General features: G+C 39.4%; 2 long non-coding RNA genes across 3 annotated transcripts; both read right to left on the bottom strand.

Moving 5' to 3' along the window:
• Window positions 1-13,517: 13,517 nt before the first annotated feature.
• Window positions 13,518-66,460, bottom strand: LOC105470960 (uncharacterized). 2 transcript variants are annotated; one of them, XR_980890.2, is made up of 3 exons: window positions 66,275-66,460; window positions 14,602-14,883; window positions 13,518-14,146 (listed from the first exon to the last, which is right to left on the bottom strand). It is a non-coding gene; the product is annotated as an uncharacterized lncRNA (long non-coding RNA). The 2 variants fall into 2 exon arrangements; XR_980891.2 differs by lacking the exon at window positions 66,275-66,460 and adding an exon at window positions 22,971-23,396.
• LOC105470961 (uncharacterized) lies at window positions 23,637-32,221 on the bottom strand. Its single transcript, XR_980892.2, has 4 exons — window positions 31,876-32,221; window positions 31,565-31,649; window positions 26,443-26,529; window positions 23,637-23,803 (listed from the first exon to the last, which is right to left on the bottom strand). It is a non-coding gene; the product is annotated as an uncharacterized lncRNA (long non-coding RNA).
• Window positions 66,461-72,089: the final 5,629 nt, after the last annotated feature.

Raw genomic sequence — 72,089 nt, 5'->3', positions numbered from 1 at the left:
AGGATTTTATTTCTCCTTCACTTATAAAGCTTTATTTGGCTGAATTGGAAATTCTTGGTTGGAATTTGTTTCCTTTAAGGATGCTAAATATAGACCCCCACTCTCTTCTGGTGTATTAAGTTTCTGCTGAACATCCTGCTATTAGCATGATGGGATTCCCTTTGTATGTGGTCTATCCTTCTCACTAGCTGCCTTTAATATTTTTTCTTTAACATTGACCTTGGAGAATCTGATGACTATGTGTCTTGGGATGTGTGTCTTGTATAATATCTCGCTGGGGTTCTCTGGTTCTCTGAATTTCCTAAATTTGCTTGTCAACCTCTCTAGCAAAACTGGGGACATTTTCATGGAGAATATCCACAAATATGCTTTCCAAGTTACTTGCTCTCTCTCATTCTCTTTCTGGGATGTCAATGAGTCATAGGTTTGGTCTCTTTACATAATCCCATATTCTAGGAGGTTTTATTTAATTTTTAAAATTGTTTTCTCTTTATTTTATTATTAATTTTTGACCAAGTTGATTTAAATAACTGGTCTTTGGGTTCTGAGATTAAACCTCAACTTGGTCTATTCTGTTGTTAATACTTTCAATTGTATTATAAATTTCTTGTTTTTAGTTTTTCAGCTCTGGAAAATCAGTTTTCTTCTTTCTTAAAATAGGTATATTGTGTGTCAGCTCTTGTATTGTTTTATTGGATTTCCTTAAATTCCTTGAATTAGGTTTCAACTTTCTCCTGGATCTTGATGATCTTCATTGCCAACTAGATTCTGAATTCTCTGTCTATCATTTCAGCATTCTATGCCATGTTATTTCATTTTGTACTCTCCTCCCTGGAGGACACTGATATGGTTCGGCTGTGTCCCCACCCAAATCTTAAATTGAATTGTATCTCCCAGAATTTCCATGTGTTGTGGGAGGGACCCAGGGGTAGGTAATTGAATCATGGGGCCCAATCTTTCCTGTGCTGTTATCGGGATAGTGAATAAGTCTCATGAGATCTGATGGGTTTATCAGGGGTTTCAACTTTTGCTTCTTCCTCATTTTCTCTTGCTACCACCATGAAATAAGCACCTTTCACCTCCTGATTCTGACGCCTCCCCAACATGTGGAACTAAAAGTTCAATTAAACTTCTTTTTCTTCCCAGACTCAGGTGTGTCTTTATTAGCAGGACTAATACAGGCACATAAGCAAGGCACCATCTTGGAAGTAGAGAGCAAGTCTTACCAGATATTGAATCTACCAGCACTTTGAGCTTGGATTTCCCAGCCTTGAGAACCACAAAAATTAATTTCTATTATTTATAAGTTATTCAGTCTAAGATATTTTGTTATCACTCATCAGCCTTTTGGCTAAGATCAAGTGAGACATCTTATAGCAACAAGAAAGGACTAAGGGAGGTCCCATATGTTACTCCTTAGTCATTCTTTTCAGAATGTAGAACATTCTTGTTTTTAGCCTTGGTCCATAGGCAACATTCTGGAACAAAGAAAAAGGGCCCATCAGCAACCTCTTATATGATGTGGTTTTATTTCCAATTTTCCCTTTTCATGGTGCCAGAGCCACTCTGTACTCTCTAATATGTACTCACTTGCCTGGAGAGCCAGACAGATCCTCTGAGCACCTTTCCACTGAGATCCAGGGGAGGCAACAGTCTATATTCTTCCAGAGCTATGCACCTGCTTTCCTTGCTGGTTACAACTAGACAGTTAGGCCCTCAGGCACTTCCAGCAGATTATCTACTGACTTCGCTACTTTAGTCCATAACTTCAGGAATCTTCAGCAGTTCGGACACATTCACATCCACAATTACGAACATTTATGCCTATGATAGGTCTGATTTGTCCCACTCCAACTGACAGTGCAGAAACTGGATTACCTGAGAGCTGTCTGAAGATAGGCCCCAAAGGAGGACCCAAGTAAGAATCCAGCCACTACCATCACATAGTAGCCAGGGTGGGATGGGATATCTGAAAGTAGCAAATGTTGTAGCTGAAGTGCAGCTTGGACCACAGTCTTTAACCTGAATGACTCGAATCTAGATATGCTTGGATCAAACACCTTCCCACTGCACATTTTCCTTCTGTTAACCCCTTGTAGTGGACTCTGTCAGTGTTTCACCTACATTCCCTGGAGTCCCTTTTGCTGTTCCTTTATGTCCCTTTCCCAGCTTCCATTTGATTTGGCTGGGAATAGGCTACACCCCTGACTATCTATGAATGACTAATCTTGGGCTATCTTGGGCTATTGGAGCTGTTTTGCCCAAACAGAAAAAGAACAGAAACACCTGTTCCCACCTCTTTCTTGCTGTGGGGCCTTTGAACAGTGACCATTGGGTGAGGGAGAACAAAAGCCCTGTCTCTTCCTTCCTGTAGAAACTGCTTCAAGGTGTCCTTGACACTGTTGAGCTCCCCTGAGTGACCAGCTGAAGCTGCCCTCTGTAGGATTTCTCTATACTACTGTCTGGCTTAGCTTCTTCCCATTCCTGGCCTTCCCCACCTCTCTTTCTCCTCATACTTCCTTGATAAATCCTTTGCATATGTACTCTTATCTCATGGTGCACTTCTGCAGAATCCAACAGTTGACATTCCATTTTGACTAGGAGTCAATAATACAGAGGAAGCAAAAAATACTGGAGAAAGCTGTTGCCCCTTGAGTTCTTATACAGCTCTACCATGACTCTCCATTCATGTGTCCCAGCTCCCTCCCACTGGCATTAAATTAAACCACTCAGAATGAAAACCTTGAAAAATTAAATAAAAAGCTTTCATTTTTTGGAATGTTTATATGGATAGATGTTTTTGGAAAGAAAGGGGCATTTTAATATACTTGCAGATAATTAACTCTAACAGGAAACTCAAGAGTTTCAAAGTCATGATTTTGGCAAAAAGAATTGAAACACATGGAATGGAAATCTAAATTATAATTTTCTAGAGTAGTTAGATAATTGTGTAAGTATGTTAGGAGGAGGAGAGTCACTTTCTAATTAGTAGAAAACTTCTAAGAATTCTATGGCACACTGACTAAGCATTTTTAAAGAAAAAGTCCAACTGAAATCAAGAGCATAGGCAGTTAAGATGTTTTTTAATTTAAGGGAATTATAATCAGACAACTCAGAGAGTTATATTCTAGAGAAAAGACAGCCCCTTTACAGTGCCTCTGACAAGGAAGCCAATCAGCTCACTGCTTTCTGTATAAGCCAGGTATCTTCGTTTGCATTCTGCAGAGGCAGAGCCTGAAGCAGGGGTTCTTGTGCATGTGATTTAATGAGAGTGTGCTCTCAAATGAAACTTGTAGGGGAGTAAGGGAAGCAGGGTAGGGCATATTTAAAAAAAAAAAAAAGAAAAAGAAAGCAAGGTAAAAATGTTTTGCATGAAGCCTAGTCTCATCCATCCCAGGGTGATCTCTGGAGTTGTCCTGCCCAGAAGCAAGGGAGTTTGGGCTCTTGTACCCTTGGTAACAGTCACTCATTGGCCACAGGCTGCCTGATGGAGGTAGGTGGGATGGGAGGTGTAACCACCTAATGTCACTGGGTGGTTAGTGTTAGCCAAAGAGAGACCGTCTCTGGAGAATGGAGTAGCTGATGGCAACCAACACCCACAGTAGATGGGGGTGAGCACATCAGCCTAGTAAAGAGATGGTGGGGGAAGTGTTCCATAAGCATCTGTTACACTAGGTTACCTCAAAACCTTGATGTCCCATAGGAAATTCCACTGCAAGATGACTTGCTCTGCAGGCTTACACATGCCGCCATGTTCAGTAGATTTTCAGTGATTTTCTAAAGAAGAAAACCTAATCCTCAAATCACTCCTTCTATAATTACCCCATGCTGGTGCCTGACTAAAAGAAAATTATTTGTTTCTCGTTTGTAACTGAGTGTTTTGGCCTTTATTAAAAGATGTGCACTCATCCTCTCCAAACTTTCCATCCTCCCCGCAGAAACCTCACCTAGGCTGCTGCATACTCCAGGGTTTTGGTCTCAGTGGATGGAATCTTGTTTTGAAGAAGCCAAATAAGATGGATTACTGAAATCTGTTGTTCCCCCAGCTCAGCTGAGGGACTAAGTCCCTGAGAACAGAGATGAGCAGCCTTTTTAGGGTTTTGCCATTTTGATACTGAGGAGATTTAGAAGAGGCCTTTCCAGCATTTGGGGATATCTGTTAAGTACCAGAATTCACAGAGCTTGGTCCTGTTGGTGACTGTGGTCACAGAAGGTCAAACTGAGAAGTTCCAGCACCCTGACCATCTCTGATGAAATCTGAGGAAATCCATGGATTTGTTCCGCACACACCCTGCCAGCCTGGAAACGCTGCAGTGGGCAGTAGGGGGACCTGTGGGAAACACTGCCATTGCAGGGGAGAGGCTGCGAGAGAGGGCCCCACCGGCTTGCCTCAGAATTACTCCCTGGATTGCAAGAAAGCTGCGGGCACGCCCACATAGTTCAAGAAAAGTGCCACATGGGACTTCCTAGTCAATTCAGAGGTCTTTTCAAAATAAATGACCACTCTCCGAACTGCTGCATTTTGAATCCACCAGCTGCAGAATCAACCAGCATTGACTTCAGAAGAGACTGAAAGGGGACAGGGTGCATCCCCTTTGCCACCGTTCCCCTGCAAGACAATTGTTCCTATTGAGCTCAGGCCTGTCAGTTAGAATTCACACCTCAATCCTCCCCACTGAGCCCCCGGACTGGGGTGGGAGCTCTGTGTTCAGAGGATCATTTTCATGGGAAGGAGCGTGAAAAGCAGGATGGTGGGTGGTGACTTTTGTTTGAAATGAATTGTGTCTGGGAGCGTTTTGAACAGTGAAAAATAGACCTATTTATTGACCTAAAGCAGTCCGTGAAATGGGATATGATCTCTGGCACAAAGAATAGAATAGAAACTCCCCAATACTGTAGCTATCTAGAGATGAAAAAATTGTCTGGAGCTAAGACTTTATTTCTTCATCCGCATTCCTGACGCTGGGCTTCCTGCAGAATGCTGAACAGTATTATCTGTTTCTGGGCCTCAAATAGAGAAAGACAGAGAAAGAGAATGAGAGAGGGTGGCAGGGGGCGGGGGCGGGGATCTAGCTAGCTCCATTGATCTATAGATATACTTTAATAATCCTCTTTACTTACAGCCACTCTGAGACATGGTCAGACAGTTCACCTCACCTTGTTAATAGTAATTGCATAATTGCTTCTTGAGCTTTTGGCTAAGAGCAAGTGTAGTGCCTGCTCTTACCAGTTTAATAATAACTGGCATCATTTTCTGAGCACTTATATAGGTGCCACATACTGTGACAACCTTTATGTGTATTATTAAATTCTTAAAACACTACATTTTAAAAAACCAATTAACTATAGCCACATTAAAAAAAGGAAAAAGAAAACTGAGGCTCAGAACTTGCTTAAGGCCACACCCCCAGGAAACAATACTAAAATTTGAACCCTGCTCAGCCTGAGCCCAATGCCTGAGTTCTTAACCACAGTGTCATTTAATTAAAGAAAAGTACACGCTAGAGAGTAACCATTCAACAGGCACTCAGGGTGGCCTTGGAAAGGAAAAGAAACACAATGAGACACAGAATGCACTTTAACATTTGAGAGAATTGGTTTCTCTTAAATGTGTCGGCCTGTCATCCATGTTGTTCACAGCTTGATTCATAGGGTGGCTGTAGGTTGAGGGGAGCAGTCACCATTGACTCATCTCTGTCCTTCATCCTTTGTAGCTAGTCACCTACTAAATCCAGTGGATTCACCTTTGAAATGACTCATAACCACCCTTTCTTACTATATTTTTTCCTCCACTTTGAGCTCAGCCTTCATCTCTTCCTATTCAGATAACATCAACATTCTCCCTACTGGCTTCTCTGACTCAGCTCTCTCCTCATCCTGTCGGCCTGCCCACTGCCAAACATGGTATCCTAAAATAGTGTGTCCAACATTTCACTACCCTGCTCAAACATCTGTGATTGCTCTCTGTGTTTCTCTCCCAGAACAAATGTCCATCCCCAGTCTGTACGCTTTTCCATCATCTGCCTTCCTTTTGCACCTGGCCACCCTTACCTGTGTCATCCTCCCTTCCTCGCGTTGTTACCTAAATAATATCCAAATGTCAAGGTCAAGTCTCACTACACCCATGAAGGTTGTACTTTAAGCCAAATCACTCAGTCCTTAACTTTTCTATAGATAAGAGAGGTATTCCAGTTTGGATTACTGACAAAAGGAAAGGCTCAGACAAGTATCTGAATGTAGAGATGTTATTTGGAAGTTACAGGAAGATATGATAGGGTGGTGGAGAAGAGGGACAAGATGGGAAAGACAGCCAATAAAAGGTGCATTTTCAAGCCAGTTACCACTGTGGACAATTGGAACTTAGTCCTGTGGGGAACAGGGGAGCCAGTATAGGATACACACTTCAATTATCTCATTCAAGGGGTGATGGAGTTGGAGTACAGACACACCAACTAATCATCAGTCATTGCTAGAGGGCTGCTCCCAGAGTGCATGAACTCCTCGGCACTTCTGTCCTACTAGCAAAACAAGCTCCAGTGGCAAAAGAAAGCCCCATTGGAAAGAAATACAGGTGTTGGAAGTTGGCAATCAGATGGAGCAGACTGAGTTGGTAGGAGCAATGGGATATATGGGTGGGGCCTGTCAGCGTCTGCTACAATAACCCGATAGTTTATTACCCAAACCTGGGCACTTTTGAGAGTGAAAAGAAATACTATTAATAATTATTGTGACAAAAAAATCAAGATGGTCCTGGGCAAATTAGCATGTATTGCATTTATAACAGTGAGTTTTATATCTGATTCTCTCCATCTCCACTCAGATGATATGATCCTTTAGGGTATGTTCAGTGTGATCTAGTTACATGTGCTTCATTGAAGCCAGTACAGTGCTTAAGATAGCAGATGTCCAGAAAATCCTGGATGGCTGAACCTTGGATGAAGTAGCCATCAAAATTTCAAATTATGATACTATTCAAAAAGCACAGCCTTTAAAGTCAGACAGTCCTGAGTTGAAACCCAAACCCTTCTGACTTATTGTGAAACTGAGATGTAGATATGGCACATCTCTGAACTGTGTTTCCTTATCTTTAAAGTGGAGATGAAAATAATATATTCCTGTCTAGTTATCAAAGATCAGAGATGAGTTTTAAGAAAGTAGTTCTTAATATTCAGTAAATCAAACTACAGCAAATTAAAATATAGTTATTGCAAAAGCTATGTTTTTAAAAATAATACTATTGATGTCATCTTGCTCATTATACCTCAGTCACATGCTGAGGTCTCAGCCCAGCATTTTGTTTTCTTCTCCGTGACTGTAGATGTTTTCACAAAGCAGCAGGATTGAGCTTTCATGAATTGCACTTCCATTTGTGGAGACAAGAATGCTGGAATTGACTGGGCATTCTCTAAGTCAGGGGTGAATAAGAATTTGGAAAGGGAAAAATATTTACTGCAAAGAATTTGAGAGAATAAGACCTGGCATGAGCTATCACCTGGGCTGGCCAAAATCAGAATCTCTAGATTAAGCTGATGCTTCTTACCATCTAAGAGGCTATGAATTAAGAGGAAAGCCACAGTAGAAAGATACCTGACTTTTGAAAAGGAGGATTCTGACACCTCAAAAGTAAACATGTATTACTTAAGCTTCTGAGGTGTCTTCCTAGCTTATCTCCATCACCATTACTTTTGATGTCCACTCAAAAGTTTTCTTGGTATTCACAGGATCACAGGAAAAGAGATAGATAGCGGGAAGAACTTACAGGTCCAACTATTAGTTCATATTGCAATGAAGCTTAAGAACACCAGATTATTTCTGTATTCAGAGATAAGCAAGGGACAAATATGAGATGAAATGGAGGTACATATTCTCTCACCCTCCCTTCTTACAACCTGCGTAGCCTGCTATCACACCCACTATGTCAGGGACCTTTATGATTTCTTCCAATACATGTCATAAGAAGTTAAGAGATAATGGTACTAAACATTTATAATAAAATGCAGCAATAATATCTACCACCCCTTCCTATCCAAAAGCCTCATTCCCCAACCAGCAATTTCAGTGATTTTAGTCCTTTAGATCTTTATTCTGAAATTTACTTCCACATTTGTAAATAATATATGTGGAAGAAATGGCTAGTTCCACCATATCCATCCTCTCGTTCTTCCGTGGAAATATATACCCCAATTTCAAGCTGAGCTCATGACTTCCAGAAATGTATTTCAAGCTCCTCTTTTAATTACACATAGTTATGCAATTAAATCCTGGACAAAGGAATGTAAATAAAGGCATTCCATACAACTTTCAAGAAGCTTTCTTAAAGGACACCTGAAAAACATCCTTTGACTGCTTCCTTCTTCATTCTTTCTTCATTCTTGGTGACTGAAATACAGACATGATAGCTGGAACCTGAGCAGCTACACTGAGCCATGCGGTTAACTTGGGAAAGGAAGCCCCTCACTCTGGAACAGCAGTAGAGAGGGAGACTGGGTCACTGAGGATTTTACGAACAAAGCTTTCACTCCAATCCTGGACTGCCTAGTTCTATGTTGACTGAGAGAGAAATAAAGTTTTTCCTGAAGTCACTGTTACTTTGTGGTTTTGTTTTTTTATAGCTAACCAAAGCATATATTTTATTGCTTTTTCTTGATTTATCAGTTTTAGAAATTTTCTACTAGTGACCTGTAATAGGAGATCAATATTTAGCTTTCTAATAACAGCCACCCACCTCCCACTTACACATCCTTCAACTCAGTATACTTCCATTACATTAATGTTCTGTAATTTATATTCACTGCTAAACCAAGTAGTCTGGCAGTGCATATAAGTAGTATACTATGAATGGCTTCTTTCTTATGCAACTTCTCATTTTACCTAGAGTTAAAAATAGCCTTTTTTCCTCATTTACTTAGTTTTCTCTGTAGTTACAGCTAATTCTTTCTACACTGTCCAATCGCCTCTCATTCACTTTTCTGCACAGGACAATGTACTCGTTCATCTGTTGGTTCTACTTTTATGTTCTGAACTCTTCCCGCTAGGAGCCGTTGTCCTCCTGCTGTCTGGGCCTGCTGCACAGCTGTCACCCCAGATGTTTCCTTCACGCTCATCTGGGGGCTTTCGTCTGCCTCAGTCATGTGTAGGATTCTTGGTTTCCTTAACATCAAGCATTCTACTTTCTTGGTGTCTCATTTACTGTGGAAAACTGCTTCCAGTAGTTTCCTAAGAAAGGGTGGGTACGTAAAAGGTAAATTACATTTAATGTCTGTTTGGTGGAATGCAGACACAGGGATGGCCCCAGAGTTTCTGCAGGCTTTGCCCTATCAGAAGACCTGGATGAAGCAATGCAAGTAGAATATCCCCTCCCTTCTCACCTTCAGATACAACCATATTGCTGCAGAAGACTATAATCAAGACGGAGAAACTCATTCTCCACAATGGGCCTTTTCAGAAGGAGAAACAAGGCATTCCTAATGCACCTGGATGCAAGATGCTCAAGAACTCCAGATGTTTCTCTGACAAATGTTTTTCTTACAGATTGAAAATGTTACTTTTCAAAAATCTGACTTTAACTCTGTTAACTTATTTCCCAGGGGCAAAACATGTTATGTGGCATTTTTTCCTCTTGTTGCCTGGAGTGATAGAATCTGAAAGCCACTCCCCAGAGCTTATGAGCTGTATAATTAACCACATAATATTTTCACCTTAAAATTCTCCAGCAATGTACAATGAAATCAGTAGATTAAACAGTCCAACAAGAATAGGGCATTCCTCTTAGCCTAGGAAACATGCTGGCAGTTTTGTCTCTTAGAAGCCAGGAGCATTGCTCTTCCCCTCCTTAGGCCTCTCAACAGCCCTTCACTTCAGACTGCCAGGCAGACTACAGTATTGGGGAAAATCCAGCCCAGGTTTTGTGCCATTTCTTGTGCAAGATTGGATGGAAAGCTTGTAAAATCTGTTTTGCTCCAGGTAGAAAACCAGCCATGATGAATTAATCCAATGTACTTTCTTGTTTTTTAATTTAAAAATTGTATCTCGAGGTGTATTAGCTGAAGGCTCTGCCGCAGATGAACACACAAGACTCAGGAAAGCAGAGGGAGAAGCTGCTTCCCACTACTTGGCTCTCTTTGACCCAGAAAATCAGGCTAGTGATATTATTGCAGTGTAGTCCAAGCAACATCAGAAAATCGATGGAGAAATCACTCCCTAATAGATTGTAATTGTAATAAAGATGCTGTAAGCCGTGCCACATCCCAGAAAATTGCACAGGATATATGGGAATGTTTTTATGCCATTTTGGAAGCTCTGGTGTTATTTCCCTGCTTTTGAAGAAAGAAACAGCAAATGATTCTTCTCTTTGGCTATATCTTCTCATTCTATTTCTCCTGCATATCCTCCAAAGCAGGGGGGTGTCTATGTGCTAAACTAATGTTCTCCCGAATGTACACATTTCCTCAGAAATTGAAAAAATGTATTTTGAAAATACAGCATCATGAATGTGAAATTAATGTGAAAAAGATGGGCTTCACCCGAGTTATCTTCCTTGTAATGGGTTTTTAAGGTCTTCAGTATGTCACTATATGGCAACTCTCCAAGACCCGGCTACTGAAAATGGCATTTCCAAACTTATTTGACCACTGAATCCTTTATTTGGGAAAGGGGAGTGGATATTTTCCATATTTCATAGACCACTTGTCCGAGGAGTGTAGTTTAGAAGACCAAAGGGAATGAAGGCAAAACTAGACTTCAATCTTCCTGTTCCCATGGTATATTTCAGAATCAAAGTAATACAAGTTTTGGGGAAAACAAGAGATACGCTTTAAAAACTGCCTTTGTCATATTCTGGCTGTTCTACATCAGTCATGTTACTTAACCTCTATGAGATCTATTTCTCCATCTGTAAAATGGGGACAATAATACTTTTTAAGAGATATTTAGAAATGATTGCATGAGATATTATATATAAAGCTCTCCACTCAATGCCTCACCCTAAGTGAGTGCCAGAAAGACTAATAGTCTTTGTATTTTATTATAATCTTCTCCATTCTCATGTCTACCTCACTGCATCAAGGACCTCAGTGTTACCCACCTGTTTGCTGATGTCTGAAATGCCTTTTCACAATGAGTGAAATAGATGTGACAGTGCACAGAAAAACCAGGAAGAGAGAGTTGCACTAAGGAGGTGACTTTCTAATATTAGGGGTAGCAAAATTATTTGCCAAGAACCTTTTTGTTATATACATTTTTTAAAATACCCATAGTCAAAAGGTTCTCATTCAGGAGGTTGAGGATGGGGCTTTAATTTCTATATTTTTAGCAGAATCTCCAGAGAATTATGATGCACCCAAAAGTTTTGTAACCACGAGGTTTAAAATATATACCTATGTCAATCTAGATCTAGAGTTAGATAATATGACAGACACTTCTGTGAGAGCGATTAGCAGGAGAAGGGAGGAGGTGAGAGTCCTGGCAATTAAGAAACGGAACCAGGGAAGGAAGACAGAACAGGATCAGAACAGAAGCTCTAAGAATGATCTCTATCAACTTTCCATTTCTCCTAAAAATGTGCCTGGGATGGTGGCCAGGAAGTAGAAGAAAATGTTAGTGTGGCCAGAGATACGTGCAGCTTAGTGGTTTTCGAGACTTGTGAGCAGGCCCCATTAGGCAGCTATGTACTGGGTCATGGTAAGTGCTGCCATTGGTCCCAAAGTCACTTCCAGCTCTGAAGTGACCTTTACCTGTACCTATTCCAGTAGCCTGGTGTTATAGTCAACAATTCTTTGACAAGAATTTTTAGGGACCTGGAAAATCTAGATACTGAATTACCAAAACTCTAAAGCTCTTCATCTTGTCTCAAAGGATGAGCAGGTTGAGCAGTTCCCTCTCCTGGTATCCTAATAAGCTTCACATTTCACCATCCTTTCTTGAATGGAATGACCAGATATGCTCTCCTATTTTGCTAGTCCAAAATTGAGCTGTAATCATCAATGAAAGCAGTCTGGGAAATAAGGAGAAAATCACAGAAAGAGAAGCAAAGCAGCCAAAAAGTAAATAAGTTCATCCCTGAATTTCAGGGTTCCTGTGAGAATTTAATAACTGACATAGTGTCCAGCAGAGCATGGCCCATAGTCTGGTGTTCGATGGGAGAGGAAAAATAGACACTGTATTTAGCTATCAGAGCTATCAGTCATCATAAAGATGACTGCGGCCATCTTTAGCATGCAGAGATGCTCTGTCTCCCAACTAGGCCCAGGGCTCAGCATGCCCCCAAAACTCAATACACTTCAGCTGGCTAAGTGCATCGATGGTGCTGACTCCAGTACCAACCATCAAAATCAGCAAATTTTTGTGACAGATATCCTGTGTGACCATACCACGGTGACCTCTGTATTGGAGTGGTGGTTCAAAAGAGATACTAGAGCATCACAGTGTTAGGTACTTACAATCTTGTCTGGCAAGACTTATACACACTTGTGAGTACACACATTCGTGCATGCATACATACACTCACACACTGCACTCTGAATACTCCAAACAATTTACAATCAAATAGAAAGTGGTGACATGAAAATGTGATTTTGGAATTTGGATTAAGGAAAAATTTGGTATGGGCTGGAGTAGCCTCATTAGGGGAAAGTAGTGGAAAGAACACTGGTTGTGGAGTCAGGCAGTCACAGACCCAAACCTGAAGGTCCTGCGATTTTACTTTAATTTCCTTTTCTGTCAAATGAGAATAATAGCACCTGACTTGTGGATGACTTAAGGGGTTCGAACATGGAGCAAGGTAATATCTTACAACACATTTTCGACAAACTTTTCATGTTGGGTAGAATAGTGGGTTGAATAATGACCCCAAAGATGTTCATGTCCTAATCCCTGGCACCTGTGATTATGTTACCCTGCTTGGCTAAAAAAAAACACTTTGCAGAGGCAATTATGTTCAGGAGCTTGAGGTGAGGAGAGTATCCTAGATCATTGGAGTGGGCGCAGTACAATCACAGGGGTCCCTATAAGAGGAAGTCAAGAGGATCTGAGTCAGAGAAGGAGATGTGAAGACAGAAATAAGGGTGGAGTGATGCAGGGCCACACACACAGGAAAGCAGAGGGCTTCTGGAAGCTGGCAAAAGCCCAGAAATGGATTCTGCCCTAGACCCTCCTGAAAGAGTACAGGCCTGAAGATACCTTGATTTTAGCTTCGTGAAAGCCATTTTGGACTTCTTTGCTCCAGAACTGTAAGATAAATGTGTATTACTTTAAGTCACTATGATTGTGGTAATTTCTTGCAGCAGCAAGGATAGGCTAAAGCAGTTTGTTTTTGCTAACTGCTACCTGCCAGCCATTGAGGCGAAGGCATTCATTGCTTCAGGAAGACAACAGAGCTTAGGCAAGAACACTGCATCAGGCATTCAGCTTTTTACATTCAAAATTGGCTCCCGAAGCACATTCAGAGACAACAGTGGTGAAAGCTAACTTTCATTTTATAAGAGCTGAGATTTTTTGAGAGAGAGAGAAAGAGAGAAAAAAGTTGTTGCTGGTTCCAAAGATCTGAAGCTTGTAAACTCAAAAGATCAGAGGAAAGAGGGTCTGTCCTGAGAGAAGTTCAGCCACCATGCAGGGAGGAGAAAGAAGCTTGGGACACAACCTAGAGGAACGTGGAAGGAGGACAAGATCAAAGGCAAGATGCGGTCCTCCTGTCCCATAGGGAAAGCGGACAGGTAGATGTGTGTGAGCCAGTGAAATAAATCAGGTGGGTTGAATTCGAGACGCGGTGAAAGTGAAAGGGGCTTCCCAATTCAATTTAATAGTTCTAGGAGGAAGCCCCTCAGAGTGTGCCCCGCGTAGTCAAGAAGGACCATAGATCAGAAATGGAGGCTTGAGGCGTTTAGGCAGTGAGACCACCCGAGAATAGTACTCGTAGTTTCCACAGAGATCCATAACTCTTCATGTTCCGGTGGAGAAACCCAGAAAAAGGCAGAGAAGGTCTATGCATAGGGCGGGGCCTGGGTGTCAAGGGCATAGACCTCCTGACTGCAGTTCATGATGTGGTCCGTGGACAGTGGCAGAGGCAGCAAGCAGACAGCAGCCAGTGGAAGACTCCCTTGCCTGGCAGCTATGATGCTGGATGCGTTTCTCTTTGTATTCAAACACCATCCTGGAGGGGAAAAGAAGGAGAGCAGAAACCCTAAGAAGGAAAATCAGCCTTGATAGTGAGTTTCAACTTTGAATTATCTGAATTTAAAGCCTAGATTGAGTATTGACCCAAAAAGAAATGTCATTTTGATCGGAAGAACCGGAATTATTTTGATAAAAAATTCCCCCCCCCATAAAGAGTAACATTAATTTGATAAGAGAAATAAATTGAATTACACTGCTATACTTGCAAACCGTGACTGAATTTTAAATCTGGCATGTGGGCGTAAAGCACCTGGCACACAGTAGGTGCTCAATGATATTAATTAGCCCTTAATATCTGAATTAATTACCGCAATTTCCTTCTGTGGATGAAGGAAAGGAATTGTCTAGAAAAATATGACCAAGAAGCAAATATTTTTGGAAGGGACAAGAAGCCAGTCTTAAAGGAATTAACAGTTATCTATTGCTTTTTACCTGCCCCGTTTAGGGACTTTCTCCTGGTAACAGCAACCTGATCTTTCGCTGGGGTCCAACCCTGTCCTGTTCTTTCCATATTATTTGAATAGGCTGATCTCATCCCCAGCTCTGGGACTGGGTACAATAGCGAGGCCTGGTCAGTCTGAATATTGTAGCTCTGTGTTCACTGTAGTCAATTCAAGGAAAGAGACAGAATCCAAGTTTTATTCCACTAGGAATTCCAAGGGCTTTTTTTGGCACCATTTAGAATGAGGTTCTCCTTTTGTTGGGGTTAATACACTGAAAAAAAAAAAAACATAAGAAAGCCTGGACTTCTGTTTCTATTTTGCCACAATAAAGGAGATCCTGCTTGAAATTAAATCCAATACAGAAAAAGGAATTGGGGGATTTATAGATAATATACCAGGAAGATATATTTGTACACCTGGATTCACTCATGATTAAATCCTTGTTTTGCTTAAGCAAATTATGTTTCTTTCACTATCAAATATAGTACCTTGAATAAAACATACAGGTATGCACTTGCTATGTCCTCGAGACAACAAGGAACTCAGCCTAGCTAGAGAGCGGTCTCCAAGGTAAATGATGATGTCAGAAAAGTCTGCAGAGGTAGGGTAGCAATTATCATGAGGGTTCTTGACTGCCAAGCTTTCTGACTTAATTTTGGACCAAGAAGCAGTAAACAGCCAGAGCAGGTTATGGAAAGAAGTGACATAATGAAAAGATTATTTGGGGGAAATAAGCCTGGCAGCTATATCAGGACTGATTAAAGCAAAGGCTCTTAACCTGGGGTTCATGTACTTAGGTTGGAAAGACTTGATAGCTTTATTTACACTAATCTCAATTGAAATGTGGCATTTTTTTTCTATTCTGAATGTAGCAACAGACTTCAATAGTATCAGCAGTACTTGTATATTCGCCAACATAAAACGTACAGATAATTTTATATCCTGTTACCAGTGTTGCAAGTATATCAGAGTAACACTTATACCCATTACTGCCTTAAAATTCTACTGCTTTCTGAACCTAACACTGCATATTGTTGTATAAGGCATTAATAGAGAAGCACATGTATTAATGTAGCATAAATTTGTGTGAGTAAGATTTCTATTTCAGTAACTGTAGTTTTATATAATTGGTTTACTTTGTAAACTGATGTATTTTACACTTTGTACATTTAAAATCATTATTTGGAAGAGATCTTGAGTTGTGCCAAAGGGACCCTCGGCACAGACACACGGATACACAGGCACAAAAATTAATGATTAAAATCTCCTGCATTAGAGAAGGCATAAGGTCTGGAAGCCAGAAGGCTATGGCAGAGGCTGTGACACATTCAGTAACGAAGCCTGGTGGGTTTCAAGTCAAGAGGAAGCATGAGAAGGAACCCATATTCCAACAGGCTTTGAACAAAATTTCAGCTGGATCTGAAAGAGAAAATGAACCTGTTCAATTCAGGCAATAGAGAGAGCTCTAAGAGAGCAAGAACTCCATGTTTTCAAAACCCAAATGAATGGAGCAAAATGAGCACCAAACAAATGAAGAAATGATGAAAATGGAAAGTGTGGGATGCTGACCTGGTTTAGGATCAGCTTTGTGATTTACTTTAAGATAATGATAGAACTTCCCAAAGGAGATATACAATAGGAAAACCAAAATGTCTCCTGGGAGCTCAGCTCAGAAATCAGGGTGGGCTGGGTCTATTTGGAAAGCTTCTGTACAGAAGTGACAGTATGAAGAGAAATGCTTTCTCCTAGGGAGAAGTGTGGAGGAGAGCAAGGACCTGTGGCAAAATCAGGACAGGTATCAGAAGAAACATGGAAGCTGGAGAGCAAAACCCAGAGATGCCCGTCTTAGTAGGTGCAATAAAGTCAAGTAGATTCTTTAAAATAGAAAAGAAATACGTAGAACAAGACCAAACTTGGAAAGCTAGAAAGGGAAGGATTCAAGAGAAATTTTGCTCAAGAGATAGGAAGGGAGAATTTAAGGGAGGTGACTGTACCCCTGATTTATGTATCTTGTGTCTCCTGGCAACTTTTAGCACAGTGCCTGGCAGTTTTTGAAATGTTTTCATTGTAATCAAAGTGTCAGAGACTACAGGCTCTCAATACTTTCTGTAACCTAGGAAAACTGCCCTTCCTCAACAGCGACTGCTTTTGCACATGGCATGTGCATTGTGCAGCACGATAGCAGATGGCACCTTCCCTCCACCTTTATTAAGCACCTTCTCTGTGAGAAGTCCCAGGAGGATACCCAGATGAGGAAGTTAGTCTCTGCTCTCAAAAAGTTTGCAAATTGTCAAGGATAAAATTGATAGAGAGGCTGGTGTACAAACATCTAACTTTTTTTTCTTTCTATTTGTCAATTTAACCAAGTTCTCAAGCCATCTTTTCTATTCAGGAGAAAATTCTAAGTCTTTTCAACTCAAAGTACCTCAAAATCTTCTGGATTTAAACTTGGCCAATTCAGGACTAAAATGTATTCTATTGAAGATCTCCATTTAGGACCAGCTATGTAATTTTGGGGACCTGATATGGTTTGGCTCTGTGTCCCCACCCAAATCTCACCTCGAATTTTAATCCCATAATCCCCACAGTTCAAGGGCGGGAGCAGGTGGAGGTAATTGAAGCATGGGGGCAGTTTTCCCTGTGCTGTTCTTATGGTAGTGAGTGAGTCTCATGAGATCTGATGGTTTTATAAGCATCTGGCATTTACCCTGCTTGCACTCACTCCATCCTGCCACCCTACGAAGAAGGTGTCTGCTTCTCCTTTGCCTTCTGACATGATTGTAAGTTTCCTGAGGCCTCCCCAGCAATGTGGAATTGTGAGTCACTTAAACCTCTTTTCTTTATAAATTACCCAGTCTCGGGTATTTCTTCATAGCAGTGTGAGAATGGACTAATACGGGGTCCCATTGCAAAGCAACAATGCAGGGCCACTTGTTCAAAATTATTCAAGACCCCAACATCAAAGCATTATATCAAGTGAGGCCTTTCTGAACATGAGACCCTGTTACAGATTACAGGCCATGAAGCTAGTCCTATCTCTGTCCTCTCTCTTCTTTCTCTCCTCTCCGTGAGATGAGACTGTTTAAATGTTTTTACTTTCCCTGTATCTAGGTTTATGAGGCCAGTTTGATACTTGTAGATTATTATCCAGAGAGTAGGCCTCTTTTTCTGCAGAATCTTCATTTTAGCACCTACGTTATATATTTCCATTCATTCCAACATTGTCCATTGCTTACCATGCTGGGGTCGACTCAGAATCTTTTCTCAATTATTTGACTCACATGATACATGGAGAGTCGTGTACATACTTTCTCTGACTTATTACAAATTCACAAATTTCATTCTTTCACCCTGTCCGGTGAATAGTCTCTTGGCTGCATATAAGATTCTTCAGTTTCTCTTGGAAGCATAAAGAAACGTTATTCCACTGTCTTCTAATTTTCAGTGTTGCTGAAACAAAGTTCAAATGGCAATGATTCATTTTTTCTTCTTCCTAAGTAACTTTTTTTGCTATCTTGAAGTTTATAGGATTTTCACTTTACCCTCTAAGTTCAGCAATTTTCCCAGGATATACTGAGTTATATGGCTTTTCTCTTTAACACTACCTGGTACTCTGAACACTTCTAAGAACTCTGCAGACTAAGGGTTTTCTTTAGCTTCAATGCTCTTATCAGTTCAGATAAATTTCTTTTTATTATTTATTTATAAGTAAGCTCTCCTCCATCTGTTCTTTGCGCCTCTGGAACTGCTATGGCTCATATATTAGGTCTCATGGATCTGTACACCAGTTTACTTAAGTTCTTTCTTTCTCCACAATTTCCTTCTCTGCAATTTTGCTCTGAGTTATAAAATAGTCCTTGCTCTTGATCTTCTAGTTCAGGTTTCAAAGGTCACCGCCCTCTTTAATTCATCTACAAAACTTTTAGATTAAAAGATTATAGTTTGTATTTCAGATAACTTTGTTTTCTTTATGCTCAGTCAAATCTCCTTTGATGTTCTTATCATCTTTGCTGAGTACTTGAATGTGTTTTCTATCACCTTCATTTCTCTGAGGAGCTGTCTGGACCAGTGCTCAGCTGCTTCTCCTTTCTTGCTCTGGCTTCTACACCACTTTACCACTTTACCCCTGGGCCAGAGCCCACCAGGGATATCACAAGAGAGGACAGTGGAAGAGTCTGCCCTGAATGTCAGCTACAAAGAGGTACGGTATCTGCAGAGAAGTTAAAAATAACAATAAAACCAACTAGAAGCCAGCCTACCTTTTATTTTCACCATGCACAGCAATTTAAACAATGTCAGTGATAAAATACGTCTCTTCCCCTAAAATCTGTTGTTGGTCTAAGTTAGGTAGTTTTAGCTATGGCGAGTGTTGAGTTTCAATTATACATAGGACGGCTTAAAATTAGTGCATTTTGATTACTTATCTTTTAATAAACATTGTATACTACGTGGAAGTTAATTCAGAAAACTCTCAGTTATAAATTAGCCCCTAACACACCAAGACTCAGTTACAAGTGTCTATGAATATTAAGTTCATAGTGGTACAGAATTGTTCCAGCTCTCTTCAGATTCAATCCACATCTCCAGTCCCTGTGGTACGTCATATTCCTACATTTAAACAGTACATTCTAAATAAACAATGATAGCGCAGTAACCTTAAAGGTAAAGAAAAGGTAAGGTACTTGGGCCACCTGAGTTCCATTACTATGTGAACACTTGGAGTTTTTTTGTGTGTTCAAAATGTTTTAAAATGAAAAAGAGTACAAACTATAAGCCATAATAGTTTTCCTTGGGAGGCGAAAAGTTTAGTTCATACTTGAAACATGTGACCGAATTTTAATAACATTTTGAATATTAAAATGTATTGTTTTTCATTAATTGTTGTTTGCTTAAAGACAAATAAATTAAGTGATGATTATCAAATATCAAATATCACTGAAAATAATGTTGTCATAAAAAGAAGGGGGTACTTTTAAGTGCCTGTCTTGGGTCTCAAATAAATAGATACTCCCAGGGTTTAACTCTGGGGTACCTTGGCTGACAGTAATGGTGTCTGCTCCTTACCACGGATCAATGCTGACCCAGCTGGGAAGTTGCCATTCCAGTGGAAGTATTGGGGTAGAGTCTCTGGGCTCCCTGGCTGCATCTGGAAACACTAGTACTCTCAGGATCTTAGAACTGGGGAGGACTCACTCTGCTTTTTCCAGACCCATCATAGCTTCTTAGGATGTGGCACCAGCAAGAAGTCCCAAAACCACTCATCGGGTGAGAACATGCCCTGCTTCTCAGACCCCTGCTGGCCACATTTTCTCCAGGAAACTGTACTGTGACCCTCCCCACCAGGGCTCTCTGCTAGTGACTCTGTTCTTATTAGCCCCAGCGATGAAAAAGCCTTAAGTCAGCTCCTTCCATGGCCTCCAGCAAAGCCCAAAACCTGCTGAAATCTTTCAGATCATCTGCTCTGCACAGAAATTGGATTTGAGTTGGGCACAGGTCAGCTGGTTTTATGAGAGCAGACCACCAACTTCCCAGTGTCTCCAGCACTGGTTCACACAGGCATAGCTTCAAATGTATAATACATAACTATATTTTTTAGTAACTAAACTTAACTCAGCTCTTTTGCCATTCTTTCTGCTTGGAATTGAGGGACTTAAATTTTTTAATCAATGCGAATCAAAAACTGACAAATTTAAACGAACCAATTACGGATTTAAATTTGTTCAGTTGAAGATACTCTCTATCCTCCTCCTTTCCCTCTTAGTCTCTCAGTTGACCTGGGTTTCCAGAGATTCTCATATTCTCCCGGAATGAAGGAGCACCATCTGGGCCTTCTCTGAAATGTGGGCTCCTGTTTGTTCTGCCTGATCACACTGTGAAAGTTTTAAAGAATGACTTCAAATTCTCTACACACCTCCTAACAAGATGTGGAGTCTATGCCACCTCCCTTGAACCTGAGCAGCCCTTTGGGATTGCATCAATGAGGGCAATGTAGCGTAAGGGTAGCCTTGTGAGTTTCAAGGTTAGTGTAGAAAAGGCCATGGGGCTTCTGTGAGTTATTCTAGGAACACTCAGTCTGGAAGCTTTCAGCCATCATGCAAGATGTCTGCCACTGGTGGCTGTCCTGTGGAAAAACTACATACAGAAAGAAAGAGGATCCTGAGCCATCCCTGCTGTACCTGCTCTCCACTATTTGAGTCTCCCCAGCTCAGTGGTCAGACATACAAATATAGAAGCCTTCAATGTAACCCCAGGCCCAGCTATCATCTAACTGCAACCACATGACAGACCCTGAACAAGAACAATTTAGCTGAGCCCAGTCATACCTTCCCCCAGATTTGTGAACAAAATTAATGTTTACTATGGGCTTAAACTTCAGCTAGTAGCTTAAGCCCGTGTTTGGAGGTGGTTTCTTATACAACAATAAACAACAGAAACATGACCTCGGTGGATGCTCATCACCACCTGTTCTCTCTGCAACAGCAATCAACTGGGAGAGCTCCATCCTTTCTTTCAAGTGGATAATGCTCTAAAACTTGTCTATGCTCTCCATCCAGTCCCTGGCCTGCGATGAGTAATCCACAGCTTCCCTTATAAAGCCCTCTTACTATCACAATGACACCCTGGAGGTCCGCAAGCTCCCCACACTTAGCCAACTTTCTGGTCCCATGGGAGACACAGAGTGCTACTTCCCAACCCTTCTCCAGACAGGAAATGCCTTTGCCTAATCATTTCACTTCCTTCTTGTTGGCACACTTCTACATGAGAAGAAAAATACAAACAGTTATCTGGGGATCTCCACAATTATCACCTCCTAAAGAAGACACACCAAGCTTTCTTTTCTTTTCTTTTCTTTTCTTTTCTTTTTTTTTTTTTTTTTTTTTTTTTTTTTTTTTTTTTGAGATGGAGTCTTGCTCTGTTGCCTGGGCTGGAATGTAATGGCATGATCTCAGCTCACTGGAACCTCCACCTCCTGGGTCCAAGCAATTCTCCTGCCTCAGCCTCCCGAGTAGCTGGGATTACAGGCATCTGCCACCACGCCCGGCTAATTTTTGTATTTTTAGTAGAGATGGGGTTTCACCCTGTTGGCTAGGCTGGTCTTGAACTCCTGACCTCAGGTAATCCACCTGCCTCAGTCTCTTGAAGTGCTGGGATTACAGGCGTGAGCCACTGCACCCTGCCCAAGCATTTTGGTTTTTTTCCAAAACATTGTCTAAGCCCCAGGAACTTCTCTTCCTAATTTCTTCTTCCTGTTGGATGGTTGTACTTTTTCTCTTGTGTGAGATTCAAAGGCTCTTATATCATTTCATACTTCCCCATCTCTATTGTGTATGATAAATACTGTATTCTCAAATTCCTCCAGGCATTATAAGTTTATGTTTGCAGCTCAGCCATTTGGAATTTCATAACAAATTATTACTCAAAAAAGCCTGGATCTTGAAAATAAAAAATATACTATCTTTCTAAGTATTAAGAACTGAAACTATCTATGCCTGCCCAGCTGCTCTGCACATGAACATGACTATTCCAGGACACTATTGCCCAGGAAGATGAAGCTCCAAATGCCTTTTATTGTATATTTCAGGGACTCCTGGAAGTACTCAACAAGTAACCATAGATAACTCAAACAAGTTCATCAGCAATCCAAGACCTGCTTTGAACTACTTGCCTTGAAATTGTTACCTTGTTATGTCAACTAACTCCACACTATTTTATCATGAATCATGCACATGTCTAATGAAATAGTAAATATTGCAACTTCATCCTCCCCCTCTAAGATGGCATTAAGACTGTGAAGGGAGTGATCTCCCTTACTGAAGTAAACAATAAACTTGGATTTACTTTATTAATAGATTACTTGGTGATATTTAATAGCCAACATTTAACACTGTTACTTTCGTATTATTTATAGAAACTTATTTAAGAAATCTAAAATTAAAAAATTAGTTTCCTAGGCTATATCCACTATTTCCTGAGGGCAGGGTGTATAGAAGGGAAAAGTAATGGGTAGGGAAAAGTGTAGGGAAGGAGGAGGAGGGAAGGAAGAGGAAGAGAAGGAAGAAGAGGAGGAAGGGGAGAATAATGATTTATTTACTCCTCAAAACAAACCTATGAGGTAAGTATTATCATTATTACTCTCATTTTACAGGTGGGGAAAGTAAAGCATAGAGCCGAGGTAACTTTCCCAGGAGTACACAGCTAGTAAATGACAGAACTGGTAGTGATTTCATGCAACCTTGCTTCTGTTTTTAAACTGTTTTTAAACACTGTGATAGTAAACTATCATTTATAAAACAACTAAAAAATGATATGATAAATGCCACAGCATTGGTATGAACAACAGAATTGAACAGTAGTCACCTCTATCCAGGAGTGGCATGGGATGGGACAGACAAGGCTCTCTTGGGATTGATGTAAGTGGTGATGTTCGAGTTGAGTCTTGAAAGATGAGCAGGCTCTCCCCCAGGTAAGCTGAATGTGTAAAGGCCTAAAAGTACCAAGCAGTGTGGAGTATTCAGAAAAACGGAAAGCAGATTCCATATGGTTAGACCTTGGGGAGGTATGTGAGGAGAGGCAGGCACTGTAAGAGACAAAACCAGCAAGACTTAAAGGGCTAGATCATCAAAGGTCTTGTGGGTTGAGCAAAGGGGTCTGATCCAGAATATGAATTCCTGAATATTGCTATGAGCAGCATATTTCACCATCCTTCCTGTCTCCCAATAGAGGCTTTAAAATAGTCAAAGAAATGGAATCAGAAATTTCTGCTATCCCAGCAAAAATCCAACCACCACCCCCCACTCTCATCACCACCCAAAAGACAAAAAAAGAGCTACTACAGTGCAAAAACATTCAGAGAAAGAAGGTGGAATTTCATCTGCAGTGAGACTCCTCCATTGAAACAAACATCTCAGTTGCCCAACCTGAAAGAGCACATTAAGGCAATATGATTGCTCTGTGTAGGAAAGTTTTCCACTTAAGCATTCTCCTTAAGAATTCCTGCCCCAGGCGCTTGAGCTAACACAGAAACATATGATAGGTGGAACCAGCAGAAGGAGAGGTTTGAAAAGCTTACATTCTGTCCGGTACCTTTCTCTTTGTCTCAGTGCGATCCTATGTATGTGTGCAAAAGGCCAAAGAAAGGAAAGCGGGACTGGAGCAGAAAGAGAAGATAAGTTTCTCATCAATTCTATGACCTACGACAAAAAAAAGAGTCATGAGGGAAGATGGCAAAAGGTAGCATTTTCAGCATTAATGAATCCTTCCCAGGAGCTAGAATAAAACTGGGGCAGAAGTCCTCGAGACTTCAGACACTTTCCTTCTCAGGGTGAGAGCCTACCTAGCTTAAATGAGAGAGGAGGAAAAACAAGCTTCTATTTCTGAATTCCAATACCACTGCAGCAATCTTCCCTTAAAAAATGGCAAGGGCCTTAGCTTGAAATATTCAGAAATTAGCATTCATTTGCATCCACTTCTTATGTCGCCAACATTATGAGTAAAATTAACTTAATTAATGAAATCAATTGCAGAAGTATCAAAGCCATTATTTGGAACATGACAGAAGAGAAAATCATAACACACACATGTATATAGAACATTTCATTGTCTGGCACAGAGCAGGAGCTTGATAGGGGCATATGGACAGAGTGCACGACTAACTGACTGATTGAATTAATGAATAGTCTCCCTTAATAGCCGTTTGATAGATTCCCTACCCTTTCTGTACCTCAATTTCCTGAGTATAAGAAGCAGGGAGTATGGAGGCGTTGGTGTAGTTAACCTGCTATTAAGTGGATGGCACAGTCCAATTGTATCTCATCAGCCTGCAAGCCAGATCAAGGCCTTGCCACCAACTAAACAACTGCATAATCAAATCATCACCTGTCATCCATCACCCATGGCCTTTTCCCAGCTACCCCAAAATCAGGGTTTCCTTTCTTCCTTGCCAAGTGATTAGGCACAATGGTCTGCATGTTGGAGTGAAAGTGGTTCCAAGACTTTGTTCCCAAAGGAGCTTCCAGGATCCTCAGTGAGCAGGACCCTTGGAAGGGAGGATTCTGGGGACCTTTTGACAAAAGGCACATGCACCCAAGATGGCATGATTAGGAGCTACTTCAGCAGCTCACCCTCACAAGCCATCCTCAGCTGAATTGAGAAATGAATTTTTCAGTCCCTGCTACAACTTTTAGCAAAGGAAGCAAATGAAGTTGTTTCATTCAGATCAGTCAGCCGGCCTTTGCTGAGCTTTAAGCTCCTGTCTGCGAGGAACTTACCATCTGTTTGGGGAGACAAGATTTATGCCCAAGGAACCACTTGAAGGCGCAGTACAAATAGTATCTAATCAAGAACTAACAGACCACAAGGGAGGATTTTATCCTCTCCCTTGTTTTTGCCAGTGACAGGGACAAAAAAATGCTTCCAGACCACAATAAACATCTCATGAAACGGAAAGTGAACAAGACTTCAACTAAGAGGCCCTCAGATGCCTCACCCTGCAAACAGACATTCTTTCACCTCCACAGCACGTATGTGGAGCAAAACAAGGACGGATTTTCTGTTATTCTCAGATGATAGCCAAGGAAGTAAATTGCCTTCCACAAGCTCATTTTCAACAAATGGCTGCCGCTTGAAGGTTTAGATCAGTGGTCCTCAAACTTATGCACAGCAGAATTGCCTGGGAGACTTGTTAGAACACAGAACACTGGACCCTGCCCCCAGAGTTTCTAATCCAGTAGGTCCAGATGGAACTGAGAACTTTATTTATAATAAATTCCCAGGTGATACTGATGCTGATGATCGGTGGACCACACATTGAAATCTCCTGGTTTAGATGATTGTGCTGGACATCGTGTGTAAATGTTTGCTCTGTGCACATTAGAAGTGATGCACAATTCTACATCAAGTGATATAGGCAGGCAGAGAGATGATGTGAGAAGAGAGGGGCAGGAGTAGAAAGGGAGGGAAAAAGGAAGAGTAGGAAGGAAGGAGGGAAGAAAAGGAGGAAGGAAATGATCACCATGGAAGAGGGTGCAATGATGATAGACTCTAACTCAGGGTTTGGAAAATCAACTATGTATAGGCTGATAACGTAAAACAGAAAGGAGCAAGCAGGAATTTTTTAAAAATGGACTCTTTCTGCTACGGGATGAGAGAGACAGCAGTGGATGGGGTGGTTTGAGGGACCTGGAACTGCAAACCGTCTCTAAAGTCTCTATTGAACTCCACATGGTTGTTATTCAAAGAATGGGGCCCAGTATTTGCCAGAGTTGCCAATTTCTCAAAGGAACTAAATTTTTTGGATTTTTGTAAGATCTACCCATGAGGTAATGATAAAATCATGATAGAAAAGATAATCATTTATTCACTACCTATCATGACCCTGGAAGAGACCAGGATTAAGCAATACTCCCGAATGTGCCAGTGAAATAACCATTGACATCTTTTAAAGGATACTAAAATAATCTCCTCTGGCCAGAAGGCAGCAGATCTTCTCAAATTTGGTGTGATGGGGCCTGAAAAGCCTGCCAGTGACATGGAACCACGCTGAAACCTGGCTTCTAAAGAGATCAATGCCCATTTGCGCTGGATAACAAATGTCATTCATCCCAGACCAAGAAACCTAATGCCACCTAATGAGAGTGGGTTAGGTTGCTGAGCAGAGCTCTCCTGACATAGTTACAGTTGAAAAAAGTGGCCTCAGTGCGGATTTCCCATTGGATCTCTACCCAGCCTTCCTTCACAGTAGTCCAAGGAGGAAGCTGAGCTCACCAGGCTGAGAGTTACCAAGAAATCAAGACAAGGGGCTTCTTGGGGTGTAAGACTGTGTCTCACTCACCTTAGTATCTCCAGGGCCTGGCACAGGACCCAGCACAACATGGAAACTCAACGTTGCTCATCTGAATAAATGTCTTCAAAATGAGACCTGTTAAGAGAATTGGCCCTTAAAAGCCTTTATTTTCCCTTCTCCTTTTCTTAAAAGCCTTTATTTTCCCTTCTCCTCTTCTTTTGTCTCCACCAATTCCTTTGCTTATCCTGCTCCCCAGGCCACTTACCCCAGGGTCCTTTTGGTCCTTCTGTATCTGTGTCCATAAAATACATAGCCATTTTAGATGTTAAGAGTCATTTTTCGAGCCATTATAGCAGGGAAGCCATCCTGTCTCTCCCCCCTTTTCTCCAGGAGGTTACAGATTGAGGGAGTAGGTAGAAGAAAGAAAAGCTAACTTGAAATTCTAAATGTTTTTTAAAAACAGCTTTTAACTAGTAGCTTAAACTCCATAATCCCCAATTCAAGGCTCCTCATAAAAAGTTAAGGTGTTATGTGGCTTAGTTTGGAGGCTGAAATAGGGTCTAGGGCAATCAACTATGTCAATTTGCCTGGAACTGAAAGGATTCCGGAGATGCTGGGCTTTCAGTGCTAAAGCCCAGAAAGTCCTAGGCAAACTGGGATGAGTTGGTCACCCTCACCTCCTACTTCTCCTACAAATCTAAATATTTAGAACAACACAAGAAAGAGGAAATGGGACACTAGGGAGAATGAACACCTTGACCCGACCCACACTGTTAGAGGCACAGGATAAAAGGAAAGAAAGAGGGAAATCCTGAAGCTCCTGCTGATCTTTAAGGTCTAGCAGTCCATTCACAAATCAGATAGAGTCCAATCAGATTAGTAAATTGTTCTTCCTTGGAAGTGGGAAGCTATGAAAGGATTTAGAGTAAAGGAGGAAGAGTGCTAGGAGAGCCCGCCTACCCCAAAAGCATTAATTCTAAGGTGCATTCCTTCCTTTCACTCTCTTAAGAGCACATCCTGCCTTAGAGATTTGCAGAAGGACTATCTCCACAAATTCTATTTTTCTTTAGTGCTCTGAAAAAAATAAATGGAAAATTTAGTTTTGCAAATTGTTTCACGAACCTGATTGCATTGACATAGTGAACTTCAGTATTCTACCAAAACAGACATGTCTTCCGCTTAGGTTATTTCACCATGAAATAACCTTCATTCAGCAATAGTGTATTAGATAGTTAGATACCATGCAAAGACACTGCAGTCACCAACGATTATTAGGAAAGAAGGAAGCAAAAAAAGAGAGGCTGTTCAAAATGGAACATAAATGCTATTTAAAACAATTTTCTGAAAAACAGTGATTGCAAAGGCTGGAGCCAGGACATCTGAGAGCAAGCCATCAGAGTCCTCTTTCAAGATGCAGCTCCCTGTTGCCATCAGCAGACCAAGGATTTTTTAGCATCTCGGAAGAAATGTTAAATCAATAAACTACTTAAAAGTTGCTGACAAATCAGATGCTGTTCTATACAAAGCCAAACCCCATTGCCAGGGAGAAGCTGAAGACTTGAACAATTTTTAGAAGGAAAGGGCCATTTTCTGCCAACACCCCATCCTGTATTCTAACATCTGAGACATCTCAGCTCACATTAGGAGCACACTCATAGGTCCTGGTTGATTCAACCAAGCCTTCAAGGTTTAAGACCCCCAGAAAACACAAATAGATCAGGTTGGTGAAACAAACCTGGTGCTTCACATTAATTTTGAAAATGACTTCTGACTACAACGTAATCCCTTTTACCTGGTAATACTTTACAGTTTTCAGATCATTTCACACCATCATGTCATTAGCTTACCACAAAAACCCTCTGAATTTGGCCAAGCCAGTGTTCTCCTACTTATTCCACAGCCAAGAAAAAAGAAGCTAAGAGAGCCCTTAGTGACTTGTTCTAGGTTGTATGTCTAGAAAATGACTGAGCCATGTCAAAAAACTGAGGATTCTATTTTACTCCTCTGAAAATTTAGTAATTTCATTACATCCACTCAGAATTGTCTGGTATCTCCTATATCACCTGATAATAATTTATATATTCAGCCCCAAAAGAACAAAGTTCTTGATGTCTCCAGTAACTATGCTTACCTATATTTCTGAATATATTAGATTCCTATGTTAATAGTTGTATAGGTTTTTTATTTTATTTCCCAAATTCAATTATTTAACAAATATTTATTGGACTTTTCAGTGCACTGACATTGGTGACACAAAAAGAAGTAAAACAGTTCCTCCCTTCACAGATCTCACAGTCCAGAGCATGGGTTGGAAAACTTTTTCTGTAAGTATTTTAGTCTCGGTGGTCATATTGTCTCTATCATAACTACTTAACTCTACCATTGCAGGAAGAAAACAGCCATAGACATTATGTAAACAAATAGGTGTCACTGTGTCCCAATAAAACTTTATTTACAAAAATAGGCCATGGGCAGGATTTGGCCCATAGGCTATAGTTACTCTTGTCCTGATTCTAGAGGGATTTCAAAGCAGAAAAATCCAACACTGAGGCAATACGTTTTATTGTTGTTGTTATTGTGTTTAGTTTTAAGTATATTTTATAAAAATATTTTCTGATCATAAAAGTAAATCTACAGCAGAAAATTAGAACATACAAAAACACATTAAGAACAAAAATCATCAGTCATCCTACTGGCAGGCGATAACTACTTTCACATTTTCTATATTTTCTATCGTTTTTCCTATGCCTCATCCTTTTTAACAAAAAGGGGCTTCTGCCTGTATAGTTTATATCCTTTTCACTTGAAGTATCCTGAGAAGTCACAACTAAAAACACCATACTATGATTTCTTTCTTTCCTTCTCTTTCTTTTCTTTCTTTCTTTCTTTCTCTCTCTTTCTTCTTTTTTTTTTTTTTTCCACGAAGTCTCACTCTGTTCCATACATACTCTGAAATCTAAGCAGAGGTTCCCAAACCTCAGTTCCTGACTTCTGTGTACCCACAGGCCCAACACCATGTGTAAGCTGCCAAGGCTTAGAGCTTGCACCCTCTGAAGCAGCAGCCTGAGCTGTACATTGGCCCCTTTTAGCCATGGCTAGAGTTGAAGCAGCTGGGATGCAAGGCACTATATCTGGGGGCTGCGTAGAGCAGGGAGTGCCCTAGGCCTAGCCCATGAAACCAGTTTTCCCTCCTAGGCCTCCAGGTGTGTGATGGGAGGGCCAAGAAGGTCCCTGACATGCCCTGGAGACATTTTCCCCATTGTCCTGGTGATTAACATTTGGCACCTTGTTACTTATGCAAATTTATGCAGCAGGCCTGAATTTCTCCCCAGGAAATGGGGTTTTCTTTTCTATCACATTGTCAGGCTGCAAGTTTTTCAAACTTTTATGCTCTGCTTTCTCTTGAACATTTTGCTGCTTAGAAATTTCTTCTGCCAAATACTCTAAATCATCTCTCAAGTTCAAAATTCCACAGATCTCTAGGGCTGGGGCAAAATGCAGCCAGTCTCATTGCATAGCAAGAGTGACCTTTACTCCAGTTCCCAACAAGTTCCTCATCTCCATCTTAGACCACCTCAGCCTAGACTTCATTGTCCATATCACTGTCAGCATTTTGATCAAGGTTATTCAACCAGTCTCTAGGAAGTTCCAAACTTTCCCACATCTTCCTGTCTTCTGAGCCCTCCAAGGCCCTAGGAAGTTCTAATCTTTCCCATAATATTCTATCTTCTTCTGAGCCCTCCAAATTGTTCCAACATCTGCTTGTTACCCAGTTCCGAAGTTACTTCCACATTTTTGGGTATCTTACTAGCAGTAGCCCACTCTACTGCTACCAATTTATTATACTAGTCCATTTTCATACTGCTGTGAAGAAATACTTGTGACTGGGTAATTTATAAAGAAAGAGAGTTTCATGGACTCACAGTTCCACATGACTAGGGAAATCTCACTGTCATGGTGGAAGGTGAAGGAGGAGCAAAGACATGTCTTACATGGCGGCAGGCAAGAGAGTGTGTGCAGGAAAACTGCCCTTTATATGACCATCAGATCTCATGAGACTTATTCGCTATCACAAGAACAGAATGGGAAAAACCCATCCCCATGATTCAATTATGTCCCACCTCCCACCAAGTCCCTCCCACAACACATGGGGGTTATGGGAGCTACAATTCAAGATGAGATTTGGGTGGGGACACAGCGAAACCACATCAGAAACCAACTCTGATTCTCTGAGATTTGACTGGGGAGGTTGATGGGGGAGTGCTCTGTAAGGGAGTGAGGAAAGCAGAATTGGACTAAAGAAAATACAAACTACTTTGCAGCTGGAACTGAGACCTCAACCAGTCAAATGAGAAGCTCTGAAATGCAGGTGGGCCTTAGGAGAGATCCTAATTTGTGGCAAAGGCATCAGGCCTTTGTATGGCCACATCGACCAGTCAAGCCCCTGAGGAGTGAGTACTACAAGCCATCAACAACCAACACTCCCAGTAATGCAGTAAATGAGTGCCACAGTCCTGAATGGGGACTTGAATGGGGGCCCTCTGTGGCAAACCACTGCATCCACTAAGGGTGTTACGTTTCAAGAAATCTCTAAAGGATAAATGTGAGCTATCCACATATTAAAGAAGGGAGAAGAGATTTACAAACAGAAAATAGTTAAAGCAAATGCTTTTTGAAGTGAAGCAGCCTGAGGTATTCAGAAAATTTCTAACAGACCAAATTGTTCATGGGAAAGGAAGTAGTTAAATCTAAAATATGTTGAGATTGGCTTATTGACCTTTTATACATTTCTTGTTTCTCCCTATTTAGATTATCTGCCCAAAGAGAATATTTTAATAATGTTTGGAGATGGGTAGTGTGGAGGTGAGCAGTGAAAGAATAGGTGGATGAGTGGTAAGTGAATGGGTAGAGGGTTGAATGGATAGTGAGTAAATGGGGAATGGGTTGATGGGTGGTGGTGAATAAATGATTAGATAAGCTGTTGAATGCAACACCATTCATTTAGTCAATCATTCCTCCTCAGGCTCCCTGGGAGCAAGAAATATACCTTGAAAAGAAGGAATGGCTAGTATGCTAACATCTTTAGGCAGAGATCCCTGAGTAATAAGTATACTGGGAGTAGGTAAAGCTCAGGGGAGGAATGTCAATTTGCTTCACTTATTTACCATACCTGCCTGGCCCTTAGAGGCCATTGAGTGGGCAACCCTTCGAGAAGGCAGTGGTTATACCTTCAAACGTTCCCATAGAAGCAGATCCTAAAACAAAGATTTAATGAAAATACTTCATTAGGGAAGGAATCTCAGATAGCCCCAGTAGGCAATAAGACAGGGAAAGGAAAGCAATGAATAAAGGTAGTTTTATCAAGCCCCTGTTACTCTGTATCTCATTGCAATTCTGATGGGTAACTCTGGGAAACTGTATAAAACATGTGTCTCAGAGTGATTCCCTGTGTGGAATGAGGGAATAGGGGTATTTATTCACCAGCTCTTATCAGTCGTTGTTTAGGGGCTGCAAGGTGTGATGGCAAGTGTGGTCTTCCACTGCCTTGGAGAATACCGTCAGGAAGCAAGATACAGATACTGGCAGCTGGAAGCCTCAGGAGCCGACTGAAGATTCAGAGGATAAGGCAGGGAACTGAGCATCTTCTGCAGTTCCTTCACAGCTGTATTAAGCACCTGGCAGATCTTAAGTCCCCCAAACAAATCTAGATAAATGAATGAATAAGTGTAAATCAGTGAGTCATTTCATAGGAATGTGGCACTAATGACCTGATTTCAGGCAGGGAACTAAGCAAGTAGAGGACATCTCTGAGGCAGGATTTCACACGTGTATATATAAATAAGTCAGGCACAGCAGCCTAACTACGCTCCTCCTCAGAAACTGCTCCTACAGGAAAATTATTTAATGTTTTCAAAGTGCTTTAAAAGAGTCAATTTACTACATAATTACAACATTATAATTATTCGTACTTAATACATTGGAGTCAATGACAATAACAATTGTAATAATGTGCTTAGCTGGCACAAGAATGCAACTTCAGGAATATTGTACACCTACTAGTTTGTTGCTTCCACTTCTGTTTCTTTATTTTGACTATCTAAAGATGTCTCCGTCACAATTTTCCCAAAGACCATATTCAGGAGAGAAGGTCTGGAGAGGAGATGTAATTACTGTTTTTTTCATATAACTTATATCTCTACCTGTGTCATCTCTTTGTACCTGACATGTATGTTCCAATGTGATTAATGTTTCCCCAATGGCTGCCATGTCACATTTTCCTCTTTTCAGTAAAAACTCCTAGCATTCCCATAAGCTTTCACAATTTCCTAGGCACTGTCCCTTTGTAGATGCTCATGTGGTTGGTATGACAGTCCTGGAAGAGACTCATATATGACGGTCCTGGAAGAGACTCATATGTGACGGTCCTGGAAGAGACTCATATATGACGGTCCTGGAAGAGACTCATATATGAGTGTTATTACAACAAAATCCTGTAATGTGAGATAAATGGGGCCCAAAAAAGTAATTGCATAAAACATGGGATTGCATTATTATGAAGTTAATGAATATACACATCTTTTATTTGTTTTTTCAGTTACCTTATGGAAAAAGAAAAAAGTTTTTATTTATTAGATGTGTAGGAATTTAGCTTTATTGTAAATAAAATATGCAATTAACTTAAATTCCTCCACTGAGTGAAGATCAGTCCTAAAACCCGGTTGCATTATACCTAGTATGGCCAGAAAAATCCCAGCAATATCCCATTTACTTGCAAAAATGTCCCAGTAAGGGTATTTAGTTTGATTGTCACTCTAGCTATAGCTGACTTAACATTATCATGATTAACTTTTCAATAGTATTTAACTGCATTGTTTCCATTTTGCAAGAAACTGATGAGAAAACTGAGACTCAGGAAGTTAAATGGTATTCCCAAGATGACATCATAATTATTTGCTCATAGCTAAAAGTAAAAGCCAAAACTAGTTTTCTATCCAGCCTGGTGGTTTAGCTACCTCCAGGCATACTGCCTTTTCATTCAGACTGACAATAATTATTCATCACTCAGCAAATATTGACCTTCACATGATAAAATCATTGTTATCATTTGACCCTACTAACTTCTAGTCCTTGTTCTTACAGATATTCTATTTTAATGTATTTGTAGTACAAGCATAGGTAGTTTTAATCTACATTCTCACTCAACATTATACTACATTATCAATTACAATTAGGAGTGATTCATACAAGGTAGAATTTTTTTTTTCTTTTAAATAAGAGAAGTCTGGAGGTATGCAATTTAGAATGTTATGGTGGTTCTTATGGTGGTTCACAGTCATCAAAGACTGAGGCTCTTCTTTTTTTCCTTCACCATCCTAGAGCTTGGCTTCCAGCCCAAAGATGCCTTATGATTCAAAGATAGCCACTGAAGTTCCAGTTTTCACATGTGTGAAGCTGGAAGCAAAAAGGAAGGAGGAAAGGGCAAAGGAGTATATGTCTTAGCTGAGTCAGCTCCTTTTAATAAGATTTCTCAGAAATCTGATTCAGCATTTCATCCTACTGGTCAAAACTTAGTCACACTGACACATTTAGCAATTAAGAAAGCTTAAAAATGTATGATTTTGGTTGAGTTTATTTGCTGCCCCAATAAAATTAGGATTGTGTTTTCATAGAATAAAGGAAAAAACAACCAATCATTTTCACAAGAATGCTTCACAAGAAACCATGCCAAAACTCAGTGAATTACAACAGCAAGCATTTCTTTCTCATTTGTGTGTTTTAGGTCAATCAGGGATCACAGATTGAGAATGGTCTCAGCTGGGCTGACTTTTGTTTTTGGATAAAGTTAAGGGATACAAGTGCAATTTTGTTACACGTATACATTGTGTAGTGGTGAAGTTTGTTTTCAGTGTATCTGTTACCTGAATAATACACATTGTACCCATTAAGAAATTTCTCATCATCCACGCTCCTCCAACCCCTTCACCCTTCTGAGTCCCCAGTGTCTACCCCTCCACACTCTATGTCCATGGGCACACATTATTTAGCTCCCACTTACAATTGAGAACATGCAGTATTTGTCTTTCTGTTTCTGAGTTGTTTCACTTATGATAATGGCCTCCAGTTCTACTCATGGTGCTGCAAAATACATGATTTCATCCTTTTTTATGTAGGCTTGACCGCAGGCTAGGACTTCAGTTCACTCTACTTCATCTGACTCATTCTTCTGGCACAAGAGGGCTACCTGGGGCAAGTTCTTCCAAGACAGTAGCAGACGTGCAACACAATAGAGCAAGCCCAGTCATGCTAGAATATTTCAAGCCTTGACTTAATCTATGTCCAGTAAGATCTTATCGTCCAAAGCAAACTATATGGACAATCCCAAGTTCAAAAGGCAAGGAAATGCATCTTGACCATGAGGAGACCACAGCAAAGGGGGTGAGGTACACTTGCTCTATACACCTACTACAGGAGAGTGGTGGGATCAATTTTTCTATCTGCTACAGTAAGCCGTCCATAATTTTCTATTATAACATTGTCTTTCTTCCCTCACCTCTAACTACTTCCTTCCTATCTTGTTCTTCCCTACATACAGTTACAAGATGGATAGTTACTAAGCTGTAAAAACTCATAGGCCCACCCAAGACTGTCCCCATAACAAGCTTGATAATATTCTTGGAGAATCTGACATATGATCCCTAGAGTTAGGAGTGTGGAGGGAAGGGGAGAATAGTGCCTGATTCTTCCTGAAGAGGTCAGAAAGTAGAAACCTGCTGTGGGCTCTCACATTCACAAAGTGAAAAGAGAGGCTACGGTGGAAGTGAGTCTGTACTACTGGAGTCTAGTGAGGAAGCCTGCATATGTCCCATGGTACTGTTAGATTCCTTGGAATAAAGCCAGCCTTCAGCTTTCTTGAAACCCCAGTGAGGGTTTCACCAAGAAAGAGAAACTGCAGATGTATACCAAAAGAGAAAACAAGATAAGGGAAACTCACCAGAGATCAACAGAGTATGCATCACCTATGTCAGTGACTGGGGTGGTACAGTGAAGAGGATTACTATATTGCCTAACTCCAGGGATGCCAATCATATCACTGTCCTATGGAGTTAGCAATACACAACCTACATGACCTTAAGCATAAGTCCTCACAGTGCATACTGTATACGTTTCTCTGAAATGCATCCTCTATTAATACAACAAAGACATACTTCCATATAGGTTTGGACCTGTTTCCTTAGGAGTTATATAGTGCCCTATGGTATAGATTTACCTAAATATATATATATATTTATATATTTTTTATATATATCCCCCCTTAGTATGGTATAGATTTACCTAAATATATATATTTATATATTTTATATATATATATATCCCCCCTTAGTATGGTATAGATTTACCTAAATAGATATATATTTATATATTTTTTATATATATATCCCCCCTTAGTATGGTATAGATTTACCTAAATATATATATATATTTATATATTTTTTACATATATATCCCCCCTTAGTATGGTATAGATTTACCTAAATATATATATATATATCCCCCCTTAGTAAAGAGCATTTGTTTGCTAATTTTATTGCTACAAACAATATTTCAGAAGACATTCTTGTATATATATATCTTTTCTATTACTATGTCATATACAAAAATAAATTCTGATGAATATAAACTTACAAATAAACTTCAATGTAAAAGAAAAAGAGAAAATATTAGAAAAATATAAGATCATGCTCTTATACTTTGGGATTTGGATATCCTTTGTAAATGTAACACAAAATAATCCCCTGTATAGAACTTCTATATGGATAAACATAATACACAGTTTAGAGGCAAGTATACTTGAAGCTGATGTTTGCAATGCATATTATAGACTAATGGCCAAAACTACAATTTATTTAAATAGCTTCTGTGAATTGATTTTTTAATGAATAAATCAATAAAAATGAGCAAAATGATATGGTAATTCACACAAGAAGAAATACAAATGGAAAACAAGACGCTTTGTCCATTAGTGAATAAGAAAATGCAAGTAAAAACAACAATAAATATAACTTTTAACAAAGTTTCAAAACTTAAAAGTATTGGTAATATATATTGTTGGTGGGAATTTTAAAAATAAGAACTTTTCTCCTTACTGAAGGTAGGGGACATTAGTACAATTTTTTGCAAGTCAACTTAGCCCTATTTACCAAGATATTATTTAACAATTCAATTATTTCATTCCTGCAAATTTATCCTAAAGAAATAGGTCTACTTGGACACAGAAATACACACACATGCACAGACACACACACACACACACACACATACACACATATTTCATATGCAGGATGTTTTGTTAAGCAAAAAAGAAAAGAAAAGCAAATGAAAATGACCTAAATGGACACTAAGAAGACAATATTATAGAATACATTGCAATCATTAAAATAAATGCTGTAGATCTATATGATCTAACTCAGACAAATGTCCACAATATATTTTAGAGGGGAAAAAAAAAGTGTTAAAAATATATGTAGCTTCATTCTGTTTATCTAAAAATACTTTTTTTCATTTTAATTTTTATTTCAACAGTTTTGGGGTACAGGTGGTTTGTGCCTACATGGATAAATTCTTAAGTGGTGATTCCTGAGATTTTAGTGTCCCTGTCACTCAGACAGTACATGCTGTACCCAATAGGTAGTCTTTGATCCCTCACTTCCTCCCAACCTTCCCCCCTGAGTCCCCAAGTCCAATATATAATTTTTAATGCCTTTATGCCTCATACCTTAGCTCACACTTCTAAGTGGGAACATATGATGTTTGGTTTTCCATTCCTGAATTACTTCACTTAGAATAATGGCCTCCAGCTCCATCCAAGTTGCTGCAAAAGACATTATTTCATTCCTTTTTATGGCTGAGTAGTATTCCGTGGTGTATGTACACCACATTTTCTTTATCCACTCATTGGTAGATAGAAACTGAGGTTGGTTCCATATCTTTGTACTGTGAATTGTGCTTCTATAAACATGTGAGTGCATGCATTTTTTCATATAACAACTGCTTTTCCTTTGGGTAGATGATATCCAGTAGTGAAATTGCTAGATCAAATGGTAAGCCTACGTTTAGTTCTTTAAGGAATCTTTATACTGTTTTCCATAGTGGTTGTACTAACTTACATTCCCACCAGCTGTGTAAAAGTGTTCCCTTTTCACCACATCCATGCCAACATCTATTGTTTTTTGACTTTTTAGTTATGGCCATTCTTGCAGGAGTAGTAAGGGTGGTATCTTAAGGTGGTATCCCGTTATGGTTTTAATAGTGATGTTGAGCATTTTTTTCATGTTTGTTGGCTGTTTGTATAGCTTCTTTTGAGAATTGCCTATTTATGTCCTTTGTCCACTTTTTGATGGGATTATTTGTCTTTTTATTGCTGATTTGTTTGAGTTTCTTGAAGATTCTGGATATTAGTCATTTGTTGGATATGTAGTTTGTGAATATTTTTTCTCATTCTATGGGTTGTCTGTTTACTGGTTGTTTCTTTTGCTGTGCAAAAGCTTTTGTAGTTTAATTAGGTCCCATTTATTTATTTCTGTTTGTGTTGCATTTGCTTTTGGGGTCTTCATGATGAATTTTTTGTCTAAGCCAATGTCTGATGTTATCTTCTAGAATTTTAATCATTTCAGGCCTTAGACTTAGACTGATCCATCTAGAGTCGATTTTTATATAAGGTAAGAGATAATGATTCAGTTTCATTCCTCCACATGTGGCTTACCAGTTTTCTGAGCACCTCTTATTGAATAGGGTATCCTTTCCCCAATTTATGTTTTTGTATGCTTTGTCAAAGATCATTTGGCTATAAATATTCAGCTTTATTTCTGGGTTCTCTATTCTGTCCCATTGGTCTACATGCCTATTTTTATACCAGTATGATGCTGTTTTGGTAACTATACCCTTGTAGTATACCCTTGTAGTATAATTTATAACTATAAACTATATATACTATGTATAAACTATATGTAGTATAACTATACCCTTGTAATATAATTTGAAGTCGGGTAATGTGATGCCTCCAGATTTGTTCTTTTTGCTTAGTATTGCTTTGGCTACGTGGGCTCTTTTTTGATTCCATATGAATTTTGGGATTTTTTTTTTCTAGTTCTGTGAAGAATGATGGTATTTTAATGAGAATTGCATTAAATCTGTAGATAGCTTTGGGAAGTGTGGGATTTTTTTTAACGCATTTGTATAACTGTAGAAAAATTCTAGAAGTCTTTACTCCAAAGTTACTTCTATAGGAGAGGGGGTGTTGGATTGAAAGCTAGAGAATTGTTCTTTCAATTTATGCATTCTATTCTTTTGAGTTTGTTACAGGAAGCATATATACTTCTATTATTTTAAAAATAAAGATTTAAAGAAGAGAAATTGTTTCTGTGTCTGACCCCTGCATGCCTATACAGGATAAGGTTTCCTTCAGGGTAAGTAGGGGTATGCTGGTAAATCAGCTAGACTGGAGAGGGGGAAAGATGGGAGCCCTGATTTGTAGTGTTTGTTGATTTCCATGATGCAAATATTCCCACCATGTTCAATTTCAAGTGGCTCATGATATACCTGAATATTTAATATGATAAATGTTCAATAAATCAATTTTTAAAATCAGTTGTTGAAGCAAACTAGACTGCCAACGCCCTGAATAAACAAGTCAAGTGAGAAATTCTGCTCTGGTGGAATGGAAACTCTGCTAGTTGGGGCAAGTTTCAACCTAGATGGTTCATAGCACATCTGTCTCTCTCCCCAGCTCACTGCTAAGCATTAATGGTTCAAAGCTTCTAAGGCTGGTGTAGTTTTGCAAGGTCATTCACTTCACTGACTTTCTAAGAGATGCTTCAGCCTTTAGAAGTGAATCAGGTGGTAGAAGCACTGTCTGCCAGGATAGATTCTTCATTCATTTCAAGCTCGGTCGGCCTCCAGGCAACTGAATTCTGCAGATGGTACACACAGAGAGAGAATCTGGGTGAACCTTTTCCTTTACAAAAATATTTCTGCAGATGGTAAGGCTTGAGAGCTATAGTGCATCTCCCTTTCCAAGCGATGCTCTATACTGAAGCAGTTAACAAGGCACCTGGCAACTCACCCAGTCAGGAACTTGAAGGAATTCCTGCCCCTGATTTGTTCGCAGTCTAATGGCACAGGAATCAAAGCAATATTGTACGGTGAATGCTGTGATGGCCAGGTCTATTTCTAGCATTTGTGGGCGCTATAAAACCTGACTTCATTCTCTTCCCATCCCAGGCTCTACTCACACTTCAAGGGTCCTCATGTGGACACCCCACCAATATGTCCAAATTTGATCCACCATCACTGTCATCCTAACCAGACACCCTTTGGCCAACATTCAGGACCAGGAATGTGCCCCAGCTAAGCCATCCACCCTTTGTAAAAGGAATATTGGGAGAAACTTCTACAGGCACTTTGAAGAGACCTAAGGCCATTTGGGTTAGGAATTACAAGGTCCTGGTTACTCAGAGAAAGATATAGAAGCAGGGCCAGAACTCTTCACCCCATGGGAGGAGTGCAGCCCACAAGAGGTCTGAGAGAAGTTCTCAAAAGCATGGGACCTAGGGAAGGGGCCCAATCACCTGGGAAGTATTGGGAATGGGAATAGGATATGGGGCTAAAAGAACAACGAACTCACTCTTGGCCAGTGAGGAAGACTTCCTGGAGGAAATGAACCTAAACTGAACCTCAGCAGATGCATAAAATTGAGCCAATCATAAAACAGGGTAAGGGATTCCACATAGAGGAGCCACATGTAAAAGGGCCTTAATCACTAAGAACTATTCACAAGAGTTGATGTTCAATCATTCATGAGAGTATGTGCCTTTTTGTTTCCCAAAATCAGAGAAATGCTACTACCTTAACCCCAAAACCTTAGAAATGGGATTGGCAATAGTTGGGTTCATCTACAGAAGAATGATTATGAGTTATCATAAAATGGTAGATGGAGCCCAAATTCTGAAGCAAATGACATTGATTCTCCATTTGCCATGCTGACCAGTGGTTTAACAGAAGCCTCCCAACCTTGCTCCTAACCCATCCCAAACTTTCTTCTCCTTCCACCCCCTCCACAGTTCACTATGCTCTCAGATATACTAAAGACAGACAAGGCTGGAAATGGAATTAGTACCACAGTGTTAATTGGGGTAATGAGTTAGCAGATAATCTATTTGCATTTTTATGGGATCCCTTAAGGTCTTAATTTAACTTGAAAGTGTGATTAAGGAGGGAATTTTCAGGTCATAAGCAGGCCCCTTGGGAAGATCTGGAAGGTCTTTCAGGATCCCTAAGGAAAAACCCAATGCCTCCTGGTTGCATTTTAATAACTCTGGATTGGAGATTAGCAAACAGTTTCTGTAAACAATCAGAGAGCAAATATTTTATGTTTTATGGGTCATGTGGTCTCTGTCACAAGTACTCGGCTCTGCTGTTGTAGTTCAAAAGCAACCATAGATGAAACGTAATTGGATGAGTGAATGAGTGAGTGAATGTGGCCACGTTCCAATAACACTTTGTAACAAGCAGCAGTTCATAGTTTACTAATGCCTGCTCTAGGATTTAACTTGCTCTCCTTTCCTCTTGTCACTTCTAGGAAACACGGCTCTGCTTTTCAGGTGAAATTTTACAACTATTCCTTAAAATTCTGTCAGTGGGAATCCTCATTGATATAACTGGCCTCAGTGGTCAAGCACTTGTAGTCAGATTGGACCTATCATAATATCTTGGTATCTTATATTTCTGTATGCTTTCTTGTTTTTGAAAGGTAATAACATGTATCACTTCACACTTAGGTCCTCATTCTGCCCTGTCACTGGGGGATCATAGCATAGTTGAGTGGTTAAAAAAGATCATGGACTTCTGGAGTCAGACTAGCAAGAGCTACGTTAGTCAAGATAGGCTATATATGCTGTGGTAAAAAATAAACTTACTTTGCCAGGCACAGTGGCTCACGCCTGTAATCCCAGCACTTTGGGAGGCCGAGGTGGGTGGATCACAAGTCAGGGTTTTGAGGCCAGCCTGGCCAACATGGTGAAACCTCTTCTCTACTAAAAATACAAAAATTAGCCAGGCATGGTGGTGGGCACCTGTAGTCCCAGCTACTCGGGAGGCTGAGGCAGGAGAATGGTGTGAACCCGGGAGGCAGAGGTTGCAGTGAGCCGAGATCACACCACTGCACTCCATCCTGGGTGACAGAGGGAGACTATGTCTCAAAAAATAAATAAATAAATAAATAAATAAATAAATAAATAAATAAAAATAATAGAAACTCGCTTAGTTCCAACATAAAAAGGTTTACTTCTTCCTTATGTTGTACATCCAACACAGTCATCAGAGTAGGTGCCTCTGCTTCACACAATTTTTGGGAGACCCAAGCTAATGGAGGCTCCACCATGTGGACTATCCACCCAGGCGCTGCAGTAAGAGAAGAAAGAAAGTCAAAACTTTGCCTATGCTTTTCTAATTTCAGCCCAGTAGTGACGTACATTATTTCTGTTTATAGCCCATTGCCCATAGGTAGTCATATGACCACAACTAACTGCAAGGGACTCTGGGAGATAACTGAAAGCATATGGTATGTTTAATAAGCACCCCAGTGCCCATGACACATGACCTTACTGGTGAGTTGCTGTGTGACCTTAGACAAAGTATTGAAAAATTCTGTTCTTCAGTTTTCTCTATGGTAAAGCAAGAATAACAATAGACTCTGACTCAAGTATCTGGTAATAAGATTTGACAACATGCATTTAAATCACAGTGTCAGGCACTTAGCAAGCATTCAGTAAAATTTAGCCATTAATTTTATTATTACTAAATTATTGTGAGGAAAATGCTTTATCCCTCTGGGTCTATGTTCCTTCATTTGCAAATCACGTATGCTAATAATGCTGTTTAAGATAGCTATTAGATAAAATGGCACAATACGTTTAAAAAATCCTAGCACCATGCCTGACATATAATAAACATCTAATAAAAGTTATTTTCCCTTAATGTATTGCAATCATGAATTGGTAATCCTTTTGAGTTCTGTTTGAAAAGGACTATTTGTGAGCCTAATGGACTGCAGTAGTATTTAAGATGTTGAGCAACAGAAACCCAAAAATAGAGTATTTCAAAACAGAAGTGATTTTCAAGATTTCCAGTTGTCCAGAGGCAGCTTATCACTCAGAGATGTAGTATTGTGTAGTGTGCTGTATTGTTCTTTCCACAACTTAGTTATGCTTGGAACTACATTTCTGAGAATCTTTTTTCTTATGTGGTCTGGGATAGAGTTGCCAAAAGTGAAGTTGGATGAGTTTGGGACGTGGAAGTGAAGCAGCAGTCATTATGATATGAAGTTCCATGTTGGTAGGGGATGTTGAGGAACAGACATTGAGATGCAAGTGGGCTTCAATTTATCCTCGATCTTCCCTGCTACAGGGAAGCAGCTTTCCTTTCCTACTGCAAGTCATGATGAGCCGTGGTGAGCCCCAGCCTATCATCACTGTGAACTCACTAGGCACTGGTCACAGGAAGCAGACAGCCTCCATGAACTTCATCAGCTTCCTCTGTCAACAGAGGAGATGGATTTAGTAGCTTCCAGATTTCCCTGAAAGCTTGGATTCAGTCACTTACTTCAAAGCTGGATAGTGACCTGTTAAGGGCTGAATATGGCCCCCAAAATTCATGTATTAAAGTCTGTTTTTTTTGAGACGGAGTCTCACTCTTTCACCCAGGCTGGAGTGCAGTGGTGCGATCTTGGCTCACTGCAAACTCTGCCTCCCGGGTTCATGCCATTCTCCTGCCTCAGCCTCCCCAGCAGCTGGGACTACAGGCACACATCACCACGCCCGGCCAATTTTTTGTATTTTTAGAGGAGACAGGGTTTCACCGTGTTAGCCAGGATGGTCTTGATCTCCTGACCTTGTGATCCACCCGCCTCGGCCTCCCAAAGTGCTGGGATTTCATGTGTTACAGTCTTAAACCCCAGTACCTTAGAATGTGACTATATTTGGAGATAGTGTTTTTCTTTGTCTTCTTTTATTTATTTGTTTTCCTTGGTAGAGACAGGGTATTGCTTGCTAATGCCCAGGCTGGTCTTGAACTCCTGTCTTCTAGCAATCCTCCCACTTCAGCCTCACAAAGTACTGGGATTCCAGGGACATACCATCATGCCTGGCTCAAGGAGATAGTGTGTTTAAAGATAATTAAGGTAATCTGAGGTCATGGCCTGGGCCCTATGACTCACTATAAGGACATATGAGTGGTCTTCTTATAAGAAGAGGTGATTAAAACACAGACACGCACAGAGGGAAAGATACATGCAAACATCAGAGGAAAACAGCTATCTACGAGCCAAGAAGAAAGGCCTTAGAAGATACCAGCCCTGCTGACACCTTGATCTTTAGACTTCTATCCACTAGAATTGTGAGAAAATGAATTTCTGTTGTTGAAATCACTAGTCTGTGCTACTTGGTTTTGGCAGCCCTCGTAGACTAATACATGTCCTTTCTCCAGTCCTTCAACTTTTATTTGTGACCTTTACTTCTCTAGCTCCTCCCACAACTGGGTACATTCTAAGTCTTATAATAAACCCCTTATGACCTTAAACAAGAAAAAACACCAAACAATCTCATTAAAAAGTAGGCAAAGGACACGAACAGACGCTTCTAAAAAGAAGACATACATGTGGCCAACAAGCATATGACAAAAAGCTCAACATCACTATCATTAGAGAAACGCAAATCTAAACCATAATGTGATACCATCTCATACCCATCAGAATGGCTATTATTAAAAAGTCAAAAAATAACAGATGCCAGTGAGGTTGTGAAGAAAAAGGAATGCTTGTACACTGTTAGTGGGAGTACAAATTAGTTCAACCATTGTGGAAGACAGTGTGGTGATTCCTTAAAGACAGAAATACCATTGACTCAGCAATCCCATTATTGTGTTTATACCCAAAAGAATATAAATCGTTCTATTATAAAGACACAGGCACTTGTATGTTCATTACAGCACTATTCACAATAGTAAAGACCTGGAATCAACCCAAATGCCCGTCAATGATAGACTGGATAAAGAAAATGTGATACATATACACCATGGAATACTATGCAGCCATAAAAAAGAATGAGATCCTTTGTACACGGGTGGAGCTGGAGGCCATTATCCACAGCAAACTAATGTAGGAACAGAAAAACAAATACCGCACGTTCTCACTTATAAATGGGAGCTAAATGATGAGATCACATGGACACATAGAGGGGACACATACAGGGACCTATTAAAGGGCAGAGGGTGGGAGCAGGGAAAGGATCAAGAAAAATAACTAATGGATCTAAACTTAAGAGCTGGGTGGAATAATTAGTACAACAAACTCCCATGGCACACATTTACCTATGTAACAAACCTGCACATCCTGCACATGTACTCCTGAACTTAGAAGTTAAAATGAAAAACATAAATAAATAAACCTCTTATAATACTCATGGTGGTTCTGCTTCCCAGATTGAACCCAGGCTGATACACTTAGCAATTTAAAACATAGACTCTGGGGCCAGCTTGTTGAGGCAGAAGTCCAGTCCCTGATGTCACTTTCTGTGATTTTTTTGGGCTATTACTTAATTTCTCTATGTCTCAATTGCCTTATATGAAAAATAGGATAATAATCTTACCTAACTTGAAGAGTACTACAAGTAAAACATTCAGTACATTGCCTAGCACATAGATAACACTCAATATGTGTTCATTATGATCATACTATGATGATGATGATGATTTGCTTCCTATTTAAAAATTAAAACAGTAACTTACAAGGTTCTCTTCCTCTGACCTGGTTTATTACATATCTGTGTTCTCTTTTAGAATGTAAATATCTTGAGGACTGTTATCATAATTGATTTATCTTTGCTTTGTTCCACATGAAACTTCCCTTCTCATCTAACAGGAAGACATGACTGGCTCAGATGGAATGTTGAAGTGAGAATTTGGATTCCATTTGGGCCAAGGAAGGTTTAAGGTCTGTGGGAGCCAGCGTTCAAGATGGTTCCCATGACTCTCACCTCCTGATCTTCATATTCTTGTGAATACCCCCTCCCACACTAAGTAGGAACAACTCATATAACCAATGGGACATTTTGAAAATGATGGATGTGGGCCGGGCGCGGTGGCTCACACCTGTAATTCTAGCACTTTGGAAGGCTGAGGTGGGTGGATTGTCTGAGCTCAGAAGTTCGAGACCAGCCTGGGCAACACAGTGAAACCCCATCTCTACTAAAATACAAAAAAAAAAAAAAAAAAAAAAAAAATTAGCTGGGCATGGTGGTGTGCACCTGTAGTCCCAGCTACTCAGGAGGCTGAGGCAGGAGAATTGCTTGAACCCAGGAGGCAGAGGTTGCAGTGAGCTGAGATCACGCCACTGCACTCCAGCCTGGGCAACAGAGTGAGACTCCACCTCTTTAAAAAAAAAAAAAAAAGAAAGAAAGAAAGAAAATGATGGGTGTGATTTTTTAAGGCTAAGTTATCAAAGAAATGGAGGCTTCTGCTTTGCTCTCTTACATCACTCATTATAGAGGAAGCCAGTTACCATGTCATTAGGACATTCAGGCAGCCTTATGAAATGGTCTACATGGTGAGGAACTGGGGCCTCTTTCCAGCAACAGCCATCACTTGCCATGCATGTCAGTCAGCTGTCTTGAGAGTGGGACTGCTAGCCCCAGTCAAGCTTTCAAAAGGCTACCATCCCAGTGGACGTCATGACTGTAACATCTCATGAAAAACCCGAAGAAAGACTGTCCAGACAAGTCACTTCCAAATTTCTGACCCACAGAAATTGCATGAGATTATAAATATTTACCATAATTTGTGACACTGAAATAGATAGGTAATATGCCATCCAAAAGATTACTCGAAGTTTACCTTGTTTCATCAATAACAATGATAATAATCATTTGTATTACCTATCAAGTACTAACTACCTGTCAGGTGGTGTGCTAAGCACTTTGAAAGTGTTATCTTATTTAATCCTCATAACCATCTTATTTGATGAATAGTTTAATTCAGTTTGTACTATTATCAACCTCATTTTCAAATAAAGAAACTGAGGCTTACAAAAAGCAATGAACTTGCTCAAAGTCAACAAGCTAGATGGTGATACAGCTAAGACTGACCCCACATCCTCAGATACCACACCCAGTTTTGGGTGTCACTGACAGCCTATTATGCCTCTTTGGCACAGCTCTGCAAGATCTTATATATGATATTGGTTTCCTGAAAACTCAGAGTGCAAAGCCCTTGTGCTGCAAATACTTTCCTGCTTGCCCTTTCTGACATGGATGCAGCATGCACTTGAGCTTCCTATAGCTTCCTTGGTGCAGTCTTCCGGGAAGGTGCCAGGGCACCTAACTAGTCACAAACTTACATTATTAACATGCTCCCAGGTCACTGCAATTGAAGTTCTCACAATTCCTTCCCCATCATTACACTCTAATTTCCCTCCTGGCTTCCTTATTGCTCTACTGGGGGAGGAGGATGGAGAGATTGCTTTAATAGCAATTTTACACTTCATTCTAAAAACCTGTCCTGTGCTTCAGTGAAGGATATATGGAAGAAAATAATCAGTTCAGAAGATTATAGATCTAGCTATTTATATTCCATTTGAGTCCTTCTATATATAAGCACTGAGTCTGTCTTGGACTTCTTGCTGGTGTCATTTTTGCTTGACTATGGGGGGACAATTTCATTTCACTTATAGGATAAGCCAGTAACTTCCTGTTAGTAAAATTCCTTGACCATAAGCATCTAACTAATCAAGACATGTTCCCACAGCATGTTGCTCTAAGTCCTAGTATGTGCAGTGTAGAAGAGACCTTTTAAGACTTTTATCCTCTTAATATGCTAAGTGTATTAGTCCGTTTTCATGCTGCTGATAAAGACATACCCAAGACTGGGCAATTTACAAAAGTATTTTATTGGACTTACAGTTCCACATGGTTGGTGAAGCCTCACAAATCATAGTGGAAGGTAAAAGGCACATCTCACATGGTGGCAGACAAGAGAAGGAAGCTTGTGCAGGGAAACTCCCCCTTATAGAACCATCAGACCTTGTGAGACTCGTTCACTCTCATGAGAACAACACATGAAAAACCTGTCCCCATGATTCAATGACCTCTCACTGGGTCCCTCCCACAATATGTAGGAATTCAAGATGAGATTTGGGTAGGAACACAGTCAAATTGTATCACTAGGGGACCAACAAATCTTGATTGGTTTTGTTTTCTTTCTAATTATAAATATAATGCAAAGTTGGTTGGCATACGACTATTTCATAAACACATAATACACAAAATAAAAGTTCCCTCAGTCTTGTACCCTAGAGATAATCATTGTTTACAATTTAGAGCATAAATATTCAACTTTGTTTTCCCACATGTGCTAAAGTAATTAATTTCCATTTTCTTCTTCACAAAACGAAACTGGTGTCATACATATTGCTTCTCCCTTATGGTTTTTTTTCTGTTAGCAATATTTCTTGGAACTATTACGTCTTGGAAAGCTGTTTCTACCATCAGTGTGTATAGATTCTCATGCTTTTGAACAGTTTCTGATATACTATAATATGTTCAGTTATTCCCATACTGAAGGATTTGGGGGTTGTGTCCTTTGTTCAATGACAATCTATGCTGAAATGACCAGTCTTGTACGTATGTCTTGCACAGTATTTCTGGAGGATGAATTTCTATAAGGGGAGATTTTCAGACAAGATTTTCTAGCTGTACCAGTTTACACTCCCACCAACAATACCTGAAGTGGCCTGTTCCTCCACACCCTCACAAACATTGGATATTATCTTTTCTTCTTTCATCTTTGTGCTACGCCAAACTCGTATTATAATTAACACTGGTGAGAAGAGCAATAGATTCCTTTTCCCCTTTACAGGTGATTGGAAAGGAAATTCCCTAAGTGATAAATAGGAGATTGGTTTGCCCAGGAGTAATTAGCATTTATATAGCTCTTCATTCTCAGAACTAATTCAGTGTTAACTAACTCACATTTATACACAAACAGACATTTGACATTGGGGAGAATTTATCAGGCCCTTCTGGAGAGTTTATGCTCTGCTGTTCTTGACTTAGTCTGGTGACCTTGAACTGGTGATTTCCCTTAAGATACATCCGTTTTTTGGTGTTTAAGAATCACTTGAGAGGACTTAGGAAAAAAAGGAGATTTTCACTCCTTCTATTTCCTATTTTGATTCAAGAGGTCCTACGTGGGTCATTTTCATGTCTTTTGGACTTCAGACACAGAAAGTTTAATCCTACCCCTAAATTTGGCACACCGACGTTGTTACTCCATGCAAAGCCACTTTCTTGTTTCATTTGGTGATTCCCCTTCATTCCCACTGCCAATTTCAACTCCCCTCCCCACTATACACAACCATTTGAATGTATTGGGTATATATTCTAGAATTTTAAAGTATCTTTGGAAAATAGTTATTGTGGCTTTATATGAATTTACATGTATATACACCTGTATAAAATAACATATGTAATATATAATATGTGTACCATAAGAAAAGAATATATATATCGTATAGTCAGCCCTCCACATCCACAGATTTTGCATTCATGGATTCAACCAACTGCAGATTGAAAATATTCAGGAAAAAATCCACACGTTCCAAAGAGCAAAACTTGAATTTGCTGCATGTTGAGTACTACGTTGAGTTCACACACACGAAGTGATGTGTAGGTATTGTATTAGGTAATCTAGACATAAAAGTACACAAGAGGATGTGCATGGTCATATGCAAATACTACACCATTTTACATAAGGAATTTGCATACCTTCAAAGTTTGGTAACCTCAGGAGGTCCTGCATCCAATCCCCTAAGGATACTGAGGGACAACTGTATATATAAACTAAATTCTGGTATAAGTTTTTTTGTTTCTTACTTTTTTCTCTTAACACTCTATTTTTAAGAGCTAGCCAGATTGCTGAGAGTACATCCCACAGAATTTATGGCTTCTAACTGCTGCTTAGTATATCTCCATCACCCTGTATGTATGCATTCCCCTGGTGATAGATAAGTACAGTAGGTTGTGTTCAACTCCACCTCCTGCTACTACAAACAAGCCTGCAATGAACAACCATATACATGTATTGAATGAGGATTTCTCTGAGGTTATGCCAGATTGTTAGATCAGGTAGTTGCTTTTTTAGCTTCTTATAATGACAGTTTTTTAAAAATAAATAAAAGTAGGGAAATTGTGTAATGAACACCATAATCCAACTGCCAGATTTAAAAATTATCAATATTTTGCTCTACTTCAGCTCTCCTTCCTTTCCTTTGTTGTAGCTTTTAAGAAAAATTTCCAACAGCATGCCATTTTACTACAAATATTTGGATCTCTAATACATAAAGACATTTAAAAATATAACCTCAACACCGATATCACACCTGACAAAGCCAGCAATATTTCCTTGATATCATCTAATACCCAGTGCATATTCAAATTTCTGTATCTCAAAGGTAACTTTTGTAGCTCGTGTGTTAAAATCAGGCCCCAAATAAGGTGATACATTGTATTTGATTGTTATGTTTCTTAAATCTCTTATCCTGTAAAGTATACCCTTCTCCTCCTCCTTCACACCATTGACTTTTTCAAGAAATACGCTAAGTTGGTGTGATGCTTCACATTCTAGATTTGTCTGGTTATATCATCTATTAATTCATCCCTCTGTCTCTGATCCTTCCTGTAAACTACAAGTTAGATCTAAAAACTTGATTAGATTCACATTCAGTATTTTTCATAGTTGGTTCTATGCATGTCACATTGCATCTTATCAGGAGTCACATAAAGTCTGATGGTTCCACTTTTATTGGTGATAATTTGATCAGCAAGTTCAGATCATAAAACCCTGATCTCTCTTTTGTGAAATACTTAACGTGCAACTCTTCTAATGATTTTGGCACTATTTTATTAATAGTTGCAAATGGTCATTTAAAAATTTTATCATTTCTTCTCTATTTACTAGCAGGAGTTTTTTCTATAAGAAAACCAACTTTCCCATATTAACTAGGCTAATCATCCTGAAATACAGTTCATATGGGCAGGCAAAATAAATTTTTTCTTTTCCTTTAATCACCAATTATTAACAGAAGGTGTTGTGATCCAGCTACCCTCAAGAGTAACCAGAGGGTTTTGGGTTCAGTTTGTTTTATTTGTTTGTATTTTGATGCTCAAATTTTCTCATCTTTGGCTAATAAGATCCTTCAATTTAACTCCAACGTCCTTTGGACATGACTCTCCTAGCTTTTGATACCTTCCTTGATTTCTGGCTTATCAAGATAATCCACACTCATCTTGTCCATTCCCCACCCCAAATATGAAATCAGCCATTTCTTCAAGTTCTATTTCATTTCTGTGAAGAATGGTATTTAGAAACCATCATCTGGACCCCAGTAGTGCTCAGTGTTACAAGACTGGTGTTGCTTCAAGGCCTTTTTAGAAGAGGCAGTTAGGAAAAACATTGTCAATGAGAAAAAAAGTTAACATTACAATATTTTAATCTCTTTGATTTTATACCTTTCTTGTTTTTTTCACACTAACAATCCTGGTAGCCAAAAACATTAACATAATGACTTATTTCATTTCCCATCCTATATACACAGAATATTTTCAAAACAACTGTGCCAATGTGGTTAATAACAGCAGTCCTACGGAATTCTTTGCAGCTTTTTTTGTCCATAGAATGGGTTCCATTAAGGATGTACAGACTAGAAAGTCTAATCTAATGTCATGTGAAAGGTTTATGTTCATCTGTGATTGTATCAGGGGTTGGCAATATTTTTTTCTGTAAAAACCCAAGTCAAATATTGTAGGCATTACAGGTCATCAGTCTCTGTGACAACTACTGAACTCTGCAATTGTTGTAGAGAAGCAGCCATAGATAATAAGGAAACCAAGGTGTATGACTAGGTTCCAATAAAACTTTGTTTACAAAAATGGGCATCAGACCTGTTTGGTCCTACAGACTGTAATTTGCCAACTCTCATATTATGTCACCAATATGACACACGATTAGGTACATTTGTTTTATTCCTTTTTGACATTTGGAGAACAAACTTTTCATTTCATTTTCTTCTATTTGTGTATTTACTCATTTATCTTTACTTTTTTTGTCATGTAAGGGTGAATTTATATAAGTTTCATGGGAAATTTTGATTTAGGTGACCTATGGACTAATTTTGAGAAATACTGCCCTAAAATGAAGGCAGAGCCCCAGACATGGACAAGAATTATAAACCTGGAATCAATTTTCAGCTAAATACTGTCATTTGAAGGATATTAGAGAGGTGCTCATACTTCAAACCTATTCTTAATATTCTTACTAGTTGTCACTTTCTTCTATTATATCATCTATTGCATTTGATAAAATGCAAATATTTCTTGAGTAACTATTTAGATGTTATTAGCTATGGATTTGTTTATCAATTTGCTGCAGAGATTTAGACATGAGGCAAAATAGAGATGGAGGAGATTGGTGGAGGAAAGCAAGGGAGATGGATCCACAGGGGAGCAACAAGGAAGGCTGAGTACCTAAAGGAGGTAAGCAACTAAAGGCATTGGTTGTTTTAGGAAAGTAAGGAGGAATATGAACAAGGAGTACCTGACTACTAAATGAAACTAGGTCCATTGAAATCAGGAACTACCATGCTTTTTCTTCACTGCTACTAAATACCCAACACCTGGATATTATTTTGTCAGATTCGTTTTACCAGTTTGATATTTTTTTTTTTTTTTTTGAGACGGAGTCTCGCTCTGTCGCCCAGGCTGGAGTGCAGTGGCGCGATCTCGGCTCACTGCAAGCTCCGCCTCCTGGGTTTACGCCATTCTCCTGCCTCAGCCTCCTGAGTAGCTGGGACTACAGGCGCCCGCCACCGCACCCGGCTAATTTTTTGTATTTTTAGTAGAGACGGGGTTTCACCGTGGTCTCGATCTCCTGACCTTGTGATCCGCCCGCCTCGGCCTCCCAAAGTGCTGGGATTACAGGCGTGAGCCACCGCGCCCGGCCACCAGTTTGATATTTTAAAGGGCAAAGTGTGAAGTACCTGGCAAGTGTGATGCTAGACTTCAATACAAGCACCTTGTCATCTTTTTTTCAGTGCCCAGCTTGCTGCAAGCATTTCAGTTTTCAGCCCCTGCTTAGCACATTGGTAGGGAGACTTGAACACCCAGGCCAAGGTGTTACATGGGAGAAGGAGAAGAAGAAAAGGCCAAAATATCAGGGAGGCATCACAAGATACACTCCGCCACTTTCCAAATTTGCCTTGCTTCAGTTTTGCTGGGATGCACTTTGTACTGTGAACAATTAAAGTATATTATAATATTCAACTTGAGCACCTAGTCTCAAGCTTAATACCTAAAAGTAAAAATGATATAAACAAGTACTTATTAGAATTTCCATAGTAACAGCAGAGATCAGGGAGGAAAACACAACAACAAGAAACTTGAGAAAATATCACCTGTTACAACTTCTAGTAAGTTGCCTTTTAAAAAAATTTGGAATCTCAAAGTAGCATAATTAAAAAGTGTTTTGATCTTACAATAATACACACCTGGGTCTCTAATACTTACTGTGTGACCCTGCACAAGTCACATAAACGTTTTGAGCCCCAGGTTCCTCATTTGTGATGATAAAATATTTCTTTTTCAGGCTTGTTCCTTAGGGATTTCTTAGTCCTCTTTTAAACATTTATTGAATGCTGAAGGAGATCAGTACATGCCACCCCAAAATATGCCACTGTGGCATATGAATCGTTTTGAGCTGAAAGCAACTGAAAAGCAACAGATGCAGAAAGAAACATTTTCAGGGCTTATCTGACTAAAAGCAGAAACTTCTGAGAAATGAGGATTGCCATTAATCCTGTCTCTGGGGGTGTGTTTGGCCATAAACTAACTGGAAAAGTTAGCACCAACACGAATCTTCACAAAGAAACCTTACTAAATTATCCCATCTTCCATTCATTTCCCCTGTTAGTAACTTTCCCACAATGTGCTGCCCCTGGAGCTCAACCTCTGCTTTGCTTTGTCTAGTCCCTTCACAATGTATCACTCTTTGTTAAAATGGTATATAAGCACTGAGTTGGCTTCTTTGGGTTTTCACTTCCTTTATGTGGAGACCTTGTGTAAAATTAAAGTTTGTATGCTCTGTCTCTTGTTAATTTATCATTTAACAGTTCAATTCACAGTCCTCAGACACTTAACCTAAGAGAAAAGAAGGAAAGCTCTCTCCTCCCCCACAATGCCAACACTATTAATGAATGTCAGATATTGCTAGAGATTCAGGGCACAGGATGAATTGGGTTATGTTTTCTTCCTTTCAGGAAAAGATCTATTGAATATAGGATACCTGGATGAAGTCTTACAAGGTGATTCAGTATTCAGTGACACAGAAATAGGGGAATGTAGGGCTATTCCATGTGGAGGACCTTGCTTAAGTAATTACATTGAGGTAAAAAAATAACATCAAATGAGCTTCAAGTGCTTGGTGTATAATAGGTGCTCAGTAGATGTTCTTTTTCCTCCTTTCTGCCTTCTTCTCTAGAAATAAACCCAGTTCATGCCACAAGTATTATTTTAAAAAGTTGAGAAGGTCCTATAAGTGCTTAGCTACTCCAGATGTGGTCTACGGACAAGAAGCCTTGGCATTACCCGGGAGCAAATTAGCAACGCAGCATCTCAGGCCCCCATTGCAGGCCTGCTACACTAGAATCTGCAGTTTAACTACATTACCAGGTAATCTATATGCACATTAAGGTTTGAGAAGCATTGCTAGGGGATAAGGTATAGGAATAATTTCTCTGGTAGGGGAAAGTATGGTTCCAGAAAGCAGAGAGGTTTGTGGAGAGCTCCTAAAATGTGATGGTTGCAGTAGCAGTGAGGTAAGGGTAGGGCATTTGCACATGATATGGGATGGTTGATTCAGAGCTGCTACTTACTGTAGATTTACCTCCAGGTATCCTTTATCCTCAGTAATGTCTCTTTTCACTAAGTAGCCTATTTTTGCCTTGTTGGTCTTGTTCTTAACCTGACTTTCATTTCAGACAAATGTCTTATTGCAATTTAGGAAGCACATTCTTGATGCAAATAATAAAAGGCTCAAATTAGAAGTCCAGGCCTTCTTTAAACAAGATTAACCAGCTCCTGCCAGAAGTTGAGAACTGTTAAATTATGTTCCTTAGTAGGGCCTGCTGAGCTGCTTTTCAACCCCTTCTTAGCACCACAGCAGCTTGGAACTCCCAGAGATAAAACCCAGTTTTCATGTAAGGAAATTGCTAAAACCTACAGTTTGAGAAGGCAGGAGCAAGAGCCTCTCCTTTGAACAAGGTAGAAGGAGACAGAAATAAATTACCACTTCCCGTAGTGCTAAGGGACTGCGGCAAACTTGTACATACACAATCCTTGCCTTGGCAAGTATCTGCTAACTCTGGGCTAGATTTTTTTAAACACATTTCACTCCTCATTTATGCAATTTAAATAATCACGTAAAAATTAGGTAGGTAATGTTAGGGAGGAAAAGTTTTTTCTCTACCCACTTTAGTTCAGCACTTGGAGGAGTGCAAATTAAACTGACAAAAGATTAACAGGAAAAAATAGACTAGGTTTATTCACATACATTTATTCAGGAGCTTACAGAAAACATGGCTCAAAGAAGCAGTTATAATTTGGGGCTTATATACCATCTTAATAGGAGAAGGGGAGGGAGAGAAAAGGCGCTTGTGGAAAAATGAATGACTCTGAGCACAGATAAATTGGCCCTTCAGAGAACAGATGGGAGGTATGATAGATTTATGGTAATGTTAGTTTATGTGATTTATCTGGTGATAGGAATCAATCCCCCCAAATCATAGGAATCAATTCTTCGCCTACCCCATATAGGAAAGCCTCTTTTGAAGGAGAATCTATGGCAGTTGAATTCTTTTGAAAGGCTCTGCTTTTTTAGGCACATAAGGGCAAGGTGGGGGTGGGGGTGTCAGGCAAAGCCTCCTTCTGCATATTTTGATTCTCAAATGTCTTGAGCTCAACATAATTTTATGCTATAGTGTTATATTCCAGATCCCTTCACTAAGAAAATAAGGGGACATATAAAGAACATACATGCTATCTCTAACACACACACACACAATCTCCCATTATTCCCCCAAACTGGAAATTACTATTAACATGGTGATTTACTTGTTTTTCAATCCCCTTTCTTTTCATTTTTTTGGCACATGGTTGAGATTATAATATACAGTTTAGGTTCTTACTTTTTCAACTTAACATTTTCAACTTAACATTTAAAAAGTGTATATGGGGAAAACTTTTTAAAATTTAAAATTATGAAATCTTTCAAACATAAACTGAAGTTCAGAAAATAATATAACCACCACCCAGGAACCCACTGCCAGGATTTAAGAGATGTTAACATTTTACTATATTTGCTTTGAATCACTCTGAAAAGAAAATGTCACAAATGCAGTTAGGGCCTCTACCCACTTCTTCAAACCTTACTACAATCACTTCTATTCAAGGGTCACCACTGTCCTGAGACTGGTACATTTCATTTCCAGGTCTATTTTTAACTTTTGTCAATAATACATACCTACATTTGGTGAGGTTTTAAATTTTATACAAATGGTATCATGTTTGATACATCCTTTTGCAACTTTCTTTTTATTATTCAATATTAGATCACCTTGGAAAAAATAGTCTTTTTTCCATTTAATTACACAAATGGAAAGCAGATACTCTTGTTCGGTTGGAAAATGTTTTAGCTTTACCAGGGCTGAGAGCTTAGAGCTGGTGGCAGTGGAGTTAGGTGATACATCACATACTGCGATTATCTGAATCCATTAATTGATCAAGAACTCAAGGACCATTCTGGAAGAAACAGCTGCAAGGTCAAGACCCCATTTCTCTTAAGTTTTGAGTTGTATATATAGGGGAGTAAAGGTAATCTTTTTTTCCTCACTCATCACAAGCTTTACGGCTTAGACTCCTATAAGAAAAGACAGATTAACAAAATAAAAGCATAACAAATTTATTTTAAAGGTTTTGTATGACATGGGAACCTTCACAAATGAAGACCCAAAGACTCAGGGGGAAAACTGTTTTTATGAACTGTGGTACAGAAGCATGAGAGGAGGACAAAAGGGTGTGATTCAATGGTAATATACAGGGGAAAACTCAGCAAGGCCTGCTTGTCCAAAGTTTTCTTGGTCTCTAGGTATCAGGCAGGATCCCTCTAAGATGAGGGTCTTATGACTTACTTTCAGGGGAGGTATGTCACAGAATTCTTTTATGGCCTTCTTCAGGGGAGAAAAGTGAGCTATCAGAGTGACTTTCGTGCTTCTTTGGTTTTCTTCTTTTCTTTTTTTGTTTTGAGACGGAGTCTTGCTCTGTCACCCAGGATGGAGTACAATGATGCGATATCGGCTCACTGCAACCTCCGCCTCTCGGGTTCAAGCAATTCTCCTGCCCCAGCCTCCCAAGTAGCTGGGATTACAGGCGCCTGCCACCATGTCTGGCTAATTTTTGTATTTTTTAGCAGAGACAGAGTTTTACCATGTTGGTCAGGCTGGTCTCGAACTCCTGACCTCACGTGATCCACCCGCCTCGGCCTCCCAAAGTGCTGAGATTACAGGCATGAGCCACCGCCCCTGGCTGCTTCTTTGCTTTTCTCTACTTCCTTCAGCTGAAAATATTGCATGTGCACCAAGGTGTCATATTTTGCAGTATCCTATTCTGAGACCCCCCCGACATTTATACACATTTAATGGACCACATGGTCCCTGGCAGGAAAATTCAACAGAGAACTCTGAACGGAATCACTATATGAGTGAAGAGGGGAATCTAAATTGAGACTCAGACCTCAGCGCAAGACCTGTGTTTTGGTATTGACCAGAGGATAGGTGGTTATGGATACTGCATGTGAAGGTCTGGGGGCAAAATGTTACCCAATGCAGCTGACCTGGCTCATGGGCAAAATATGGGGGTGTGGGTTGGGGGGATTTACTTGTGTATACATATGGCAAGAGCTAGTCCTGCGAGCATGTTTTGTTGTGATGACCTTGTGATGTGGTAACCCTACAATGTAACAGCCTGTCTCCTACAGCCAGATGCGTCGCCTGTGACATGGTGCAACAGATAGTGTCTCAAAGAGCAGCTAAGAACAGGATTATGGTCAGGTGCACTGGATGTTCTGCTTTTCAGTGGGGCTAAACTTTCGGTGTCCTTGGGCTTATCTTGGGGATGGGTTATAAGACAGTGAAGGATGACAACCGTAAGGATGACATCCGTACACTCCTGCTCACCTCTTGTAACAGATTTCTCAAAAGTAAGCCATGCTGTTAGTAGCCAGACAGCGGTTACTCTTGGCGTGGAGTAATGATTAGATGAGGACCAAGAAGAACTTCTGTGCCCTGGTAATGTTTTGATTTTGATTTTGATACTGGTTTAAAACAAAATGTTGGTTTGCAAAATTTTATCAAGTTTTACCATGTATAATACGTCTAATTTTCTGTATGTATAGGTATGCCTCAGAGATATTGTAGGTTCAGTTCCAGATTATTGCAATAAAGTGAATATCACAATAAAGGAAGTCACACAAAGTTTTAGTTTCCCAGTGTATATGAAAGTTGTGTTTACACTAAACTATAATCTATTAAATGTGCAATAGCATTATGTCTAAAAAGTCAACGTACATACCTTAATTTGGAAATATTACATTGGGCCAGGCACGGTGACTCACACCTCTAATCCCAGCACTTTGGGAGTCCGAGGCGGATGGATCATGAGGTCAGGAGTTCAATACCAGCCTGGCCAACATGGTGAAACCCCATCTCTACTAAAAACACAAAAATTAGCTAGGCATGGTGGTGGGCGCCTGTAATCCCAGCTACTCAGGAAGCTGAGGCAGAGAATTGCTTGAACCCGGGAGGCAGAGGTTGCAGTGAGCCAAGATAGCACCACTGCACTCCAGCCTGGGTGACAGTGAGACTCCATCTTAAAAAAAAAAAAAAAAATTGGCCAGGTGTGGTGGCTTATGCTTGTAATCCTAGTGCTTTGCAAGGCCAAAATGGAAGAATCACTTGAGCCCAGGTGTTTAAGATCAGCCTGGGCAACACAGTAAGACCCTGTCTCTACAAAAAAATCAGAAAAATTGTTGGATGTGGTGGCATGCAGCTGTGATTCCAGCTACTTGGGAAGCTGAGGGAGGAGGATCACTTGAACCCAGGAGGTTGAGGCTGCAGTGAGCTGTGATCATACCACTGCACTCCGGCCTGGGCAACACAGCAAAACCTTGTCTCAAAATAATAATAATAATAATAATAATTAATAAATAGGTTATTGCTAAAAAATGTTAACAATCAATTGAGTCTTCAGTGAGTCATAATCTTTTTGCAGTTAGAGGGTATTGCTTTGATGTTGATGTCTGCTGACTGACCAGGATAGTGGTTGCTGAAGGTTGAGGTGGCTGTGGATATTTGAAAATTTCTTAAAATAAGACAACAAAGAAGTTTGCCGCATTAATTCTTCCTTTCACAAAGAGTTCCTATAGCGTGCAATGCTGTTTAATAACATTTTACTCAAAGTAGAACTTCTTTCAAAATTTGAGTCAATAATTAAACAGAAAAGTATTGAACTTGGGTGATCCTGACTTGATCACTATGTATTATATACATGTAACAAAACTTCGCATGTACCCCATAAATTTGTACAATTTAAAACATTTTTTAAATGTTACTATGGAAAATTTCAAACATACCTAAAAGTAGAGAAAATATTATCTTAAAATTGAGATACTGATAACCAATTACATATGTTTTAACTAATAAAACCAATACCAACATCTTGTCAAACTTGTTTTATCTTCTCTCCAACTTTAAATTTCATGTTCAATAAAAATGTTTCTCAAAAAAAAAATTGAGGTTAATCCTCTCAAACCCTGCTGCTGCTTTGTCAACTAAGTTTATTGTTGTTCTAAAACCTCTGTTGTCATTTCAACAATGTTCACAGCATTTTCACCAAGTGTAGACTTCATTCCCTTCAAGAAAGCACTTTTGTTGTTCATCCACAAAAAAGCAAATCCTCATCTGTCCAAGTTTTATCATGAGATTGCAGCATTTCATTCAGATCTTCAGACTCCACTTCCAGTTCTAGTTTTCTCTGTATTTCCACCATGTCCACAGTTACTTCCTCCACTGAGGTCTTGTTTTTCTGTTTTGGGTTTGTTTTGTTGTTGTTGTTGTTTTGAGACAGAGTCGCACTCTGTCACCTACACTGGAGTACGGTGGCAAGACCATGGTTCACTGCAGCTTCTACCTCCTACACAAACAATCCTCTCACCTCAGCCTCCTGAGTAGCTGGAACTATAGACGTGCCACCATGTCCAGCTAATTTTTTGTTGTAGAGATAAGGACCCAGTATGTTGCCCAGGCTGATCTCAAACTCTTGGGTTCAAGCGATCCTCCCACCTCATCCTCCCAAAATGCCGGGATTCTAGGTGTGAGCCACCATGCCCAGCCTACACTGAAGTCTTGAACCATTCAAAGTCATTCACGAGGCTTGGAATAAACTTTTTCCAAACTCCTTTTAATGTTGACAATTTGACCTCCTCTCATAAATCACAAATGTACTTACCGGCATCTAGAAAGGTAAATCCTTTCCATTAGATTTTCAATTTACTTTGTCCAGATCTATCAGAGTAATCATTCTCTACGGAAGCTATAGTTTTTCAAAATGTAATTCTTAAATAATAAGACTTAAAAGTCAAAATTATTTCTTAATCTATAGGCTGCAGAATAGATGTTGTGTTAGCCGGCATGAAAACAACACTAATCCCCTTGTACATGTCTCTATCAGAGCTCTTGGGTGACCAGGTGCAATGTCAATGAGCAGTAATATTTTGAAAGGACTATCTTTTTTTCTTAGCAACGGGTCTCAATGATGGGTTTCAAATATTCAGTAAACCATGCTGTAAACAGATGTGCTTTCATCCAGGCTTCGTTGTTCCATTTATAGAGCACAGGCAGAACAGATTTAGCGTAATTTCTAAGGACTCTAGGATTTTCAGAATGGCAAATGAACGTTGGCTGCAACTTAAAGTCATCAGTTGCATTAGCCCCTAGCAAGAGAATCAGCCCATCCTTTGAAGCTTTGAAGCCATGAATTGACTTCTCTCTAGTTATAAAAGAACCAGATAGCATCTGCTTCCCATAGAAGGCTGCATTGAAAATCTGTTGCTTAGTGTAGCCATCTTCATCAATGATCTTAGATCTTCTCAGTAACTTGCTGCAGTTTCCACATCAGTACATGCTGCTTCATCTTGCACTTTTATGTTTTGGAGATGGCTTCTTTCCTTAAACATAATGAACTAACCTCTGCTAGCTTCGAACTTTTCTCCTGTGGCTTCCTCAGCTCTCTTTGCCTTCATAAAATTGAATGGCATTAGAGTCTTGTTTTTCGATTAGGCTTTGACTTAAGGGAATGTGCTGGGTTGAGCTATCCAGACCGCTAAAACTTTCTCCGTACAAGCAATAAGGCTGTTTTACTTTCTTATTCATGTGTTTACTGGAGAAGGAATTTTAATTTCCCTCAAGAGCTTTTCCTTTACATTCTCAACTTAGCTAACTGTGTGGTACAAGAGGCCTAGTTTTTGGCCGGTCTTGGCTTTCAACACCACTCCTCTAAGCTTAATCATTTCTAGCTTTCGATTGAAAGTGAAAGATGTGCAACTCTTCCTTTTACCTGAAGATGTAGAGGCTCTTGTAGGGTTATTAATTGTCCTACTTTCAGTATTTTTGTGTCTCACGAAATAGGGAGGCCTGAGGAGAGGAAGAGAAACTGGAGAATGGCCAGTGAGTGGAGCATTCAGAACACACACAATATTTATCAATTAAGTTCACTGTCTTATATGGGCATGGTTCACAGCTCCCCACAACAATTACATAGTAACATCAAAGACCACTGATCACAGATCATCATAACAAATATAATAATAATGAAGATGCTTGAAATATTTTGGTAACATAAAAATTACCAAAATGCAACACAGAAACACGAAGTGAACATATGCTGTTGGAAAAACTGACTTGCTTGATGCAGAATTGCCACAAATCTTCAATTTGTAAAAAGTGCAATATCTGAGAAGCTCAATAAAGCAAAGTGTAATATAATGAGGTACACCTGTATATCATAATTTCAAGAAAAGTTTTGTTTTGTTTTGTTTGTTTGAGATGGAGTCTCCCTCTGTCACCCAGGCTGGAGTGCAGTGGTGCAATCTCAGCTCCCTACAACCTCTGCCACCTGGGTTCAAATGATTCTCCTGCCTCAGCCTCCTGAGTAGCTGGGATTATAGGCATGCACCATCATGCCTAGCTAATTTTTTGTATTTTTAGTAGAGACTGGGTTTCTCCATGTTAGCCAGGTTGGTCTTGAACTCCTGACCTCAGGTGATTCACCTGCCTTGGCTTCCCAAAGTGCTGAGAATACAGGCGTGAGCCACTGTGCCCAGCCCAAGAAACGTTTTTTAGAAAGCAATTGTATATTGTATTTCAAGCTGGTGAAGTGAAATCTACACATGAATGATTGTTAAAGCCTTAAATTTATTTATCAGAGCCCAGGGCCTCTAGTTGAAGATTCAGTACCCATCTTCATTTTTCTACTTGATGCAGCTCATTCTCATAACCTAACCATTATCTAAATGTTCTCTCAACAGAAATAATGTTACTTCACTTCTCCACATACTGTCTCCTCTAGCCTTCTCTGCAGTTTTATTAGAAAACACTAGAAATCTGTTAAAAGAGATGATCAAGCATGGAGGGGAATGAAGCCATTCTCAATCTCCAGGACAATGACTCTGGGGCAAATTGATAGATTTGAGAGCAGATGGTACCCACCACCCAGACCTTTCCCAAGGGAAATGAGGCTGAGCCTTTGACATTGTCGCATCTATATTTAGCAGCCTGAATTTGCCTCACTGAGGTCTCGATGTCCATTTTACGGAGGGTCTTGGTACTGCTCACAAGAGATAAGTATCAAACCAAGAATATTCCTTTCAACCGTAGACCCCTGCTTTCCACTGGACATGGCATATTCCCATGGCATGCCTTCATTTGTGCTCTGTATGTGCATTTTTACCCTTTTCTTCCCTCTAATACTCTCCCTCATGTAGTTTTTTAAGGCAGGCTCTTTGGATCACATAATTCTGTTTCAAAACTTGCCTCTGTCCTGCCAACAACTCCAAGCTTTTCCCATTCAATTCCTATTGGTTAAACGCCTTTCTTGCCAAGTCCTCACTGAAAGATTTCAAACCCAGCGGAAAGGATTCCATTGACTGCGTAGAGAACTACTTCCTTCCCTGATATAACATGGGTCCAAAGGCAATAGCCAATGCCTATTTTAGGTGGGCAGCAGACCTTGAAACTTTCCAAATGTAAAATGTACCTAGATACAAGGATTTCTATGCATTACTAGAAAAAGTATGCCCTAGTAATAGCCTTTGCTCTTTGCAGCCTGACATCTAAATTACTTTGTTCCAGTATAGTGCCTGACACATAAAATATGTTCAACATATGACGCACGAGGAAAGAGAAAGAAAACCAGTAAGAAAGGGTGGAAGGGCAACATGAGACTAAGTATCTCTTTGTAGTCCAGAAGTCTCTTTCACTTTTTTCAAAATCAACTTGTTTGGCAAATATTCTCTAAAATAATTATTCTAAAATCAGAAAAAAGGAAAATCCACATATTGTAGCCTCTTCTTGGATATTTGCACATGATAATATTAAAAGTGCTGGGAAGTCCTGCATCAGAGAAACAGGTTTGATTCTGTTTCTTCCAGAGTATTCCATGGAATCCTCCTCTATGAATCCTTTTATTATAATCTATTCACACCCTACGGGACCAGTGTCTGTCAGAGGACACTTTGGCAAATGTAGCTTTAACTCAACTAGATATGATTTAGAGACTGCCAATATAAACTGTTCCCTGCACAGAGCTTCTGAAACCATAATTATCAACTACATAAATGCCTCTGAGCCTGCACCAGGATCATCCTGATGAAAATACTTGCTCATATGAAGTTAAGAGCATATGAGTCTATTATACTATAAATTTTGTGCATCCTAAATATACCCTGAGCCTTTGTTGGGAGGATGCTGTTGAGCACCAGTGGCTGGCAGCTAAAGTCATGCCAGGCAGGATGGTTACAGTCACTGGGTGTGTAATGTTCCATTCTGGGGGTCATTACAAATGAACCACATGATTGAGAGACACATTTATTTTTGTATCATCTGATCCTGGCATCCAGTTCCAGTCTGTGTCATGAATTTAACATGGCCAAACAAAGTATTGATTACTCTCTTCAAATTCATCTGGAACCTGCCATGTTTAATGAGAGGGAAGCAAGAGATTATTGACACCAGAGTTTGCCGATGTCAATTAGCCAATGATAAAGGCAATCCAAGCCTATATTACACAAAAAAGAATGGAAAGTTGGCCTGCTTGTGGTGTCTCTCATGCCACTGGGAGGGAGGCAAGTATATGACTTCTCAAATAGATTTTTTTTTGTCACCAGATGAATAGTCTACCTGCTACCTCAGCATGAGGATGGACTGACATCTAGTGGACAACCAGGTGTTTGATATTTTTGCTACAAATAGCACTGTAAAAATGAGTAAGCTGCATAACAATGGTACTTGAGAAGGTTCAGTTTAAATAAAATTTGAATTATAAATATAGACTTTTTCCTCATGGTTGAGACCAGTTAATTAAATTTGTATTTAAAGTTAACATTATATTTTGAAGCTGTTTCCCATTAACAATACCATCCCATTGTCTTATGAAACAGTGGTCCATAATTAGATGCCTACCAGAATTAACAATTATATATGTAAAGACAAATAACATAATGCCAGAAACACCCAAAAGATGGCATAGAATGACTTTTATTTTATACATTTTTGGAAAAGAAAAATGTCTAATTCTCAAACACACATGCATCAGTAGATTGTAGCCACCTGCCAGTAAGGAATTTAAGAATTTTAAGGAATTTGGCCAATAATTTACAAAGCTGAGTACAGTTGTCTCATATGCTACTCTGATGGGGGAGAGAAGGGCCTTTCAAGTCAAAAGATAAGGTGTATGCGTCCAGTTTCCCTTGTATCATTGATCGAGAGCATCTGTGATATCGATCTTACTTATCTGGTTTATTGAATGATACCTTGTAGGAAGTAGTTAGTGTTAAGATGTGAGGATAAAAAGAGACAACATCTGTCTCTTCAATTCTTGAAGTGTGAACCAACTGAGAAATAAAGAAGTAAATTAGACAAAGATTTAAAAATACAAGTTTTACGCTTGGTAAAGCAGATTGAAGAATGCTGTTCAAACTGTGCCCAACATAGATCTTTCTAATATTGCCTTTTCTTCCTGGATTAAATTTATTCTGAAATAATTACAGTGCTTCTGTCCAGTTCTTATCTAGTATCTATGTTTTCCAGAATTGTATGAATTGCTCACAACCTCTATATTCTTCTCTAATATACAGTGTTAAAACATTATCGAAAACTTGTAAATAAGGTAAAGAGAAAGTAGGATGTTTTCTTAATGCCATGCTAGAATTTTGCCGAATAGGCCTACGCAAAGGATTGTTTAATTTTCTAGGAGAATGTATCTGTTTTTGACTTATTACACATTATGTTAATTTGTAGAGTTGTGTACTGAAAGATTGAGTATACAAATGGTAAGTTTTCAGACCATATATAAAAATAGACCTCTGATCCATCGCCTGCAAAAATCATCCCATGAAACCAACCCACAATCTATAGGAAGCCAGCCTCCTTCTGACTTATAGCCAGCCTAATTTACAGGAAATCAGACCACCATTTCTAGTAACCATCCAGGAAGCCAAAATATAGCCCCTGTAACAATTGGCCCAAAATGGGTAGGACTAGATTAATAACTGACAGTTTCTTTAATTTCTGTTTCTGTTTTCAACTTAGTACTAGCCAGAGAAAGCCAAATACGCATCCCAACCAATTACATAGGATGCACCATTTCTAGTTAACCTGCCTCCAGCTCCCCCATGACAGCAGCCTTCAATCAGTGTACCCCCAAAGCCTTCCCTTTTTGCCATTATAAAGCTTTTTACTCTGCATGCCTTTGAGTCTCTTCCAAAATATAAGTAATAGTGGCTGACTCCCTTGCTATAGCAAACTGTCAACAGTAGCCATTGTTTCTTCTCATTTTGTTTGTCGTTTACTTCCACCTTCCTCTAGAAAAGAGAACCTCAAAAGTTGATGTTTATTGTCCCATAGAACATTAACCAGTTTTGTATATAGCCTAGCAACCTTATTTTAACATTCTTTTTGCTAATGTCTAGAAATAACTGTCCCTCATATACTCTTGGAACCAGTTTTACTATCTCACTTGTTCTCTCATTAATAGGTTGACTAAATTGCTGACAAGTATACTTTCTACATTTGCATGGCAATTATGCTTTTAACTCTTTGAAAATTACACATTGACAACAGAAAAGAAACAGAATGCCTGTGAACATCTAAGAAGAAATTCATATCTATATTTTACCTATATTAAAAGCTGTATTAACAGAGGAAACTGGATATTTATTAGGTCTACAAGGCGTCTTCAATTTATTTTAATATTGTAAAATTGCTGTGCCACAGTTATTTGTTGAAAAGATTTACCAAACTTCCTCAGATCATGGACTATTTGGAATTACATAGCTCTGAGTTGCCCAACTTGAAACTTATATTAGTTAGTTTTTGCATTTAACAACCCCCAAATCTTACCTTCAGCATTTATTTTTCTTACTCAAATGTATGCAAGTCCGTTTGGTGGCTCTGCTTTAGGTGTGGGTTGGGTTCAAATCTGCTCTACCTCTGGTCCAGAGACTACTAGGTGCAAATTCTTCTCATGGCGATGACGAAAAAGCAAGAGAACAAGCTCAACCATGCAAGCAAACCTCAGCTTATGTCATGCTTGCTAGTATCCCACTGGCCAAAATTACCTATCTAAGCCCCAGGTCAGGAGACAAGGGAGGTATACCCCTCCTACAGCAAGAAGCATTATGAAGTCATATGTTAAAGTATGGATGTATACACCTCTAACAGGGAGGGAGTAATATAATCTAATCCACAGCAAAAACAAAACTGGAGAGGAAGAAAGAACACTGCTGATCAGTTTTCAGAGTACTGGCATATAGTCACAGACCAGATGTGGGAGAAGGCAAGTGGGGATAGGACTCATTTCCCAGAGTGAAAGACCCTCAGTTGATGTAATCACAGATCTTGAAAATCTGCAGAGCTATTTGGCAGAGTGAAAAATCACAATTTCAGAAGAAATTCACCACTAAGCATGAATCAAGCTTTAAGCCTTGTGGCAGCCTCTGTAATGCAAATCTCAGGATGTGTCAGAATAATTATGCACTTTTGCCCTATTGTGCGCAGGTTTCAAAAGCATTGATTAAGGTAGAAGTAAACAATGCCCTACTAGCAGAAACTGAGTCCATGGAATTAGAGGACAAGTATATTGTGAATATACTAAATAACATTTATGAAAATCTTATGCAACCCAATTCTGAGCAATGTATGATCCCTTTTCTCTTATAAAACTAAATGAAAGCTAAAGTCTAACTCATTGATATGTTTATATATACTCCATAATTGTCAAGAATTATTGTCTGTTAAAACACCAATAGCTTATTGATTGTGATAGATAGCTTATTAGGCTTAAATGTTATTTTTTATATAAACTTGACCAAATTTTGAAAATGCTTTATTAAACAAAATTAAGAGAGGTCATTGTTTTGGACTGAGCTTCTGCACTAAGGCCTCAGCAGACCAGACCAAACTGAAATGGAGTCACTAATCCTAAATGCCACATCATCAAACTGAAACTTTAAGAAAGCAAGTAAACGCCCAAACAGATCAATCTTTCCTGAAAACAAGAGATTCACAGCAACCAAGTCTGCCTAAGTCAGCATAAGTTCACTGTGCTTTAACCCCTCCAAGAAAAGTAACATGTAGTAAACCAGTGTTAACCAACCTGCTTTTCAAAAATTGTTCCTACCTTACAAAAACCAACTGTTCTTTCATGCCCAGCAGAATACTATTCTATTTTATTAAATAAGGTGTTGCCTGATTCTAGAATCACAAACAAAAGCCAATTAGATCTTTAAACTAATTTGGGGTGGTGATGGTGGTAATTTTGTCTTTTGACAGCTCTTATATAACTCATAAAATCCATTTTCTTACTTCCAATAAACTATAATCAATACCCTTTTCCATGCAGCCCACCCAAATATCAGTGTCTAATTACACGGCCAACTGTTGCAAAACTTTAGATACCTAGTAGGAAAACACTTCAGTCTGCCGCCCAAGTTGTATTTTCACTAACCATTATATTCTTGACATGCTCCCATTGATACATGTGGTTTTAGTTAACTCATTTTCAGTACTATATTGCATTCTATTGTTGATATATTCCATTTTTATCATTTAATTTTGTATTAATAATTATTTTGAGCTAGTACTATACTTTGCTACCTCAAAACATTCTTCTTTCTTACCTTGTCATCTATTTGTACCCGTGTCTCAATGCTAATACCTACTTCCTAACAAACATGCATCATGGTTGGAATTTAGCCTTAACTTGTTGTAAACATAGAGAGGGACTTGCTGGTGTGATCTGTTGCCCATCCACAACAACATCCTATTAATGATAAAGGCCAAAATGATTCTAGTAAGAGAAACCTTCAAGATGCTCTAGTCTGGGCTAGGCTTTGTGGCTCTTGACTAGCTTGCTCATGCATCTGTGGTCATTTGGTAGAAAGCTGATTTGTCTAGAATGGTCTTACATTTCTACAGATAGGCTGGCTGTTGGCTGGGTCACTGAGCAGCTGGCCACATGTCTCTCATCTTCCAACAGTCTCCAAAGGTAGGATACCAAGAGAACAGAAGCTCTCAAGGCCTTTTGAGTATACATACGGGGCTCTGAACTGGCACAACATCACTTCCTCCATTCTATTGGCTAGAGCAAAACACACATAGCTCATATTCAAGGGCAGTATTCCAGCTACCAATTTCTATGTAACAAACCGCCTCAAAGCATAGTAATTTAAAACAACAACCGTTTGTTTTGCTCACAGATCTGCTCTTTGCAGAGCTTGGTAGAGAAATTCATCCCTGCTCCAGTAGATATCAGCTGGGAAGCTAAACTAGGGCTGCAAGATCCACCTCCAAGATGATCCCATCATCTAGCTGGCAAATTTCTCTCCTGTGATACTCTCCAGGGGGATAATGGCTGGGTCCTAAGAGTGAGCATCACAAGAGACAGGAAATAACAGCTAAGTTTCTTAAGGCTTGGCCCAGACACTGATACAGCACCACTTATACCACATTCCTTTCGTCGAGCAGTAAGTACCCAGATTCAAGGAGAGGAAACATAAGCCCATCTCTCAGTGAAGGAGTGTCAAAGAATTTGGGGGCTGTACTTTAAAACTGCCACAGGCAGTCTCTAGACCTCACCCTTGACGGAAGGGATGATAATGTCGCCTTGTAAAGGGCATGGACACTGGCAGGGGTTAAAGAACAAAACCCTTTTCACAATCCATCACAGTGTGAATAGGGAGAGGGAAGGAGTTTCTGATTCAATATTTTTTCTGCTCCTTTTAACTAAACTATTATTTATTTTTTCAGCTTTATGTTAGCTATAACTTACCAAAAGGTAAATGTAGAAATACTATTCTTATTATTTAAATGGTTTAGAGGACTTTAAATAGGAAGCTTTTATAAATGTCTCCTTTTTATTTCAAAATAAATGTTAGCACTTTAACTCCCCTTGAAAGATGTGAAATCATGTTTTATTGATGGGATAACTATTATAAAACAACAGTGCACGTAATCATCTTATTCCATTTGACAGGATGAACATAGCCATTTTTCACACAGAAAAGACAGTGAAGTACTCATTTACTGCTGTGTAATCAATTTAAAATTTCTCATTCATATGAGCTGCAGAGTCATTGATTAGACATGGAAACTATGTCAGCTGTGGCAACCCTGAATTTTCCTTTGGCTGTCTTCTCTGTGCCTTATGGAACACAATTGAAATGACCTAGAGGCCAGTAAAACGGAATTACTCATCAGCTTTCCCCAGACCCTTTCATACCTGCTCAAACATTGCTCCATGGGACACAATCTCTTCTTCGGGGAGAAAATCTAAGTCACACGCATCATTTAAATTCCCAAATCCTTGTTTTCCCTTCCTAGGCAGGAACCTGAACCTGATTTCAGAAAAGGGATTTGATCTTATGGAAGTCCAAAAAATAAAATATTGATAGATAGTGACCACATAGTATGGTTTGGTAAGCTCCATAGTATGGTTTGTATGCTCTAAGAAAATATCACTCCTAGGGAGTGTTGAAGTGGTAATTGCTATGATTCACTGAGCATTTGGTTTGGGCTAGTCTCTGTATTATGAGCTTTTCAAATGCTTTCAGTTAGGACTGCATTTGGCAAGAAGAAACAAAATCTTACATATAATAACTCTTAAAAAGTGAGCATAGAGTATGCTTCTTATACTTATAGAAGCATAAGTATGAGGCAGCATCATGATACAGTCAGGAACCTATGCTTCTTTCTGTTGGGATGTTCTTATTTTGCGGTTTTCATCTTCATGTTTGACTCTGTAGTGTTGCAAGTTGGCTGCTTTATATCTAAATTGAAGCTACTCTGACAATCTTCCTACGGGAAGCCTGAGATTGCAGACAACACAAAGGAATAACAGAAAAGAAATGGAAAAACAAAAAATAAAGACTGGAGACTGTTCACCTTGTTTAAGCCAGTCCCAGAAGATACTCTTAAATTATACATATTCCTGACCTTTTAAGTTACGTGAGTCATGATATTCCCACCATCCCTGCTCTTTTTTTTTTTTTTTTTTTTTTTGAGATAGGGTCTCACTCTGTTGCTCAAGCTGGTGTGCAGTGGTATAATTATAGCTCATTGCAGCTTTGAACTCCTGTGCTCAAGTGATCCTCCCACCTCAGCCTCCTGAGTAGCTGAGTAGCTAGGACTACAGGCATGTGCCACCACACTTGGCTATTTTTTTTTTAATTTTTGTAAATTCATGGCTGCCTATATTGCCTGGTTTGGTCATGAACTCCTGGCCTCAATCCTCCCACATCAGCCTCCCAAAGTTCTGGGATTACAGGCACGACTACTGTAACAAGGGAGGCATGAAGCGTGCCCAGCCTCCCTTCCTATTAAATAGGTTGGAACTGAGTTTCTTGTCTTATGGAATTGAAAGAGCTTTAACAGATACAAACCCCATTTTGCAGATGAGAAAATGTGAGTCTTCAGATCTATCTAAAAAGAAAAAAAAAAATGGTTGCTCTTTCTATTCACATAGCACGAAATCATACAGTGAAAATTTGGAATATGAGGAACTACTGGGATGAATCTGTGAAAAACTTCAAAAGTAATATTTTGGGAAGAAGAATATATAGCCTTGAATAGATATAAAAGAAATAGAGACTGAAATTTATTGAGCTAAGAATTTAGAAATAAAATACTAGGATAAATCAAAATAAAGGAAAAGGAAGATAAAGAAAAGAGCAGATAAGTTAATAAAACAAAAACTAAAGATAAAAATAAAGAGGATTACAAAATTACAATGGAAGTTTAAAGATATATCTAAATGAAAATTAAAAGTAAATCTATCAAAACTTGTACATTGAAACAAAATTGGTATCTGGAAAGAAATTTATAGTTCTAAATGCTTGTATTGGGGGAAAAAGCTGAAGGTTAATTTGTTAGACATCCAGCTTAAGAATTTAGAGGAAAACAAAATGAACCCAAAAAGTCAAAAAAAAAAAAGAAGAAGAAGAAGAAGAAGAAGAACATAAAATAAGACCAAATCAAAGAACAGGATCAAAAAGCCAAAGCTGATTCTTTGAAAAGTCTATTGAGATAGAGAATAAGCCTAGTAATCATAAGTCAGGGGTAGGGTGGCAGGAAGAATAAGGGAGAGAAGGGCATATGAACATCTTCCACACAGATGTAAAAAGGAATAAAATAACATGAAAACCAATTTGTATTACAATGAATTTGACAACAGATAAAATGGACACTTACTAGAAAAATAAAATAGTACTGATTCAAGAAGAAATATAACCTAAATTGTATGAGAAATTATAAGGAAATAGAATCAATAATTAAAAATCTTTACACAGGAAAGTCATTTTTCAGTCAGGTTCTATCAAATTTTCAAATAAATGGTTCCAAAATACACAAACTCTTCTAGAGACTTACAGATGATATGTTAGTCCCCATCCATTCTAAGAAAGCAGAATAAATTTGTCACCAAAACTACGAAAGAATATGAAAATGACAAGCCAATTGTATTCATAGAATATGATCCAAGATAGGAAAAAATATCTTAAACAAATCACAAAACTCAATAAACATAAGCAAAAGCATTGACAAATTGTATATTAAAATTAATATCCATTCATCATAAAACACTAAAAGTACATAAAGACAAGCACAAAGCAGGAGAAAGTATTTCAACATACACATGACAAAGAAATAATATTTAGAATAC

The sequence above is a fragment of the Macaca nemestrina genome, chromosome 2, assembly GCF_043159975.1.
Source record: "Macaca nemestrina isolate mMacNem1 chromosome 2, mMacNem.hap1, whole genome shotgun sequence".
Taxonomy (NCBI): Eukaryota; Metazoa; Chordata; class Mammalia; order Primates; family Cercopithecidae; genus Macaca; species Macaca nemestrina.
The sequence above is the reverse complement of the archived record's forward strand: the minus strand, read 5'-3'. Positions and strand labels throughout refer to the sequence as shown.